General features: G+C 31.7%; 2 protein-coding genes across 3 annotated transcripts; one reads left to right on the top strand and one right to left on the bottom strand.

Moving 5' to 3' along the window:
• Positions 1-7841: 7841 nt before the first annotated feature.
• LOC134695007 (mesotocin receptor-like) lies at positions 7842-29755 on the top strand. 2 transcript variants are annotated; one of them, XM_063556139.1, is made up of 7 exons: positions 7842-7860; positions 22349-22483; positions 23432-23585; positions 25364-25680; positions 26425-26563; positions 28603-28704; positions 29338-29755. In XM_063556139.1, exons 2-7 carry the CDS (start codon positions 22352-22354, stop codon positions 29595-29597), a joined length of 1104 nt encoding a protein of 367 aa, XP_063412209.1. In that variant the 5' UTR covers positions 7842-7860; positions 22349-22351; the 3' UTR covers positions 29598-29755. The 2 variants fall into 2 exon arrangements, with proteins under 2 accessions (XP_063412209.1, XP_063412208.1); XM_063556138.1 differs by lacking the exon at positions 7842-7860 and adding an exon at positions 9416-9602.
• An 18533-nt stretch (positions 29756-48288) lies between these two features.
• On the bottom strand, positions 48289-52557 carry LOC134695142 (mesotocin receptor-like). The gene is made up of 4 exons (XM_063556330.1): positions 52248-52557; positions 51110-51248; positions 50222-50323; positions 48289-48934 (listed from the first exon to the last, which is right to left on the bottom strand). Exons 1-4 carry the CDS (start codon positions 52461-52463, stop codon positions 48675-48677), a joined length of 717 nt encoding a protein of 238 aa, XP_063412400.1. The 5' UTR covers positions 52464-52557; the 3' UTR covers positions 48289-48674.
• Positions 52558-72089: the final 19532 nt, after the last annotated feature.

Consider the following 72089-nt stretch of genomic DNA (forward strand, 5'->3'; position numbering starts at 1 on the left):
ATATTGTTTCTTTTCCAAATATATATATTCTTACCTTGTGATATCAGCCTGCAATACAAAAACATACATCCTCATCTTTTAAAATGTCAATAAAATGATTCGAGGCATCATATGGATAGTGTCAGTATTAACATCAATCGGTCAACAATGTAACTCTAACACGCAAGGCAATTATAGTAACTTTATATCACTGGTAGATTACAAAAATATCAACAGTATGATGAACGATATAAGTAACAATTTGTATTATGAAAACTACATATTGGTCTGAGAAACATCTTAATATAGGGGTATATTGCAAAGTTTAAATTAATGAAATGATGTAAATATCAGATATATGTATTATTAAAGTATAAAGGATATATCAGATGTAACTGATAGTTGTACTATCGTGCGTTTTTTTCCGGCGATGTATAATGTGTCTCCCTGACAAAAAGGAAGTTTTCATGATATAAAGTGTATCTAATATAAACTATTATAGTGATGGTATTCATGTAATCTACTAGTCCTTTAGGCATGATAAAGTATCTATAATTGTCTGATGCACCAAGTTACAACGTGGACCGATTAGTTGTTATACTGACAGAATCTATATAATGCCTCAATTCATTTATTGACATTTAGGTGTAACACATTTAACAGCTAAGGAAAAATGTTTTACAATGTATCCTGGTATCACCAGAAGGTAAGAACTGTGAATGGAACAAAAATAAGAATTATTTTTTGCTGATGTTGTCAAAGCACGTATCTTTTCTCAAAAGTATTGAATGATATCTTATCTGAGTAGTTTTTAACTTGACTTAACAGTAACATTGTTATGGAAATAGACATTTTTTTTTATAGTTTTCTCGTTATATTTTCACCTCAGCGATTGAATGACTGATGAATTATTAAATCTTGTATTGTTTTACCAAAAATAACTTAATGCGGATTTTTTTCAAAACATTTCAAAGATAAATGCATTTGTTTTTTAGTTTGGCTGCTCTATATAGATATAAAATTCAATCTATATATTGATGTGGACTAATTACTTAAGAAAATACTTATCAAACATTCCAATTTAAAAGTAGATAATAAGGAAAATATAACAATATTATGACATAATTTGTTCTTTAAGGAGATAAGCGAAATAGATATAACATGACGCGATTGGCCGTGAAATTGCATTCATTGTTAAAACAAATTGCAACTAGTCTACTAATTATCTTGAATAATACGACAATTGGTTTTCACTTCTGTTTCATTCAAAATTGTTAAGAAAAACAAAACATCGTTGTAACATAACGTGCCTGTCAAAAGAATTAATTGCAAGCTATATAATATAAATTATTAAGCCGACAAATAACAGATAAATAAATGCAGTATTATTATTTTGACAAATTGCAGGATAACCTTTCAATTATCTCCCATTATAAGACACTTGACATTTTCTCGCTTTTCAATGTAAAGTAGTTTATAAAACATAGCATATTCTTGTGAACACGTTTATTTCACATCTGAAATTAATGGTTTTGAATTCACTTGGAAATCAATGTCATTCCTTGCAAGCAATGTGCGAATGTGGTATATTGCCAATGAGACCAATTGGTCACCAGTATGACTAGTGTTCACCAGTATGACTATTAACAATGAACAAAACTCATACCAGAAAGTAATCTACAAAAAGCCTTGACCTTAAAAAATGTAAGAAATTCAATATAGAAAACAAATCACCTAATTTCGTAATTTATTCAAATAATAAACGAAGCCTAACCGACTATTTTGACACATTCTGTTTTTATATGTATATATCAGTTCAAAAACCCTATCTCTCAATTTCGATTTCAAGGAATATGTAACAACACTATTTTTTTTCCTTCGATTTGTCGTGCCAACGAATGTGTAATGCGTGTAAAAAATTTAATCAAGAGTCAATTTATAAAATGAAATGTCACAATTGACGCATATAAATTTCTTAAATGAATAGATTCATTAAAGATAATGATTTTCCAACTAGGAATCTAAAATTTGACCTCCTTAAACAAGGCAATAACCATAACTCTTCCGCAACTAAATAACATGCTTGTAACCTCGTCGGTCTTTAAATGATTTGACATTAATTGAATTAGACAGTGTCAGAAATTACTACTTTTTTAAACAGGATGCCTAAGGTGGTACCTAACACTACAGGGAGATAACTCTGTAAAATCAGCTAAACGTTTTAATTACGTTGTGTTGTTCAGCGAATACTAAGCTTCTCAGTAACCAAAATTAATGTTTGTCAAACTGCTATATAACCAGTGTATTTTGTCTGATAAATTGGTTGGTTCATTTTTTTTGAAATTTATATATTTTTTGTCAAAGGGTCAAAGTAAATACTTTTAATTTTATGAAAATTAAACGAGCCAAATTAATTTAAGTGAAGGTGTTGGGTACCACCTTACGTTAAATATAACAAGAGAGTTGAAAGATAGCAAAGGTATGCATTATATATAAGTCGAAAACAAACGAACAGTGAACATGGTGAATAACAATATAAAGACAAAAAAGATACAAAGGTAAAGTCTCAGCAAATATAATCCAACATTAAATCCCAGAGTGATATTGTGTGATATATGAGGGAAGGCAAATCCTAGTTCCTTCAAAGTTCTTCTAAGCCAATTCTTCTTTGTATGTGTTCGTTACTACATGTTTTACCTGTTACCTGTTTATTCTGTTCATCTTTCATTACTATTATCAGTAGTTTTCATATTTACCTCAGTTATTCTTCACATTTTTTCGACGGACCAGCATTTTGGCTTAAGTATAGTAAAGCAACTTCAAAATCCCATCCGTACTATATTGTGAACCAATATTTCTAAAATCCCACAATCATATACATCGTATATTAACATCTGGTCGTGTTCATACTGTGGATTAACTAGTTTTTAATGAGTTTGATTTTACTTTTGATCATTGAAAAGTAGAACCGTCTTAATTTTGAAAGTATTTAACCAAAAAATTTGAAATATTTGATTCGTTTGAAAATGAAGTGAGCATCCTTGTTCGATAAAACAATCCATTTGTTTGTCTCAATCCATTTGTGAGTTTCGAACAGCGGTATACTACTGTTGCTTTTATATAGTTTAGGTTCTTGAGCGGAAATAAAGAAATGGTTTAAATTTACTCAAAATCAGAAATTGATATATTGGTTATTTCAAGGTTTGAAGGTTATCTCTGCAATTTCATCTAATTCGCATTATTAATTCAATATTTTCTACGTCAGTACTATGGGTTTTTTTACAAGAGAAATTTGATCAATTTAATGCATAAGAGTTTCATTACCTATAGTTTTAGGTTGCTGTTTTCATATTTTCACAATTGTATTCAATTTAATGTTCTTCCCCACAGATAAAACAATCATATTCGAAACTGAACATCGTTGTTTGATCAATAACACGCGCCAAATTTTATACTTTTAATGTATAATTGAAGTGTTTAAATATTAAATTGTTTTTTTCATTTTTCCCGTTATAAATATCGCATTTGTTTTTATATATTTTTATATATTGGTTTTAGTTCTTTTCTTAGGGTACATGCATTTTGTGTAATTTGCTCTTTGTTAATTGATTGAAAATCTAATGAGTGAAAACATGTCCGATTGACATTTAGTTTGTTCGTCTTGTGCAGAGTTATACCACTGTCCAACATCAGGTGAGGGCTGCGAGTTAACAATTATGTATATCACTGTCCCATTCTACATGTCATTGAACCAAGGCAAAAGTCAATAATATGTTGGTTGCAGATGGTTGCTCTCTTGTTTTCTTTATTCTTGTTTTTTCATTTAATATACCGTTTGTTTTGTTTTCAATGGTTTAGTTTCACTTTTCATTTATTTCAATATCTGACGTCACGATTTAGGTTTTGCTCAATGTTTGGGGTCACACAGTGGTGTATACATATATTCGTGTCTGTTTACTCTGGTGAAAAGTGTTGTATATTGTAACTTTTCTGTTATGTACATACTAAGAGGAGATAAGTCAAAGATATTGACTGGTTTGTATGAATGAATAAATGGTAAGTCATATAAGGTCTAATAAAGGATGATAATCAGAGAAGTTTTTAGCCTGGGTCCAAGGTGCCTCCTCTCCCCGTTTGTAAGGGAGGTTGGTGATTAAATATGAAATTACTAAGCATTGTAATGCATGCATAATTAGTTATCAAAAGTACCAGGATTATAATTTTATACGCCAGACGCGCGTTTCGTCTACATAAGACTCATCAGTGACGCTCAGATCAAAATAGTTTGAAAGCCAAACAAATACAAAGTTGAAGAGCATTGAGGACCCAAAATTCCAAAAAGCAGAACAATTTGTCAAAACACAAACACGATTGTTTTGAATTTTCATAAAACTTAGTGTAATTATAATTTCTCAACTGTACCACCCATTAGAAAATGCAGCTTGTATGTGAATAATCTTTTTTTTAAGGATTATTCGCTCCAGAAAGTTTGTTAAAACGAAGACTGTGCTAGACTATATGTTTATGCTTGAACAAAATGGCTTCAGGTGTTGACAATTTGTATTTCTTGTTCCTCAGATAACATAACAGATGCTATTTTATACGGTGACCGTATTAAATTTATAGTACAATCACTACTCCACGTGTGGAATTTTATGAATTTGAAGTATTTGGAAATACTTATCTGATTGATAAAAGGAGATATCGAAAGGGGGTGTTTTATATAGTAGATTCTGTAACTTTAAGATTATTTTATCTCTATCCTTTAAGGGTTTGATTCTTATTCTAAATTTTATATATTTCAGAACCCTTTTATTTTCTATTCATCTTTTAGCTTATTTTTCTTTTTTTTTCTTAACCTTATTTACACCTACTTTTCAATCTGTTGCGCATTTTCTGTATTCATTGTTTCATCCAGCCTCTGATAAATACCAATGATATGACACATTATTCTGTTTTATAGTTCCATCCAGTCTCTCATAGATACCAATGATATGACACACTATTCTGTTGTGTAGACTCTCATATATATCGTTGTTATGACACAAACAAATACCATCTGAAATTAATGCTGTCTTCATGTCTCATCGATTTGGGAATTGAAAAGCATGTACCTTATCATATTTTTCCTGACATTTGACAAATTTGTTTCCTTTTCAGAAATTGTCAAACTGTTGGTTATTGGTGCGTTTAAAAATATATCATGATTTTGTACTATAAGCATGATATCGCTTGTAATGTTTTATACATTTAATATTGTGAAAGGGAATTAAAATACTCTTATATGATCAACATGCTCATTTCATATAAAAAAAAATGGTCCCATGTTAGTTGATTATAAAACTGTTGATAAATGTTTCAATTGCAATATCCATAGTACGTGCTTTTATTCAGATATCTGTTGATTGATCTTTTGATTGTTTAGAGGATATTTAGAATATATATTATAGCAAAAAAACTGGACTAGCATTGTAAATGTTCAAACATGATATTCAAAGGAATCGAAATGAGATATGCTTTTAGTTCCAATTTACTTATATAATGTTGTTATCTATTAAACCATTAATTTCTGAGAAATGTGTATTTTGTCAATACACGTTTAAAGGAGAGGGTTGAGATTCAGAAATTATATGAAATGTGTATACTGGTCAAATTATATGTTTTATGACCAAGGGTAAGACATTGTTCCTTCTTTTGTGTGTCACCAGGGCCTCTTTACACATAACTGTTTTTGTGAATATGGAATACTGGATACATTTTAAGGATATAACTCGCTATTGTTATTTTTTTATGCATTTTAGTTTCTCTGCCTTGTATGTTTGCTATGCTGAGATTACATGAAAGCAAATTACGGTATTACTGCTTACTTTTTAAATTTTAAGAGGACAAAAACAGTATTACAAAAATATTCATCACGGATATATGAGTGGCTTGAATGTAGAAGAGTAAATTCAAGATCTTGTAATTCATTTTACACACGAATATAGTCCTTATCTATAAAGTGTGGACAGTGTGTTACTTGTTAATTTTTTTTATACCCCTTCCAAATTTATTTCTCCATGTTTTATGCCTCATATAGCAAGTAGGGGTGAATTGAAACTGAAAAAAAAATTGGGTCATAGCTGTTAATGTAAAGTAGTGATTAGGTCCAGCTGAAAAAGATTTAAAAAAATTAGCACTTCGGAAGCTGTCAAAAGATTTCAAGACCCCTTAACATAAAATTGTCCATATTTTGAGTAAGAGTTTTCTATAATTTTGATATAATTTGTCCTAAAGTAGTACAACACACTGTAAACTATTATTGAAACAGCGCAGATGTGTTTTTATTTTCATTTATTGTCTAAAAGAAATGCACTACGAAATAACTTTGTACTCGGACCATTTAGATTTCATACATGACTTCAAATAAACCATGCCTCCGGATTTCATTTTAATTAATTTTATTTAACTTCACTAAGGCTTAACCATCTGTTGCCTGTCCCAAGTCAGGAGCCTCTGGCCTTTGTTAGTCTTGTCTTATTTTAATTTTGGTTTCTTGTGTACAATTTGGAAATTAGTATGGCGTTCATTTTCACTGAACTAGTATATATATTTGTTCAAGGGCCAGCTGCAGGACGCCTCAGGGTGCAGGAATTTCTTGCTACATTGAAGACCTGTTGGTGACCTTCTGCTGTTCCTTTTTTTCTTTGGTCGGGTTGTTGTCTCTTTGACACATTCCCCATTTCCATTCTCAATTTTATCTTTCGTCGGGTTGTTGCCTCTTTGTCATGTTCCCCATTTTCATTGCAGTTTAATTTTAATTGGTTAAATTCTACAATATAGACGAAGTGTTAGATGCAATTCTCTACATGGCGATAAACAACATTCAGTCAAATTCGTGCTATTGTATTATATTGATGGAATTGACTTTCAAATCTTTCTGAATCTTCTATATTGATGTTTAAATGTTTACTTATCATTATATGAATATATTAGATACCACATTTAAAGTAGAAGGATCCTTTTTTATTTCTAATTTGTACACGGACTCTTCAATATATGTTTATATAAATTAATGTCCTGATCTTCATGTAGTTAGCCATATATAATAACTGAAACACTTATTATTTAAAATTAGGTCAAAACGGATGTTAAAATATACTCAGCAGCAAATAAAATGCAGTATTTTCCATTGAGGAGTAGGAATTTTTGTAACATATAATTTGTATCTTCAATTTGGAAGGTTTATTTTAAAATGGTTCGAAACTTTTACAAAAAACGGTTGTAAGAAAGTCATGAACAAAAAGATTGGTAAATTGAGATTTTTTTATTTCAATTTTTAAGGTTTAACACAAACTTTTTGATTTGTGATGTTTAATAGACAAGTGCTTATATAAACGGATGAACATTTCAATGATAATATAGGTCAAATTAGAGATTATGCCTGCTGAGCTGGTAATACTTCACAAGCAGTGGTATATATTCAGTGGTTGTTAATAAACTCATCTTAGATACCAGGATACAAATTGGGTACGCCAGACACGCGTTTTGTGTACACAAGAATCATCTGTGACGCACGAATTGAAAAACTACAATATGAAGTTGAAGAGCTTGGAGAACTCAATACAATGAGTCGCGAAATGCAATATGGTAAATCTTCAGTCGCATGATTAAAAGGAATCTTTTCTGTAAGTTCTGCATTATGCGACTGCTAGGTTATTATTAAGATAAATTCGGTTGCTACACTTTATTTGCAAACACACGATATTGTGAAACTAGTATACCTGATGAGATGTGGAGCGATATTTGATTTGCTAAGTATATATTGTATGAATTTTTCCTCTTTACAAGGTAGATACATTTATCATACACATTATGTGTAACATCCTGTAACATTACAATGTAAGTATTATACAAATTTTGCGCAATTTATTTTAACCTATTTATATTTTAGAAAATGATAATAAAAAGAGCACAGTTGTCTCTGTGTTGTGCTACATTATAAATGCATATGATTTTGAAGTATAAAATAATAAATAAATATGCCCGGTATCAAAAATTACAGTATTATACGGTATTATATACAATTGGATATGTGGTATAATTTTTATAAAACAATTTGATACGAGAGTTCTAATGACGTTTTTTAAGCAATACCAAGTTACCTACAAAATTAATTAAAACCCATATAGCAACGTCAAATATAAAAATTCCCGACATGACCTAATGTGATGAAATTAAGGCTGATGACTTCAAATAGGCCAATTCAACATATTATAAAGTTAAAAGGTTAGTGGGAGTTCAACTATTGTATTCAGTTTAAACATATTTATTTATAGTGGATTGGAAAACAAGTTTTGAATCTTAAATTAATCCCTATCCACTTTGCTGGTGCGAACTATTGTAGCCATTATCCTCAGTTTTGTGAACTTTTTTTATCTAGCACATGCAGATTTGTCATGATGAAGTCTTTTACATTGACAGTTAGGAAAAGTTTATAAATCGTTTGGCGTGAATAAATATCATGATCGCGTACTAAATTATAATCCTGGTACCTTTGATAACTACTGTAACATTGTCTTTTTTATATAAATAATGCCGTTATTTTTCTCGTTTGAATTGATTTACATTGTCTTATCGAGGCCATTTATAGGTGACTATGCGGAATGGGCTTTGCTCATTGTTGGACGCCGTACGATGACCTATAGTTGTTAATATCTGTGTCATTTTGGTATTTTGTGGATAGTTGTCTCATTGGCAATCATACCATAACTTCATTTGAATTTTGTCTGATTTCAAATGATTGCTACTTCCATGTATTTGTCTCTCTGTTTAATATTTGTACTCATGACATGTCTTGATAATCTATTCCAGGGTTGGTACATTGAAATAAGTCTTGTTGAAGATGTGAACCTTTCATTTAAAAAAAACCCATATTTTCGGAAAATTACATATGGAGATTTTTATTTTCAAATTTAAATGTCTTAAGGATGTACTTAGGTAAGGTTAGGTAAAAAATAAGAAATTAAAAAAATTAAAAGTGATACTTTAAGCTGGTTGAGCATCAATTATGGATAAAGATAAGCTTATATATTACCTTATATTTGCATTGGTATTATTAAGTCTCCAAACAAATGAAAGAAAATCAAGAATCATCTAAAATCTTGATAAATGACCTTTCATGAGCTATTAAGTCTTATATGGAAAACAATGGGTGTTATGGGGCAAAATGTTTTACATTGTTTTGTATGCGAAAATACTAAGGAGTCCGAACATTTGACAGAAATTCCAAAACCTGACCTAAGTACATATGTAAGCTTTCAAGTTTTTTTTTATTTACTTACAATTTTGGTTCGTCTTTGGGTATCCCCCTTTAAAGCGCCAAACAGAAACAATTTATGAAATTGTCAAGCACACACACTTAAACATTATATAATCTTAATTTTAGATCTGAATTTAAAACAATTACATATTGTTACATGCTGTATGACTTGCGTTATAACACAATTATGTCTGTACACGCACTTGACTCTGTTTTCCAATTTCATCTCAACATATTTGTCAACATTTAACTAGAAGGTCTTGTACTGGAAAAATTAGTAATTATCTGGAATACTGTGGAAGTACAACCGTGATATAAAAAGGTAAGGTTTTTAAAATATGTAAATGAATCGCTGACTCTTTTTAATTTCTTTTACTCCAATGTTTGGTTCTTTGCGTTTCTGATGAACGTCAACAAAACAATACACTTCTTTTGGTCCTCCTTCTAATTACATAAAAAAAATAACTACTTATAGGAAATATGCTTGAACATGTGATAGAAGATACATGTAGTACGCAGACTAATGGATGATAGTATGGTCTAATAATGTATCATATTTAAAAAAAATAAGTTATGAGTATCAGATTTAAAAGATCAATCTTCTATGTTGGGGTTCAGGTAACTTAATTGACTATGATTTGAATCAAACAGTATTTTTATAAGAAATATGACATAGTAATATATTCTGAACGATATCAGGGATAATGGGCTAACAATTGTCTTCGTGAGAGTACCAAATGTGGATAACCTCATGAAAAAACAGGCCAACAGTTCATGTATCGACCACTAGTTGTAATACCGACACTTAATTTTCAGGCCTCCGCAGCGTAATCCAACTATAATAAACATATCTGCAGGTGACCAATATTAAACTAAGGAGAGGTACGTGGTGTGATTGGTAATGAGACATCTATCCATAAAAACATACGTGTATGTAACTATCTGTATTGCACCCATAAAAGTCAAGTCAGCTTTCAAATGTCTCCAGTCGAAAAATTCAAAACCATTCAAACTAGGCAAAACTAGCTGATATATAAACAACAATAACAACCACTTAATAATAGGCTCTTTTTTGTGACTTGCACATAAAACATGTAGCGGTGTTAAATTAAAACAGAAAATGTGGTAGAATTGCCAATGAGACAACTATCCACAAAAGATAAAAATGCCACAGACATTAACAAATAACTTGTTTGTGAACACTTAACCCTCAGTTAATATTTAATATTAAAATAAGATGATGTTGTATGAATGCCACGCAGGTAGGTTAAGGCACTTTAACGTAAATAGGGGCAAAATATGATATTTCAAGAATAAAATTGTTTTGACAACAATTCATAAATCTTAGTTGTTGAATTTATATTTTCATGTAGTAAGGATTCAGTAAACCGAAATTTTGGTCATGATCGCCAAGGTCACGTGACTTCCACAGGGGTAAAATGCCTTAATCAAATTGGCAAAAAGCGGGTTACTACACTGAATAAAAATCAACAAACTTTTTTTTAAACGAATCCCTGTGCTTTCCCGTTGCTTATAAGTGCTGCGCGATTTTCCAGAAGTGAACATATTAAATTAAAAAAATATTTTTAGTTTACCCGGCAGCATATAACGTTAAATTTGTACACAGTTTCGTTCTTAATTTGATTACAGTTTCATATTCATTAAGTGCGCAGCACTTTTCTATTAGGTTATAACTATAGCTTTCTATTTCACTTGATTTTTTTGAGAAATATCGTCTCTGGTAACCCGTTTTTTTTTAATTTAGATTTCGTTTCTATGGTTTCGATAAATTGTCTATGTCATTCAAGCGCACTGACGACCCGAACAATCATCAAAGAACCGCAACTCTGTAGTTACAGTTGACGATGCTGGAGTATTTACATTATTAAACCTCAACATAAATTGATCTTATTGACAATATCCGTTGAAATCATTTGACCTTTGTAGTAACCGACGATAGTAAAACAAGTTGTGCGTGTTTGACGCACTTCTTCAGGTTTCAACTGTATGTAGAATGTCGAATTTTCCCGGAAAAAGAGACTGACAAAATATGTGCAGTTCCACCTTCATTAATAATTTGTAATACCAATCACTATGTAAATTTGGTGGCTTGAAATTTAAAAAGTTGTCTTATAGTGTATATGTTGGTTGTCTGAGTTCTCTATATATATATATGTCAGGGGCGGATCCAGCCATTTAAAAAAAAGGGGGGTCCCAACCCAGAGTAAAGGAGGGCAGGGTTCCAACTTACTAGGCAAGGATATTCATTTCCAAAATTGATGTCCCAGTCAGTACTGTCATGCAATTACATTTCATCCATCATGCATTTTGTGTACATATATCAAACATCACATTTCATTTTGTGACCAAAACAAATATTTTGTGTTGGTGTTTTACAGTTTTAAAGGGACAGTGGCTTGCTTTAATTTGGTTCATGTCTGTCGACATTCATTCAATTGAATTTTTTTTGTCCAAGCCATATTTAGCCTGTCAACATATATTTGTTCCACCTAACAGAAGTTCCGGTGGAAACTTTATTATAAACAATGTTATAATACCTGTACCTGATGGAACAAATATTCTATACTGTTTATTCCGTTAGGAACATCTACTGTAATATTTATACCTGTGGAAATAATATTCCAGAATATTTTTTCCATTTGGAACTTATATTATGAAGGAATTTCTATTCTGTGACAGCATTAAAGTCTTTGTGTGACCATGTATTGCATACACATAGGCGGATTTAGAGGGGGGCCCCGATCCCCCCTTTTTGGAAAAAAAATGGTTGCTTATATATGGAATTAATGAAGCGTGACTGGTGCTGGCCCCCTCTTAGAAAATTTATGAAAATTTCTGGATCCCCACTGTTACGTATTTCTTGTTGACCCGCGCCCATCTTTAAAAAATTTGGATAAACTTAAAATAAAATCAGTTTATAAAACATGTAAAATCACCCAGCAATTTTTTTAAAAACTTTAAATACTATATAGTACTGAAAGTTTTGCATGCATCTAATACACTATTTCCAGTATATGATCATTTATTATTGCAATTATTCAAGAATGGATGCCTTAGCTGTTATCTGCTCTTTGGTTGGGTTGTCTCATTGACATGCATATTCCCCCAATTCCATTCTCAATTTCACTGAAAAATATCTATTTATTGAGATTTCTAATACTTCCTCATAAATGTGCATCATCAGCATGTTTCAGTTACAAATGTTTAAGAATGCAAGTTCTTATTATTGCGATATTTACCTAGTCACATTATTCGCATTCAATTATTTCTGAATTTTTAGTACTGTACATGTAGTGTTTGAGTGGTTTACAATAAGCAATATGTGGTATAGGACTTTACGGAAGAAAAATAAATAAGCAAAGACAATGATAGAAGTCTCATCTGTGTCTTATTTTGATAATGGAAATGGCAATATTTTATGATTACATGTACATGTATCTGTATGATTTACCACGACTGAAAGTATGTTTTCTGTCCAAATACAGAAAAATGGAGCATACTTCATGTAAAACTGTTACTGGGATTCATGTTTAGTACATGTACCAGATTGTTGCTTTATATATGTTTAACTTCTTTAAATATTTCTTTATGAGTCCTTGTGCATGTTTTGTGTGTTTAACATCAATCAAGTTTGATTGAGCTATTAATTTATATAATTTTGTTCTATTTTTTCTGCATTGTCTACAGACATGACTGAGTTTGAACTTCGTCAATTGCTGGTATTCATTGATATCTACACGTCATTCATGTTGACCGACACTCTTTACCTTATAGTAGATTCTTTTAAATACAATGTATATTGCAAGAATACAATGTATAAAAATCCTAAATTTAGCTTGTGAATGTACATGAAACTTTCCGTAACATTAGAAATAAAAGTACATGGTACCACCTTCTATTGAACAACCTGCATCTCAAACTTTGAACCTGTATTCACCACTGCATGTTTCATTTGTCATTATTTACATAATTTTCTAAGGATTTCTCAAGGTTGAATTTTGTACTGCAACATCCTCAATTGTTAAAGGCAGTACAATTTTCAAGACGAGCATTTCAGCTAAATGACTATGTTGTATAAAATTTGCTCGTAGTTGTAGGCCTAACACTGACCTTTATTTTTTTTTATTTTTACATCATTTAGTTGCTTGCCCGTGCTAGGGAGAGTTGTCTCATTAGCAATGAAACAACATTTTCTTAGTTTTGTATGTACCCATACATGTAGATGATATGCCCTTTCTTAATCTGATATACATGATATATGTTAATTTCACAGAAAAACTCTCAAAAACATGTTTACTATCACATGACTATTGTCTCATTGGCAATCATACCACATCTTCTTTTTATATTTACTATGTCACATTTAATGTGCCAGTTTCTCAACATGCTTAAGCTTACATTGTCCTTTTTTAGTTGCTGTCTGTCATTATTTGTTAATTTGAGTATTAAGGTAGCATAACTCATGTACAAATGTAATTGTGTGTATAAATGCAAATGATAAAGGGTTTTACTCATTATTGAAAGCTGTACAGTAACCTATAAATAGTTGTGATGAACATGATGAAACATCCAAGAACTTTCATAAAAATCTGAAATCAAACTGGCTCAATTGCTCATGAAATGTCATGTAAGAACAGTGCATAAATAGAAATATTTAATCAAATTAATGGTTTGATACACATGCTTGACAAAAAATTAATGGATGATGTTACTGTTCAAATGTTGATACTGCTGTTTGTTCTTATGAACATACATGTAATGTAAATTTACAGTTATCTATAACATTTAGCCCTGTTTTGTTGGTCTTCTGTCCGTCATAAATTGCACATGTAATTTTTCCACTATACAGGTACAACATTGTACAACGTACATGTATATGTGCACAAATTCTTTTTAATCAAATTGTAATTGTTTAGATTAATCTCTGTCTGACATGTCTGTGTTCATGTTGAAATTAGAACTGGTCATCTTTGACCATTCTTTACTGCTGTGGAACGATCTCTACGAGGCTGCTACAAGATGTTGAATTACTTTATAGATTACATGAGGTTTTTTCTCTACACATGTTTCCATCTGTCATTCTGTAGGTCCCGTTAATTTGACAATTTAACAGTCACTTTCTGCATTCTATTTAAATGGAGGGTTTTCTTTCTGTCCAGAAAAAACAGGCAAGAAAAAGTGGGTGTCAAAAACTTGGTCCTCCTTTCACCTTTAAGCTGAGTCTTACTATATTGTTTTTAATCATTTTTAACATGCTGTTTGACAACACCATGATCACACTGTGGAACTTCTGGTTGGAAGTTATCTTTATTCAATTTCAAAAAGTTATGTTGCCGTGAACACATTGTTGTCCATGTTTTCTGTTCATACATCCTGCAGTCACGTATTGCAATGTACGTATCTTTTGCACTTTTGTTCTCATCATTTTCATCTTGAACCTGTAATACAAAAAGTAACAATTGACAATTGTATAAAAAAAAAAAAAAACATCCAGTGAGCAGTATAACAGTATCAATGATTATATTGTAATCCAAACGTACATGCAAAGCTTCTGTGAAAAGAGATGTGTTAAAAACTTAACAATATCCACCTAACATTTTGTAAAATACTCACTAACTATCAAAATAACAAGTTTTCGCAAAAATAAAAATAACTCCACGCTACATTAAGTGTGTATGTAAATATATGTGCCTGTCTCGTTTGAACATGTTGAATTGTTTTACATTGTAATTTCGGTGTTTTTTTATAGCTGACTATGCGGTATGGTCTTTGCTCATTGTTGAAGGCCCCTACCGTGACTTATAGTTGTTAATTTGTGTGTCATTTTGTTCTCTTCTGGAGATTTATCATTTTTGCATTCATACCACATATTCTTTTTCATATTAGATAATTTAATCTAAGTCAAACCAAAAGGAATTTAAATTTATATATGCATGTTTCCAGCCTCCAATTTGAAACAAAAAGGTTCAGGTAGGTAATTAGCCTTTTCCCGAATCTATATACATGATATATAGGACTATATTGGTAAATGGTCATCTCATTGTTCGTACACCAAAATGAAAATAACGCCACATCATTGAATGGAATTCAAATATTTATTACGTGTGAAGCCAATCACAACTTTTTGGTGAACGCTTTTGAACATATTAGCCAGAATGCATATATAAGAGTCTGAAACGACAAATCTATTTTATGTCTTAACCATTTGAACAAACTTTTTTTCCCAAAAAAACCATAGCCCCCCCCCCCCCCGAAAATCAAATGGTTGCTGCCTTATTTTTTTAAATTATTATACAGGTACATTTCAGAACAGTGAATGTTCTAACTTCCCAGCCTATACCAAATAAGCATTAAACACCATATATACACATGTAGCAACCCAGTGTTGCAATTGTTTTAGGTGAAGCATAAATGTAACATATTAGATTTTGACAATATTCATGATATTAAAGTTTGATTTATCATAAGTTTGTACCCTGACATTTTTTTAATTTAGGACGTGTTTTTCCCTGTACACCAAGGAATAATTGAATAATATATGTGGTATATGTGCGCCAAAGAGACAAATCTCCATCAAAGTCATAATCAGGTTGGGAACCACCCCACAATGTTATAGAATATCCCTTTTATGAGGGGTCATATACATGTAACAATGTATAAGTTATTATATATTAATTTTTTGTAAAAAAAAAAACACTTATTAGTAGAAAACGCCTTATATTTTCTGAACTATATAGAGGGGGATAGGTCCTTTATCAGGACTCCGGGATCGGTGGTTTTAAGCTCGAGATTTCAGGATTGACCCTTTCAGGATCCGGGAATTCTTTTTGTTGCATTTTGGGATGTCAGGATTTATTTTTTGAAAAAATTCAGGACCTCAGGATTTCGTGTTTTTAAGCCCAGGATTTTGGGATCAGGACCCCTCCTACCCTCCCTCTATATAGCTATCTGGTATTAAATGGTCAAAACATGCCTATAAGTTTTGTTATACTTCTCGACTTTAATTAATCACACATATCATTTACTTTTATATTATTCAGAAAGTGTGGACCCCTCTTTTAGAAAAGTTGTTTCAAATATGATGTAGTTTTCCTTGTTCTAAGTAAAAAATTCTTAGCTTTTCCAAGGATTTTTATAGTAGCACTATACAAATCCTTGCTTTATTTTATTTTTCTTTTCTATAACAGTAAAATAACCCCTTACTTGAGGAAGGGTTCTTCCCAACCTGATAATAACAAATTCATTTATCGGCCTTTTACACAGGCTAGGGCTATGACCCAGACTTAAAAGCAAGGTATAAGGGCATAAGGGACCCCAACATAACTAGTGTACACAATTTAAACGGGAAAACAAACAATCTAATATATATATACAAACTGAGAAATAACAGGCTATGAACCATACAATAAACTACTGAACGACAAGCCCCCAAATCAATCCTGACAGGTACATACACATGCAGCGAGTATGGGCATTGGGTTGTTTTGTTCTGCCGGCATACAATATATTTGCAATTCTGACAACGAACGAATTTTGTAAGTAAGGGGAAGGAAACAAGTGTTCAGGGATTTTTTTCTGTTATATATTTATATCGGAGTACTCTCACTTGGGATAAATAGGTTTAATTATTAATAAAAAAAATTCCACAAGATATTTATACAGTGTGGTCGCGTGCTTATACACAATGGTTTTAAACAATAAATACAGGCAAGACAGTGATTTGAAAACAAGTGTTTATATCTTTTTATAATATTTACAAAAAATGATGCGGGAAATGGACATGATTGCATTTCCAAATGCAGTAACAGAGTAAGGGTGATAAAAAAATAAATAAAAAAAATCCTGTTTTGAAACAAATAGTTGCGGGTGGGTTGGTTGGTCAAACAAGGAATAAAATTGGTGTGGCCTTTATGCATGTTACTTATTTCATAAAGACTGACCAGTATAGCAACAGAATGAACCTTATTCTGGAAGTACAAAATGTTGAACATAAAGAACTTCTGGAGCTGTCTTTTGATATACATGTATGATATTGTACACAAAAATTGTACAATGTCAAATGAATGTACACCCTACATCTCCTTTTATTCATATACATATTAAGGAACTAAAACATGTATATATGTACAAAGAAGCATACAGAATAAAATAAGGGTATATATTGTATATATAAGATTTACACTTGGGTACAGCCTACAGGACAAACAGAGGTGGATTTAGGGGGGAGGGCTTAAGTTTTTTTTACACCAACAACTTGAACAAGTGATAGCATAACAAATTTCCTGGACAGCTCATAGGTATTCTAAAAGACTAAAACTTCACCTAAATTGCACATAAACACTGTGGACCATATAAAATGACTTGCAATTAGGACAGTTCATGCATAGTTTACTATGCAATTCCTTGGTTCAGGGATAATTTCTAAAACAGATGGAAAAAAGGGGGAGAATTTCAACTTCATGGTAGATTTTTGTCAAAATGAAGATAGTCGGCTACAGAAAACAGCAAAAAGACGACAGAATACTTACTCATAGTCAAGTTATGGCGTACAATTTGGCTTGTAAGCTGAAATCCTTGGGTACATGGGCCATTATTCGCCTCTTGCAACAAAACATTCCCGTCCTTTCAAAACATGTGGATTTCAAGCTTCCTGCTGAATCGGTTTTCCAAATAAGGAAATCAAGCCACGCCTCCGTTGCGAGATCGACAAGTAGGATTTTCATACAATACAAGTTATGGCTTGTAAAATAATGTGACATATAATTTTTATTTTCAACAAATTATAATTATTTTTCTAATTCTACATAGTTTATCAATAAAAAGATCAAAATACAAGAGCGATTGACGACCAGAGAAATGAAGCGGACAGCGTCGTCACTATGGAGACGCAACGTTACTCATTAATATTCATGAGCATCACAAGAGTTATTTGCCCCTAAAAAAATGCCTTAACATACCCGCGCAATGATAAAACTGTCCAATCAGAGACAAGCTAGAGTAGACGTTAACATATATAGGTCATCGTACAGCCTTCTAATTAGACTATTTACCGGATTGTTTATAACGTAAGCAAAACGACGTATGTCACATGTGGAGCAGGATTTACTTACCCTTTCGGAGCACCTGAGATCACCCCTAGTTTTTTGGTGGGGTACGTGTTGTTTATTCTTTAGTTTTCTTTCTATGTTGTGTCATGTGTACTATTGTTTGTCTGTTTGTCATTTTTATTTTTAGCCATAGCGTTGTCAGTTTGTTTTAGATTAATGAGATTGAAAGTCCCTTTGGTATCTTTCGTCCCTCTTCTTAAATAAATTCATTCCACTTAGTAAGCTTTTAAAAATGGTTCAGAAATTGCAAATACAAAACAATTCAAACTAGAAAAGTAATCGTATTTACATGAAAATAAAACACTTAACAAATATGATAGTATATACTAATAAATCCTTATGAGAGAAGATAATATTAAAAGTGTCATATCATACAATACCAATGCATAAGTTTTTATATGAACATAAAATGTTTTATGTAAGTATTGACCGACTCTCATAGTTAATGTGTCTACACATCATTGCATTGTCAGATCAAATCATGCAAATTGTTGCAATATTCATCTTAAATTTAAAATTTATATCGTTTGTATATATTCATAAATGGAAGTAAGGGGATCTTCATTGGTTTATCCTTTTTTATCTATTCATTCTTGTTCAATCCATCTTACTATTTCCTTTCTATATTAAAACCTTTTGTATATTTTTTTTTGTTTACTGGTTTATTACTCGCCTTTTTCAATTTTTTATTATCTTTAATAAACTTTTTCTTATTTTGTTTTGGTCAATATTCGGCATCGTGTCAACCAAATTTCAACGTATACTATATAATTATAATTTGAAATAAAGAAAAAGCACCTGGCATGTAAATTGTTGACAAATAGGGCTTATAGATAAATCTCGTTTTAATTTGATTATGTAAGGGAGTTTATTTCTTATATAAAAACAGGTAAGGTTAGTTGTTTGAGCTGAATTTCATATTTTTGATGACTTGTATTACGGTTTTGTCATTATTTTATTATAATAAGTTCAGACAATGCGAATCGTTTGAATTCTGTCATATATAGGATCGTGAGCATGTACGTGGTTGAACCTGAGTCGGCAAATACTTGTTACAATTTGAAAAGTTCACATATTCAAGTTACATGTTTGTGTCTATTCTACTTAACAAATTTCCCATCGGTTATGATACCAATTAAAAAACACAAACCAGATTAAGTAAGGACAATCCTATTTATAAGTTATAATGTCAGTTTCAGTTTGAGTAAAGGTAACCTATTACCAGTTAAAAATGTGAATATTTTCAAATATTAAAAGAATTTTAAAGTATATCATGGAAATATCTATGTTGGAAAACACTGTCTCACTATCTGCAAAAAGACGTGTTTTAACGTGAAAGTCGCCTTTTTTTCTTCTTCAGAAGTGATTATTTCACCAATGAAAAAAATTATATCAAACTAACTTTGTGTATAACAAAAACAATCTTTGCTCTGTTAAAAAAAGGAGCAAAAGATACCAAACGCGCATCAAAATTCAAAAGTCGAATGCCATGAACAAACAAAAGACCAACATACATTTTGCACCTGCGCTTAAATGAATAAGTTTACGCTGGGATGACACTATTTAGACATTGTTTGTTTCCATTTAAGAATTATTGAATGGTTTTAATCTAGACATTTGGTTTAGGTTAATGCGAAGCATGACAAATTGAAGTGATATATATATAAGCGTTTAAAACAATTTGTATTTAAAGATAAATTTATTCAAAAGTAGTCTGCTTATCAAATTTTTGAACTATTAAAAAAAAAACATAACGAACAAATCAATTAATGTGTATTTCCACTAGCTCCTCGATTTCAAAGTCAATTTATGTCCAACATAAGGGAAACAGCTGAAAAATAACTATTTTTGTCCATCAGATGAGTTAAGCATTTTTTTACTGATTTTTATAGTTCGTTCTTACGTTGTATTGTTATACCACTGTCCCAGGTTAGGCGGAGGGTTGAGATCCCGCTAACATGTTTAATCCCGCCACATTATTGATGTTTGTGCCTGTCCCAGTCAGGAGCCTGTAATTCAGTGGTTGTCGTATGTGTATGTGTTACATATTTGTTTTTCGTAAAAATTTTTACATACATAAGGCCGTTAGTTTTCTCGTTAAAATTGTTTTACATTGTCTTATCAGGGCCTTTTACAACTGACTATGCGGTATGGGCTTTGTTCATTGTTGAAGGCCGTACGGTGAACTAAAGTTGTTAATATCTGTGTCATTTTGTTTTTTTGTGGATAGTTGTCTCATTGGCAATTATACCACATCTTTTTTATTATGAAAAATATGACGACTAAACACATTGGTTGACTTTGTCTGATATCTGCTCTTTGGTAGGGCTGTAGTCTCCTTGACATATTCCCTATTCCATTCCCTATTATATAGCTTCAGCATTCAACAAGCAGATTTAACAAACTAAGCTTGTTAAACGACAGTAAACAGATTAGTAAGACTCATTTCTCTAGGTCAACATTTCGTTTATCTTTAACAGGCTTGTAGTTTCCCCGTAAAACAACCTATCATAAATCGACTTATTTGTTGCTAAGGTAGCAGTTACCATTTCTGATGAATGGCATTGTTTATTTCATGACATGTTTGCACTGGGGTGTTATTCCGCGCACTTTACGCCCAATAGTGTCCCATATATGCTCGACATCCTCAAATCTGGGATACGATCGGGCCAAGAAAGATGAACCAAATTCCATTGGAACAATGGATCTTCCTCTACGATGCTAATTTCAAATTTTGGCGAGCTCCGCACTACATTGAATACGAACAACTGTGTGTCTGTTCGTAAGCAATGGTCACCGAAATGGTTTGATCGCACGATAACCTGTAGCGATGAGTCGATCTCGAACAGTTTTTGTTAAAAGGTTCATGTATGCCAACCACTCTCTTTTTATGATTGTAGTGTATGCAACGGATTTACTTCTGACCAACCTTCATTATGCTTGATTTTCCCTAGTAGATGGTATTTGGGGTCTTCTTGATCCCGGAAGGTCTTTAACACCGTATATATTTATTAATTAAACTAAGGTGATATTTAAATTATAATCCTGGTACTTTTGATAACTATTTACACCACTGGGTCGATGCCACTGCTGGTGGACGTTTCGTCCCCGAGGGTATCACCAGCCCAGTAGTCAGCACTTCGGTGTTGACATGAATATCAATTATATGGTAATTTTTATAAATTTTCTGTTTACAAAACTTTGAATTATTCGAAAAACTAAGGATTTTCTTTCCCCAGGAGTAGATTACCTTAGCCGTATTTGGCACAACTTTTTTGGAATTTTGGGTCCTCAATGCTCTTCAACTTTGTATTTGTTTGGCTTTTTAACTATTTTGATCTGAGCGTCACTGATGAGTCTTATGTAGACGAAACGCGCGTCTGGCGTATAAAATTATAATCATGGTACTTTTGATAACTATTAAGTAATGTTTAACTAGTTCTCTTTTAACAAATTATATCACAAACAAATAAAGAGTTTTTTTTTTTTAAATTTCAATTTCAATTTGGATTTGCAATACTTTTTTCCATGTGTATATAAGGGAACATGTATTTATCTATGTCAACCTGTATTTAATCATAAATGGTATACAATAGGGAGATGTGGTAGGGCTGTCAATGATACAATAAACCATCAAAGTTCTAATGAAGTGTGTAAGAGCAATCAAAGGCAACCGAACGACCTTCGACAATAAAAAACACAATACCGTATGGTCGATCATAGCTTATTCCTTTTGATACTATTACTTGTTACTTATTTAGGGTTAATCGTTTCTTATGAAAATAAATCCAGACTATTGTCCGAAGATTTAAAATATGTTATTTTTATTTTAGGTTTTGCAAGTAAAAATCCATATAATAATTAAATCTCATTTTCAGAACAGAAAGGTAGTTTGAATGCATTCTGTCTTTAAATGTTAATATTATTGATATTCGAACAGTAAATGGAAACCACCTACCAAAAATCGAATGATTCTCTATCCACAATGGCTGCTATGTATTCCAACGCGAGTGTTAACAGTAGCTTTGACTTAGATTTAAGGAATGGATCCAGAGAGAAGATAAACACTCCTTCTGTAAGTATTGACTGTCCTGTAATCAAGATACAGTAAAAAAAAATAGGAAATAGGATACTGTGTTGTGTTTGTCAATGTGAATATACTACATCAGAGATACATCTAACTTATAATTTAACTAAAGGTCATCAATATGGCTTATCCATTGAATACCGCAAGTTTATAATTATTGACTATTTATAGTAATACATGTAGAACTACAAATGAACGATTTATAAATGGACATGTTATCCAAAAACATTTTCTTCAATTATCTTGTTTAAAACTTTTCATGAATTATTAACCCTTTACATACTTTAGTCGTATCAGAAAAGATAAACAAATTGTCTGGTTGATGAGAAATCATGTGGTCAACTAAGTTACACATTCTTTAACATGCTTAATAGTTTTTGTGTGAATCAGGCAATATCAGTATTTTCAAAGTAATAATTATCAAACCTTGGTACTTATCTTATTAAGTATCTATTCTAAATTGAATCGTAAACCAACAAAAAGATCGGACTGTCAGCTTCAACATGCTCAAGAATATTAAAGCATATTAAATTGATACAAACTATCTAGTAAGAAAGAAACCCTTGTTTCTATCTTGAAAATATCTTCCATTTTTTTTTAATTTAAGGAGTGACTGGAATATGTTTTCTGTCTATTAAGAAAACACATAAAAAATGTGGTTAACACTACATATCACGCGTTGCAATATTTTTAAAGTGTGCACCACATGTTTTTCGTGCTTTCGAATGGGCAGAAAAAATATTACAGTCATTTCTTATGATTAAATTCTTAATTCCATTTTAAACAGTGAATCATGAAAAAAACGTTGATGACGTCACGGTCACATAACAAAATTATGCCTTTGAGCTAATAAACAAAACGATATCAGCCAATCAGAAGACACGTTATATCCAAAATCAAATTATGTATCAATAAATATTTATTTGGTTAATTTAGTCTTCTATCCAGACAATGAATGAAGTGACTAAATGGATGGCAGTTGGAATCCTGGTAGGAATTTTGGTGTTAAACTCAACTATACTGATATTACTTTTTCGCAAGAAACATAACAGTAGAATGGCTTTCTTTGTACAAAACTTAGCTGCAGCAGGTAATATATCTAGGATATGTCAGTAGGTCCGAGACCAAAAAATTATTTCGTAGTGCATTTCTTTTAGAACATAAATGAAAATTTTAAAAATCCCACCTGCGCTTACTCAATGAAATTTTAACAGTGTGTTGTACTATTTATGGGACAAATTAAATCAAAATTTTAAAAATCTTCATCTGCTCTAACTCAAAATATGGACAATTTTGTGTTTAGGGTGTCTTGAAATCTTATGACAGCTTCCGAAGTGCTATTTTTTTTACCTTTTTCAGCTAGACCAAATCACTACTTTCCTGTTAAATTCTGGACCCAATTTTTTTGCAGTGTAATTTTACCCCCCTACTTACAATTTGAGGCATTAAACATGGAGAAATAAATTTGGAAGGAGTATAAAAATTAATGGCAAGTGACCGACTGTCAACACTAGGGACTATATTTGTCAAGGGACGAAAATTGTGGTCTCGGACCAGTATAAAATATGAAAAATTTATTAATTTGCCTTTCCTGAATAATCTTCACCAGGAACGTTCAAATCAAAAACAACGGAAAAAAACCAATTGAATTATGTTTATCTAGCAAATAGTGGCAACATTACTATACCTATGTGCAAAAGACATAACACAATTACAAGTTACTAACTAAAACTCACAGCAACACATTGTTTGTTTTTGAAGTAAAACTTAAGTCCTGTATTTATCGAGAAAGTAAATCAGTATGACCCCCCCCCCCCCCCCCCTCCGCAGTTATCAGCTTCCAGGAAACAGCTGAATGCAATGAAACATTTAAACACTTTTATGAGAACTTTATACCGCCAGGGAATAAATTAAAACGTGAGTGTATTTGTTTTATACATTAAGCATTTGTTGTCTACATGATAACGTCCTTTTCCGTATATTGTCTCGTTGATCAAAATTTGTCTCATTCAATCTTTACTCGGGATTTGATTTTTAGTCAATTATTTATGATTGATCGCTTTTAGATTCGTTAACTTCAATGTTTCTGCTGTTCAATTATGATAATTTGAGGTTTCCACGAATAAGACAAACAAGTTAAATCACAGATTAACATTAATGATATAAAAACAGTTGGTTCAAATCTGTTCTTGATATTTCCTCTTTTGAGTACATACAATCAAATTTAAATATGACAAAGATTTACGTGAGTATATTTGTTTTTAAAGTAAATTTAACCAGTTAAGAATATAATTCATCTGTGGTATCTTTGTAAATGATAATTGCACTTACTTAACCACACAAATTACCTTCAGTATGCAACACTTATGGTCACCGTTCTGACACACCACAACAAGTACCGTGGATATGCAACACTTTTGGTCATCGGTCGGACATACTACATCAAGTACCGTTGATATGCAACAATTATGGTCACCGTATTTATATACCACAACAATACCGCTTATATGCAAGAATTATGGTCACCGTACTGACATACCACAACAAGTACCGTTGATATGCATCACTTATGGTCACCGTACGGACTTTATCAATAAAATTGAGAATGAAAATGGGGAATGTATCAAAGAGACAGCAACTCGACCATAGAAAAACCAGCAGAAGATCACCAACAGGTCTTCAATGACCATAAGCAACCGTGTTGTATATGTAAAAGCAACAGCATGATAAATACAACGTTTTTGAAAGCTCTAATTCGAAGTGCATTTAAAAGTTGTTGCCATAATGACATTAATGATAGACAAATGATGATAATATGATTTTGCTTTGTAGTTATTTCTAAAAACAATTGATTTTTTCCTGTTTCAGATTTCTGTGTTGGTATTATTTATGTTTTACCCGAGCTTATGGTATTTAGATTTCATATCGGTTGGACAAGATACGCATGTTATATATTGTATGGAGTGAAAATGTTTCCGCTTTACGTCTCTACGTTTGCTATTGTTACCCTGACACTAGACCGTGTGTATGTTATTCTAAGACCTATATCATCATCTGGGAGAGGTGTTAAATACAGAGTATCATTAATAATGACAACATGGATTCTAGCAATATTACTTTCTATACCATATATGGTGTGTGTAAGATTCAACAATGGAAAATGTGTACATGATTTTGAAAAAAAGGTAAAATTTCTACATGCGTATTTCAAATTTAATTAATGTGGTATTATTCTACAAGATAAAGCTATCGACCAAATACATTGATCGTAGATTTTTAGGAAGAAAGACAGTTGTACGACTTTCAACAATGAGCAAAACACAAACTTTATATATCATTTAAAAGACCTCGATATGACAATTTGTAAAGCAATTGTAATGAGAAAACCAACGGATAATGTGTGTTCATAAATTAAACAAAACAAATATGAAAGGCAGCAACCAACGGCACTCATTGAATTACAGAATCCTGACTGAATTAAACACACAAACTATGTTGTTTACCTTCAAATCTTAAAAAAGTAAATATATGTTTTATCAAATCACAAACATTTAACATTTTTAATTCAATGAAATAAGACTCTTCTTTTTCTGATTTTAAATATGACAAAAGAGAAGATGTGATATGATAGCCAATACGAAAACTCTTCACCAGTGACACAATGATATAGAAATTAACAACTATTATGGATTCATTTTAAACTTCAAGTTATAGATTTCCGATATATTGAAGCAGGGTTATTTCGTTATGTTGTACTGTCCAATTTTTGCGATGTACATGTACAGTGTCATTTTGCCAAATTAATTCATGTTATAAAATGACATGCTCTGACATATGAAACTTCTACACATTATACACAGCAACTATAAATTTCTTGTATATAAATTTTGAAGATAAATCACGATATTTTTTTTTTGGTTTGTTTCTAGGTTATGCTTATGTTTGATATCAGCCTCATTCTGATTCTGCCTGTCGTGATCATTGGAGTGTGCTATACATGTATTATTGTGACAATTTGTCGTCGCGAGCGAAATGAACTTTTGAATGAAAGTACTAAAAGAAGCACTAGTGAGTATTATCTTTGAGAAACAATTTGAAACAGTAGACAAAAGAGTATAAGGGTTTACACCTATCAAAACAATCTGAGGTTTGACAAAAATAATATAACAGTAAAAATGTTACCGAAAAAAACTAAAAGAAAACGTGAAATCTGCATACTTCCAATATATTGAATTACCATATACATGATATAATCATTTATTGACTTGCAATGTAACAAAAGGAGGCGAGATATGATTTGAAATAAGATAAAATAACGTAGATGTTAGTAATCCCAGATCGTCGTACTGCATTTAACGATTAGCAAAACCCATACCCCAAGGTCGATCAGAGATCTTTGTCATTTTTTCTTTTAAATATTTCAGCATTTTACATATTTTGTTTGTCAGCAACAGTTATTATTTACTTTTATTTAGGAAGTTCGCTTATCTGTTTCAAAGTAATTAACTTTTCAAAACACTAGCTTATATTGATAGGGGATTAATAAACGAATCCAAAGAGGAAAACAAAAGTCACCATGCTTGTTTTCGATATATAAGGCATTGAAATTTTGGCGAAAAAATGTTCTCTCTTGACTTTTTATAGCTTTATCATTGACGAGTTAAAATCCTCAAAAACTATTAAAAAGTAATAAAATTTTTAAAAGAATTTAACAAACAGCTCATCACTATACATGTAAAAAAAATTATAAAAAGAAAATTGTGGTCACTGGGGAAAATTTGTTTATGCATTCAAATGAATAAAATCAGAGGATTCCGAATATCTGACCAGAATTCCAAAACATGACAAGCCAGCTTCCTTAAGAGAGAGTAAAATGGATTTTGTGTCCTTAAGGGCATACGGTACAGTTACAGGGAAGGTAATGACGTTGCTAACCTAATTTGTTATTTTCGCGACGTCAAACTGTGACATATCGGGAAAAGATGCATTTTGCGACTGATTTTTATCATTCAAACTGATTTATTTTTAAAACGAGTTCATGGAACCCTATTTTTCAAAACGGCATTTTGTTTCATTTTGTAGGGAGATTATGTGACCCAAATTTAATAAAACTGTAAATAGAGGATTTTTTTTAATTTTGATAAACATGCAGTAAAAAATGATGTTTTTTCCTCAATTCAGGAACATTTGATAAATATGAGTTATTTCTGAATAAGAAATGGCATATTTTTTAAGAATATTCATAAAATACAGAAATTACCGATTATTTAACAAAAAAACAATTTGTGTTTATCTTTTATAACAAACAAGTTATGTCTTTCTTTCGAAATAGAAATTAGGCCACAAATCTTAATTTTGAGCAAATATTCAAAATTTCGACCTCATTTTACTCAAAAAGTAGCACATGAAGGTATATTTTTTATTACATATTTGATTTAATCAGGTAAAAAATAACCTATATGCAAATTTTCATGAACTTGTAAATACAGGATCAAAACTGTATCGTATGCCCTTAATCAATCATTACAAAATTGCTGTCTTCCCATTAAATCGATTTTTTGTTGTTTTTACACTCAATTGTATGATTCTGTCCTTTTGGTAAAGGAAGCGTCACAATCAAACATTTAATCAAGTAAAGCATTTTTCACAAAAGATGAATGGTCGATTCATAAGAAAATAATGAAAAAAAATTACTTATTTTGTTATGAGTTACAACACACGCGATCGATGTTCTTTAACTTCAATTAAAACATGAGTGATCAATTCCTTTATAAAATAGGAAAATGGCTAGTTTGTTTTGAATTAAAACACAGCGATTCGTTTTACTCCAAATAGTTATCAAAGGTACCAGGATAATAATTTAGTACGCCAGACGCGCGTTTCTTCTACATAAGACTCATCAGTGACGCTAATATCAAACTATTTATAAAGCCAAACAATTACAAAGTTGAACAGCATTGAGGATCCAAAATTCCAAAAAGTTGTGCCAAATACGGCTAAGGAAATCTATGCCTGGAATAGGAAAATCCTCAGTTTTTCGAAAAATTTAAACTTCCAAAAAGTGTCTAAACTTATTGTTTAAAATTAAATTGAAATGTTCTTTGTAGATTCATCACGTAAAAACGATGGTAAAAAAAAAGGTACAAGGAAACCACTCATTGCTCAGGCAAGAATACGGACCATTAAATTACTTCTGATCATCGTAACTGGTATGTTTATATACTTCATAAGTGTAAACAGTAGTGGACCAATTTTAAAATGTCAATCAACTATCAATTAGTTACAAATCAAGATAAAAGGCAGAAGGAATATCAATTACTCCACAAAGAGATTGTATACCTCTGATGAAGTATCCGAATAATAACGAAACACAAATCGTTAAGAGTTTGTTTGATTGTTTCTGTATATCACTGTATCAACAAAGATTTTGTCAGATAAAATATATATAACAAACTAAACAAAGCTGTGAAGCAATTTTGCAAAACGACTGGACAATCGCGCATCCCTAAACATTGAAATCTTATGTCACAAAACCATGCTAGAAATATACAAATTTTAAGAAAAATATGAATTTTTCGGAAACATTTCAGAAAAACGATAAGACACATATATCAATCTTAAATGTTGTTTTAATAATTAACAGTTATGAAAGCTGTTAACAAAACTCTTTTAAAACACTATTAGAAAGATATTGGAAGTGATTGAAATTATAAATTCGTAGTTGATCTTTGACATTTATGTATTAACGTTAATAACAAGTTCTTCAATTTAATTCCATCTATTACATGTAAGTCTTTTACTTTCCTCATTCAAAACACATGCATTTTCCTTTACTTTTACAGCATACATTGTTTGTTGGACCCCGGTTTGCGTTGGTACATCATTGATGATGTGGAAATGGATTAAATTAGGAGCTACTTATCAACTTCTGTACGTCTTGGCGCCTTTGAATAGCCTCGTGAATCCTCTTGTGTTTTTATTGTTCCATAGGAAAATTTTCAAAAGAAAGGAGTTTGGAACGTACAGATTTAACCCATCTGGAACATTAAAAACGTCGATTTTTACAAACGGGGGAGGAAAGCAGACATCATCAAGGTGTTAGCTATTTTTTTGTCTCTATATATTTTTTTCTGTGCTAACTGGTAATCTGAGAAAATATTGTTACACACTGCCATGCCTACTGTACAACTTAATGATTCTTCATGTATACATTATTATATAAATAACACATAGCTGAGAGGGTGATAGAGCAGATTGTTACCCTGAGAAAACATTGTCAACTGAGGCGAAGCCGAGGTTGACAATGTCTTTTCGAGGGGTAACAATCTGCTCTATCACCCTCTCAGATATGTGTTATTTAATTTATTATACTGAATTTAAAATTCAAAGTAATAAACTATGACATCTTGTACATAACCATCCGTATTTAATAAAGCGCACACTTGATCAAACGTCTCCGTGAAGGGTAATAGAGTATTTGCCATAGGATAGAGTCGTATTTAATAAAGCGCACACTTGATCAAGAGTCTCTGTGAAGGGTGATAGAGTTTTTGTCATAGGATAGAGTCGTATTTAATAAAGCGCACACTTGATCAAGCGTCTCCATGAAGGGTAATAGAGTAAATTGACACCCTCGTATTAGCCAATCAAAATCTGGCATTTTGACATGAAGTATAATAAAGTTGTGTATTGTCGATCAAGTAAAAATAAGAAAATCCGGGATAAATGATCAGTTCATAGTAAGTCTTTTTTCGGTCCAATCTTTTTTCCGTACTGTACTTTAAAACGACAGCAATATATGCAGTGTTAAAACTATTACAATGACTATATGCTATGTAAACAAGGTCTCAATGTAGTTTTTCGATGAAGAACAACAATTAAGCGCTGTTCATTGGCTCTTTCTATGTTGTCTGTTATGCTGTACATGTTTTAATTTTGATTATTAATAAATATTCCATATCCCTTGATTTTTGTTTAAATCCAATGGCATTCTTTTCTTAAACTCGTTTTATTTCCAGTTATAGACTTTTTAAGCCAGTCCGCATTGAAAAAAGAGAAAATATCTTCCCAAAACCTTTCCTATGCCAACACAGGTCTTGATGGCTTCAAATTAAGCAGAACTCTATAACTTAAATAAATTAGTTCAATTGAAAATACCTCCGTATTGCAAAGACCAGTCTGTACCAATCATTTCTTATACCTGCAACTTTAATTTTCAAATACAAACACGTTTTGCAGGATCTCAATATTGACGACTTCAAGTCTAAACCTCCTGATTGCACCTGTGCTAGTTCTCAATTCACGTATAATCCCACTGCCCAAGTTATTACCGGTGACCTCAACATTCTTAATTACAATTCTCTACGAAATGTGTTATCGAAAGGTCCGAAACATCGTGAGCCTAAATCTATCAATTAAAAATTACAACTTTACAATTTTGATGGATTTAGTCAAGGATAAGGCCAGACAATTGGTTAAGTACGACAAAGAAGGCGCATACACTCTTTCCGAATAAATTAAGGCAGTGAGGTCGTTGATACAAATCAGAATCAAGAAACTGAATGGGTCTATCTATCACTGCCCATGCTACGTCAATCTTCAAAGACCCAAATGTTGCAAAACACTTATCCTACCTGCATGAAAAATATGTTTTTGTACTCCCTTAATAAAGATAAAGCCCTTAACAACATCGTTTTTGTCTGTAAAACTCATTACATTAGTTGTTTATTAAATGAATTAGCCATTAACAATTCACTTAGATAACTCAACATAAACCTCACGACACTTACAAAAGAGGACATTCTGGATAATCATAGGTCTGTTCTATGTTTTTGGCAATTCAACCAAAGACGAAGAACTGGATCTTCCATCATTGTATTGGATACCTAAACTACATTAGTGTCCTTACTAACAACGGTATATTGTAGGGTCTTCCAAGTGCACTATGAAACCTCTTTCTAAATTATAAACATTTATTCTATTAGCTATCAAAGACGGACGTCAAAGTTATTGTGAAACTGCCTATTCTAGAGGTACGTGGATCAGATATGGCTACTTCCTAATTCCAAAGATCTTTAAAAGTATATATAATCTAACACACTTCCATCTTGTAATACTATTAAAATATTTGACTTTTCTACACTGTACACAAGTATTCCAAATTCCAAACTAAAAGACAAACTTAGAGTGTTGGTATTGCTTTGTTTCATAAAACAACGTAGATACAAGTGTCTTGTCTTACGGATAATAAATCCTACTTTGTTTAGGATCACTCTAATGCAAACAAAAATTCTGTGAAGCTGACATTATCTCAATGCTCGATTTCTTGATTGACAACACATTTGTTACGTTTGGAGGACGTTTTTTTGAACAGACTGTCTGTATTCTAATGGGAAACCAATGTGTCCCTATTCTTGCCGATCTGTTTCTTTATTATTATGAGGCTGACTTCATACAGGAACTAAATAGGGAGAAAGATAAGAAGTTAGCAATATTCTTTAACTCTATTTTCCGCTATATAGATAATGTTCTTTCACTGAATAATTCAAACTTGTATGACTGTGTTGAACTCATCCATCCAATCAAACTATAGATAAAGGTTGTTACAGATACAGCTAAGCTGGCATCATGTCTTGACTTATATCTAGCAATTGACAATGAGGGTCGGTTAAAAACAAAACTTAACGACAAAAGAGATGATTTCATCTTTCAAATTATGCACTTTCCATTTCTATTTTCTAAGTAGCAACATTCAAGCATCACCTGTATACGGTGTATGTATCTCCAAATTGATACGATATTCCCGTGCTTGCAATTCCTATCATAGTTTTCTTAATCATGTTAATAGAGGGTTGCTGCTCACAAGGAAGCTATTAAACCAATGGATCAAAATGATAAAATTCAAATCATTACTTCGTAAATTTTATGGACGCCATCGCGAGTTACTTGATTTTTACGGAATAACCATTTCAAAAATGACATGTGACTTACGTTACTACAAACCCCCATCTATTCACGAATGTGACCATCCGAATTATACTTTTTATTGGATTTGTTATCACATATACAAAACGACGGGTGCCACGTGTGGAGCAGGATCTGCTAACTCTTTCGGAACATCGGATATCACCCCTAATTTTTATGGGGTTTGTGTTGTTTTGTCATGTAAACCATTGTTTGTCTGTTTGTCTTTTTCATTTTTAGAGATGACGTTGTTAGTTTTTTTTCGACTGTCCTTTATAATGTGATGGAGGTATATTGGAAAAGCGTTAATGAAATTTTAGATAGAAATGCATAAGAAATTTTTCCTTTGTTTACTTCACATGTTAAACCTCAACATTTGAACTACAACCATCCCACACGCTCATTTATATGACCGAGGGTTGTTACAAATACGCAGAGGTCGGGGAAGGGTCATATCAAGTTAAATCATCTGCCACCAAATTATATTATTTGTTTGTAATGTATCACTTGTTTTTGAAACAATGTACCCTTAAATGTATTGAATGATTAGAGACGTTTTAACTAAATTTCTGAAATCCGTTGTGTCGTCAGAGAGTTTTGAATTGGGTAAATGTTGTCTAAAACTAAGCTGTAAAATTTGTTTACTCTTTTGTTTCTTTTTGCATGGGCAGTAATAGACCCATTCAGTTTCTTGATTCTGATTTGTATCAACGACCTCACTGCCTTAATTTATTCGGAAAGAGTGTATGCGCCTTCTTTGTCGTACTTAACCAATTGTCTGGCCTTATCCTTGACTAAATCCATCAAAATTGTAAAGTTGTAATTTTTAATTGATAGATTTAGGCTAACAATGTTTCGGACCTTTCGATAACACATTTCGTAGAGATGTGTAATTAAGAATGTTGAGGTCACCGGTAATAACTTGGGCAGTGGGATTATACGTGAATTGAGAACTAGCACAGGTGCTATCAGGAGGTTTAGGCTTGAAGTCGTCAATATTGAGATCCTGCAAAACGTGTTTGTAATTGAAAATTAAAGTTGCAATAGGTTTGGTACAGGTATAAGAAATGATTGGTACAAACTGGTCTTTGCAATACGGAGGTATTTTCAATTGAACAAATTTATTTAAGTTATAGAGTTTTGCTTAATTTGAAGCCATCAAGACCTTTGTTGGCATAGGAAAGGTTAAGGAAAGATATTTTCTCTTTTTTCAATGCGGACAGGCTTAAAAAGTCTGTGACTTGAAACAAAACATGTTTAAGAAAACAATGCCATTGGATTTAAACAAAACTCAAGGGATATGGAATATTTATTAATAATCAAAATCAGAACATGTACAGCACAACAGAAAACATAGAAAGAGCAAATGAACAGCGCTGAATTGTTGTTCTTCATCGAAAAACTACATTGAGACCTTGTTTACAAAGTATGCAGTCATTGTATTAGTTTTAACACTGCATATATTGCTGTCGTTTTAAAGTACAGTACGGAAAAAAGATTGGACTGAAAACAACGGACTTACTATGAACTGATCATTTATCCCGGATTTTTTTTTTACTTTATCGACAACAAACAACTATACATGCACAATCATTAAGTTGTATAGTAGGCATGGCGGTGTGCATCAATATTTTCTCAGATTACCAGTTAACACAGAAAAAGAATATATAGAGACAAAAAAAGATAGCTAACAAGAGTAAAAGAGTAAAACATATTTGGAAAAGTGAAAAATAAGCTAGAAAAGGAATAGAAAATAGAAGGATGTTGATATATATATATATAAAATAGTTATCAAAGGTACCAAGATTATAGTTTAGTACGCCAGACGCGCGTTTCGTCTACATAAGACTCATCAGTGACGCTCATATCAAAATATTTATAAAGCCAAACAAGTACAAAGTTGAACTCCCTCAGGCACAGTTGGCTTTAGATGAATTTGGCTATTTACTTTAGGTATTTTTGACATACAGCTCTTCAACGGTTTCGGTACTTATACATCTTCGGATTTCAAATGTTTGGCTTTGAGCGTTCCTGATGAAGGTAAATCCAGAAAAGCGCTTCGGACGCAAGAAATAAATAACGTGTTGTTTTCAATATTTTACATCACTGGCTCGATACCTCTGCTGGTGGACTATCAGTCCCCGAGGGTATCATCAGCTCAGTAGTCAGTATTGCGGTATTGACATGATTTAACAAACTTAACAAAAAATTTCCGTTTATAAATTTATGAATTATTAAGAAACTAAGGTTTCAACTCCCTAAGGCAAAGTTGGCTTTAGATGAATTTGGCTATTTACTTTAGGTATTTTTGACATACAGCTCTTCGACGGTTTCGGTACTTATACATCTTCGGATTTCAAATGTTTGGCTTAGAGAGTTCCTGATGAAGGTAAATCCAGAAAAGCGCTTCGGACGCAAGAAATTTATAACGTGTTGTTTTCAATATTTTACATCACTGGGTCGATACCTCTGCTGGTGGACTATCAGTCCCCGAGGGTATCATCAGCTCAGTAGTCAGTATTTCGGTATTGACATGATTTAACAAACTTTACAAAAATTTGTCCGTTTATAAATTTATGAATTATAAAGAAACTAAGGTTTCAAGTCCCTCAGGCAAAGTTGGCTTTAGATGAATTTGGCTATTTACTTTAGGTATTTTTGACATACAGCTCTTCAACGGTTTCGGTACTTATACATCTTCGGATTTCAAATTTTTGGCTTTTAGCGTTCCTGATGAAGGTAAATCCAGAAAAGCGCTTCGGACGCAAGAAATAAATAACGTGTTGTTTTCAATATTGAAGAGCATTGAGGATCAAAAATTCCAACTCGTTGTGCCAAATACGGCTAAGGTAATCTATACCTGGGATAATAAAATCCTTAGTTTTTTGAAAATTTTAAAGTTTTGTAAACAGGAAATTTATAAAAACGACCACATTCAATTGATGTTCATGTCAACACCGACGTGCTGACTACTTGGCTGGTGATAACCTCGGGGACGAAACGTCCACCAGCAGTGGCATCGACCCAGTGGTGTAAATAGTTATCAAAGGTACCAGGATTATAATGTAGTACGCCAGACGCCAAAGGTTCCAGAAAAAGAGTTAAACATATTAAGAAAAGTGAAAAATAGGTTAGAAAAGGAATAGAGAATAGAAGGATGTTGATATACATATATATAAAAAAACAGACGATAAGGATCACACAAAATTGTGTAAAAATGATCTTAAAAAATAAAGAAATTTAATAAATGAGGAACCCCTAATCCAGGCCTTCTTTTATCTATCAGACACCTGTTTCAAAATAACAAATAGAGTAGTATAAACGATTCACTGTGGAAATTAAAAGTAAAAAAAACCCATTGATGAGCATGTTCTTGAATATTGCTAGCAGACAGCTATTGGTGCCTTCTTCGTATTTTGTTTGTTTGTTTTTTTTGTTCGTTTGTGTTTGTTTTTGTTTTTGTGTTAGATATTTTATATTATCCGCCTTATTCAATGTTTTTGTTTTTATTTTTTCCATGAAAGTCTCGGATGAGTCGGTTCGTGTTAGTTATAGTTTACATTTTAGAGAATTCCAAACATGGACTTTCGCTTGTGCTTTTAATGTAATACGTTAACTGTGTGAATATACCAACTGTTATGTTCTCTGAGAAACACGAAATGTATACATGTTCCGCTAGGCTAGGACAGTGGTGTAAAAGAGCAACATAAGAACAAAATAACAATCAATTAGAAATAACAACACTCCTGATATTACCACGTTCCATAGAATCAATTAAAAACAAATGACGCAAAATTAATGTATATATGTATTATTCAAGGTACTCGGATATAAAAGGAAAAAAAATCATACTACATTCACTTTCGTATTTCTGATATTAAAAACATAAATAATTATTTTCATTATGTATTTAAAGTATACAATCCAGCGCTATATCGATCAAGCAACGGTATTTAGTGTTAAATTTTTATGGCTTTATCTCTCGGGATAAAGATTGAATTAAAATGTAAAAATATAAACAGCATTTAAAATCATCAATAATAAAACTCTACATTAAATTGATCAAATTTCTCTAGAAAAAAAAGACGTATAGTCGAAAACACTAACTGATTTCAAATTGCAGACACAACATTTTAACCGAAATTTTAATTTTGTGTAAAGTAGAAAAAATATTGTACTAGATTGCTTATATTAATCTAAAGGTTTTTTTTTTGGAAATCGAAAATGAAAATGACTTCCGTTGATATACAGATTTATGTTTTGAATGTTTTTGTTAATCGACCTGCACAGTTACTTTTGCATAGGTACTATTTCTGTACTAAAAATATGTAGTACTGGAAATTTACTTTTAATGTTTAGAACTATTTCTTAACTTTAGAAATGTTGTAATATTTAGGTACATGTATTTAACAGTACTTGCACTAAAATGTTGGTACAGAAATATTACAATATTCCATGTTTGAAAATCATAATTTTAAGAGATTTGAGATAGACAAATTTTCAAAATGCTGAAAATGTAACGGAAGTAACCTAAAAACTGTTGTTCCTAAATTTTAAGTAAAAATTACGTACTGTAAAATACAGGTACCCAAATATTACAATAATTTCAATGTAACATAATAGTACTGAATATTAAAAGTAAATTTCCAGTACTACATATTTTTAGTACATAAATAGTACCTATTCAAAAGTAGCTGAGGGTAATAACGAACAATCTAATCTAACTATCTTTTGTAAGACATTCTTAGTTGCAAAGAAGTCAAAAACGATTACGACTTGAATTTTCCAAACAATCGCCAACTTTATGTGTTTTAAAAGTTTTAAATACGGTAATATTATAATTAATGTCAACAATCTAGTAAAACTTGATTAAGTCCTTTTTACGCTATAATAAGCCTTTTTATGTTGTATATAAAGGATGACGAAAAAAATGATTTCTAGAAGATAAGAAAATTCATTTTCAACAAAACTGCTTGTCCTTTCAGAGTAAATGAGTTTTTTTTGTGTGGAATATTGTTACACAATCTTTACATGTTGCGTAATGTTTTTCCAGATTCTTCCACATATTTTCGTTGTTTTTAACTTTTAGTCAATGGTGCTGTCTGTTGTAGATATCATTTTATTTTTATCGCTGTTATAAATACAAAACTCTGTTTTTTACAAGAATCTTACATTGACCACTTCTATTGCTATTTAGATAAAATTTTCATCCAACAGAGACTTTAAGCTGTCCCTTGGTATCTTTTCTATCTTATAAAGTAAATATAAAAAACGAGTTTCCAGAATCTTATGACAGTTCGTTGTAGACATCATGTCCATTCATTCACATGTATTGCTATGTTATACCTAGATAAAGGCAACAGTAGTATACTGCTGTTCAAAACTCATCAATCCATGGACAAAAAACAAAATCGGGGTAACAAACTAAAACTGAGAAAACGCATTAAATATAAGATGAGAACAACGACACAACACTAAAATGTTACACACACAGAAACGGACTAAGCATTAGACAAAATCATATGAGAATAACAAATATAGCATCAAGAAACATTTATTGTTAAAACAAAACTGAACATATAAAGGAACTAGGCTCTACTGTAGCACATGCTTTCACTCCTTTGTTTAGGTTAAATTCGTATCGATAAATTTTTAGCTTTTAATGTTATATTTTGTCTTTGTTACGTTCTTTGCAATTTCATTGTTCGTTTGTTTTCTCATTGTCAGTTTGAATATATCACTTTGATATATTTCTCCTTTTGTAGTCATGTGAAACTTTAACATTCTGATTATATTTATATTAAATGCAAGTTTCTAACACTGTCCAATTCACCTGACGTAATTTCAGCAAACGAACGGGGAAGATACAATCATACTATTTAATTTTGGTTATGGCCTTGATAAAAGAGGCCATTACTTGGAATCCTAGGTTGAAAATCATTTTATGTAATTTATCTATCCGTTTTAAGTAATTAATGATCATCAAATGTGATCTTTTATTTATAAATTTACTTTTAATTAAATTCCTTATATGCATTGCAAAATCTTTGACACCATTAATCGTATAAACATAGCGCAGTTAGTAGTGTCTCAGCATAGTTTCAAAAATGAATCAATAAACGAGAGACGGAGAGTTAGATAGAAAACTTACGAATTTAGGCCATTTGTTTACATTTAAGAGATAACTGATTTTGAAGGTTTGCTGGCGTCCATTGGCAGTTTTATGTTCACAAATTTGGTTTACCTGGCGATGCGTAGTTATTCTAGTACAAAACACGTACATAGTTTAATTTCAATCATTATGTCATTGTTAAATTTTCATTTAAAAAAAGTCAATATAAACAAATTAATTCACATTTTTTGGTCATTTGTGTCGTTTCAAATTAATGGTAATATTATGACTTGAACCTAACCTTTTCCCGGTCTCAATTGGTTGTTTCAGAATCATTTCATTTTCGTATCCCAAAATGAAAATAACGTTACGTCATTGGTTGAATTTCCATTGTTTATGACAATTTTAACCAATCACAACGTTTTGGTGTACTCTTTAGAAAAAATTACCCTGTATGCATTAGATTCTGAAACGGCGAATTACTGGATGAAATGTTTGCCATTAAAACAAGATTTTGACCTACATTGGTTACATGAAATACTTAGCGTATTTATTAGGGATGACAACGAGTACTTTAGTACTCGGGTACTCGCTCGATAGGCCGAGTACTCGACTAGTGTTTTAGTACTCGGATACTCGTTTACTGTTATACATCTTGAGATATTTATCTGCTCATTTCTACTCTCTTTAGTTACGTTGAAATATCCCATTTGTTATACTAAATAAAATCATTTTACAACATAAATATCTTAACTTAGTCCTTAGATTACTATTTGTTATAGTAGTACCATCAACGTCCTTTCCTTCCGAGGGAATGTTTTCATGTGCACTGCTTGAAACAAAACATAGAAAGTCAAACAGTCTTTCGTCTGAAACTGTTGACCCGATCATATTTCTTAACAAGAACAAAGTGACCTGCGGTGAACCCTACGCAACTGATTAGAGACATTTCAAACGGTGTTTATGTAAAGCAAAATTATATTTGGGTGAAATTTAATCCAGAGGAAAAAATGTCACAGTAGTTGTTGTTATTTGTTTTATCCGGAGGAGAATATTTCCCTGGGATATTTTTTCCTTTGTCGTGAAATTCTATCTGGTTAGTTAACTTATTGAATAGTTCTTAGTAAAAACTTATCCTTTACAAATACTATGAAATAATAATAGTGTATTTGAATTAAACCTATATTGTAAAAAAATATGTATTATAATGGGATTCATTTCACAAATTATCATTGAAAAAAAAATCCTGAAATAATCAAGTAAATATCATTCTTTTAAAAAGAAAATTATCATTAAACCATAGATAGGTATTAAATCTATGATTAAACTTGGAACCACTTTTCGGAATTTGTAGATCCTCAATGCTCTTCAACTTCGTACTTGTTTGGCTTTATAAATATTTTGATATGAGCATCACTGATGAGTCTTATTAGAGATGACCAGGATAATGACGAACGAACGTACGAAAGCGTAACTTGACGAATCGTACGAAGCGGGAGCGGTAGTTTATACATATTGATGAATTAATCCAACATTAGATCGTCCAAGTGAAAGAAATTAAAATTGAGAATGGAAATGGGGAATGTGTCAAAGAGACAACAACCCGAACAAATAAAAAACAACAGCAGAAGGTCACCAACAGGTCTCATGGTTGCGTGGTTCCGCAAAGAAATATTACCTGTTGTATGCTTACTCCAATCATAAATAGCTTAATGTTTGCTACAATAGAAAAAGGTGTACTCGATATTCAAGACTGTGTTTTAAAACTTGATGTCGCAAAAGTGTTTTTGGGGGTACAAAATGGTGAAAGCATAGATATAAAATTTTACCATATTGATATAGTTTATTTTTAATTTTAAATCTTGTTTTCTTTTCCGAAATTTATCTATCTTCGTTGGCTTATGTCCCCAGACAAGCCAGATAAGGTTGATTACAAGGAACTCTGATGAAATCAAAGAAATAAGTTCCTAAATTTTGTTGTTTTAAATATTTTGCATGTCGTAAAGGGGGATGCTACAAAACTAGATATTGAAGTTTATTACTAGTGTATTGATACTTTTGCTAATCAAATTGCAGTTGCATCTCTTATGGTTATTATATTTTCCGCTCATTTACTTAGCTTATTCATTATAATTGCAAATTTATACGAATACTGTTATCCAATTTACCATGGCATAGGAGGCGCATACGGTTGAGGGTCCAATCTTCGAAGACTAAGGGATATAGCCCTAGAAAAATTAGACCAGATCATCCAACCCACGCTCACAGATGGACATAGAGTTCATTTCAACTGGCTGAGTATCACATTATGGCATAAAAAAAAATAAAAAAATCAGACAATATAATTCAAACATCATTTTGAAATGTTGGATTAGACATTCTTGGGACAAATACATGTTTTGTGTGTGACATTTGTCCGATTGCTATATGGCTTCATGTGAAAATCGACAATTTAGGACAAAGCTCTTATTTTAATTATAGTAACATGTAATTACCGGAAATTCAGTTATTTTGTACCTATTTTTCTACACTAAATCAATGGGTATTTCAAACGTCAAAAATAATGCCCTATAGACTTGAAAGGCTTATTATTGGGAAAAAGCGAAATACATTATTTTCTCGCCGAAACTCCAAAGTGATAACCAGGTTTACAATTTACGAGTGACATACATTTGTACTCCATGCCTCAACATCACTTTCTGGGGTTGAATCGTTTATTGTATTTCCGTTAGTTCTACCATTGGTGTCCAGGATCATAACTAAAATTCTTAAACGAAATTTCCTTCCACGAGGACCAAAACTGCATTGGCTAGAGGTATAAGGTAGGATTGAGATCTCACAAAACATGTTTAACCTAGCTGCATAATTGCGCCTATCCCAAGTCTCTGGCCTTTGTTAGTCGTGTATTTTTTTTTTAATTTTAGTTCGTTTATATGTGTTGGAGTCTAGTATGACGTCAATTTTCACTAAACTAGTGCATAATTTTATTGAGGGGCCATCTGAGGCCCATCGCCGAATGCGGGATTTATCGTGGAGACGAAGACCTTTGGAAGCCTTCGCCTGTTATCTGCTCTTTGGTCGGGTTGTTGTCTTATTGATATATTCCCATTTCCATTCTGAATTTTATTTAGAAATATTTTTTGCTGATTTTCTTTTGTAACAGCGGCCCATGTTTTTGCCTAATGTTGAAAGGAGAATATGTCAGGAAGTCACAATAAGGCTTGCAATTTCAAGGGACCATTTTGATTATTTTTTGTATTGCTATTTAGTGATAATTCAACAGAATTACGGCCAATTGCATTGAGTGTGTAGGTAAAGGTAGAATCTTTGGTTAGCTTGCTTGTTAGCTAAACAATGAAGTCAATATTATATAAGGTATACTACCCTCCTTTTATTATGGGTCAAAGAACGGCCTTCAACACAAAGCTTTGGCTACTATAATGTATGTTTTTTTTCATAAGCTTGGGTGGGGGTTGTTCTACCTCACAAACGCTATTGGAATTTTTTTTTATACACATTAGTATCTGCATTTATCTTCTAATTTGTTGTGAGATTCCAATGTCGTCATTTGCATTTTTGATGGACCAAGTAAGCCTTATATGAAATCTGATGACCAGTTTAACCCTTAAAAGATTGCTCCGTCAGAGGTTGACAGGTATGATAAAAGACTACCATATGAGTTTTAGGGGGGAAAGGGGGGGGGGGGGGGGGGGGCTAGGATGAAATTTGAAAAGGCAGGACATAAATGTGGTGTAAAAAAGGCGGATGACAATTTATGTATACTAATACCCCGTTTGAATGGTTTTACACTAGTAATTTTGGGGCCCTTTATAGCTTGTTGTTCGGTGTGAGCCAAGGCTCCGTGTTGAAGGCCGTACTTTAACCTATAATGGTTTACTTTTTAAATTGTTATTTGGATGGAGAGTCGTCCTCAATGCTTTTCAACTTCGTACTTGTTTGGCTTTATAAATATTTTGATATGAGCGTCACTGATGAGTCTTATTTAGACGAAACGCGCGTCTGGCGTACTAAATTATAATCCTGGTACCTTTGATAACTATTTACAACACTGGGTCGATGTCACTGCTGGTGGAGGTGTTGTTCCCGAGTGTATCACCAGCCCAGTAGTCAGCACTTCGGTGTTGACATGAATATCAATTATGTGGTCATTTTTATAAATTTCCTGAATATAAAATTTAGAATTTTCGAAACACTAAGGATTTTCTTATCCCGGGAATAGATTACCGTAGCCGTATTTGGCACCACTTTTCGGAATTTGTAGATCCTCAATGCTCTTCAACTTCGTACTTGTTTGGCTTTATAAATATTTTGATATGAGCGTCACTGATGAGTCTTATTTAGACGAAACGCGCGTCTGGCGTACTAAATTATAATCCTGGTACCTTTGATAACTATTAAGAAAGAAAACCTCGAAATAATTTCAAAAATCGTTATTGTGAAATAATATCATGATTGAATAAGGGAAGTGAAATACGTGAAAGTGAGTTGTTTATAGATCTCAGTAAAATTACAAATTAAAAAGTAAAGGTAAAAATATAGTTTCTGTTAACAGTAGTTGAAGAATCTGACTATGATAACATTTTTATCTATATAAATAGGTTTTTCGGGGGACAAAGATGTACATGTAGTTGCATATGGAAATCAGATAAATTAAAGCATAACAATTTGGAACAAAAGCAATTCTAACAGCTGGATAGTATTTACCTGTTAAATTATAAAAAAATCATGTTGTAAGTCATCTTTTTATATAAATAAATATATAAAAAATAAGATTCAAGGAAAAATTTCACTGAAATAGATTCAGGAGTATTATTATATTAATATCTTTATAATATAAATTGCTCATAATTACCTCCCTTTGATAAATTATGCAAATTTGTTCTACCTTTGTGAATCATTTTATAATTATAGTCAGGTATATATTGATTGTGAGTAACTAACTTACTACAATGTAGTTAATGGGACTATATTTAACAAGGTTCAGTGAATACTGTACCGCACATATATACCGGTACATACTATCCGCACAACACAGATAGATTTTCACTCCTCTGGAAAAAATCTACCTGTGAAATACCATGCCTGGAAAAAAATTACCGTGACAAATTATCCTCAGGATAAAATATCACAGAGGAAGAAATAAACCGTTACATTTATACACGGATGAACACTTTCATGGATTAATAATAAACTTATTACAAGCCGTAAAACTTACTTTTGTTCGTTAATCAAGACGTCTCTGTAAACGTGATTGGCATGAGATATCATCATATATATCACATTAATGTAACTGCAGTAACTCGGTGTATATGTGCTTGAAACTTAACTATAATTGTTAAATTTACAATTTAAAGATAGGCAAAAGCACGATATCAACATTCAAACTCAAAAGTCGAAAATAAACTGCCAAACGTCATGATTAAAAAAAAGAGAAATAAGACAAACGATAGTGGTGCAAAAAAAACAAGACACAGAAAAAGTAAGACTGATGGACACGAAAAAGCACTAGTTATTTGAAGTCAAATAGTGTTGTTGACAAACAACTCCTCAGGAATAGATAATACAACTGTAGTCTTCTTTGTCGGACTTTATAAGCAAATGTTTTTTTATTTTATTTGAATTTGGGTTATAAGAGAAATGTCTCTGGGTTCATGAACACGTACACAAACAATAATTGCTATTATGATAGGTTATTTGTAGCTACGGCTGTCGGTTATTCATTGTTTAATTGACACAAAAACAGAGGAGCAAGCTATCATGTGTGTTGTACATTTGTCTTATGTTTATAAAAGGTACTAAGAAAAACACTGCATTCTACATTCAATTATTCTCAATCTTAACTTTTAAATAGACGTTTAAGATTCATCCGAGTACTCGTGAGTACTCGAGTATCATGACCGACTACCCGAGTATTAAATGTCAGATCTTTTGACATCCCTAGTATTTATTAAAAAGAACTTTCTTTCTTAGAATGAGAATTTTAGAAGACATTAATGGCATCATTCGTGTAATCGATTTACAATGTATGGGCTTGAAAAAGACGTAACAAACATCATTGCACTTTGACAGATTTATTAGTCTCTCTAAACAGACTTGTTATGCCTTTCAACTTTGTACTTGTTTGGCATTTTAACTATTTTGATCTGCTGATTATGCTGACTCTCGTCGTGGTATTCAGTGTTGCACCCTTCATGTGAATATGGCCAACCACAGAATTAAACGAGGACATTAAACCAGTAAAAAGTGTAGAAAATTTCAATGGAGTATAAAAAATATTTATCGACAAAAAGAAACAATAAAATGGCAAAGGGAAAACAAGTTTACCAAACAATTCTATACAGACAGCTTAGTATGAGGCAACATGAACTAAATTAAAAAAATCACCAAAGGGATTTCAGAAGTTAAGTTAAAACTTCTTTAATCCTTCAATTTATTTTTAGGGTTCATTGTTTCAAAAACAAGTGACACATTACAAATAAAAATACAAATGTTAAGGTTTAACATGTGAACTAAACAATGGAAAAATTTCTAATGTATTTCTATCTAAATTTTCATGTAAACGCTTTCCGATTATAACTCCATCACATATAAAAGACAATCAAACTCACAAATCGAAATCTGACAACGTGAGGGAAAAATGAAAAGAGAAACAGACAAACAATATAATACATGTCATAACATGGACATTCAGGGGCATTACTTAAATAAGTAACAATTAAAATTACCTATACAAGTAATGTTGAAACGAGGCTATTTTAAATATAACTTATATAAGTAATTTTTCTGAATATCTGAATGTCCATTATACAGATTTTACTAGCTTTAACAAATCTGGTTATCACAGTCATCTGGTTATTTTTCCCATGAAATATAGCATTTCATCCTTCTGAAACACTAATTAACTTTCTGAGGCACTTTTCTTTCATACTGACGCTTCTAGGTCAAAGATTGGTCTCATGGGACTATCAAATTATCATTTTCCTCTAAAATCTTGAAGTTAGACTGATATAAATAGATAAGTACTTGTGAATTAATTAAGACTTCAAGTTATTTATAATTTGTAACCAAAATCAACTACATATGTTCATTCAATAAGTGTTATTACTAATTTATTTTTAAATGTATAAAATGACTTATTCAAGTGATATTTTTTTCATTGTTTTTAAAGTAATACTCTATCTCTATACTCCTCTCAAATCTAATACATGATTGATTTGATGATATAAAATGATGTAAAATTCATGAAAACTACATTTAGTCTATGCTTCTATTGAAATTTAAAATAACTCTATTAAGTAATTTCATTATTTTTAAAAACAAAAATTACTTATATAAGTAACTTAAAAATATTACATGTTTAAGTAACGCCCCTGACTGATGGAAATCTAAACAATAAACAACACGAAATTACGGTATTACGAAAGCATAAGCAGATTCTGCTCCACATGTGGCACCCGTCGTTTTGCTTATGTAATAACAAATCCGATGAAAAGTATAACTCGGTAGGTCACAGTACCGACCGTGCAAGGGCTGTATAGCTAGTCAAGGTCGTTAAAAACTTCCATTTGTTGAAAAAAATGAAGGGGTTTGATGTTACAACGCAAGTCACATGTCATTTGTGAAACGGTTATTCCATAACGGTCAACCAACTCGTGATGGCGTCTATAAAATTTACAAAGTGATGATTTCAACTTCTTCATTTTGATATATTGGTTTGATAGCTTCCTTGTGAGCAGCAACCCTTTATTAAGAAAATAAGAAAATTATGATAGGAAATGCAGGCACGGGAATATCGTATCAATTGAGAGATATCTACACCGTGCTGCTTGAATGTTGCTACTTAGAAATTGAAAGTGCATAATTTGAAAGCTGAAATCATCTCTTTCGTCGGTAAGTTTTGTTTTAACCGACCCTCATTGTCAATTTCTAGATATAAGTCAAGACATGATGCTGCCTAACTGTATTTGTAGTAACCTGTATCTCTAGTTCGATTGGATGGATGAGTTCAACATAGTCACCACATTATGAATTATTTAGTGAAAGAACATCATCTATATAGCGGAAAATAGAGTTAAGAATATTGCTAACTTGTTATCTTTCTCCCTAAGAAGTTCCTGTAAAAAGTCAGCCTCATAATAATAAAGAAACAAGTTGGCAAGAATAGGGGCATCATTTGTTTCCATTGGAATACCGACAGTCTGTGTAAAAACATGTCCCCCAAACGTAATAAATTTGTTGTCAATCAATAAATCAAGCATCTTGATAATGTCAGTTACATAGATTTTGTTTGTTTGACTTAAAGTGATCATATACGTACAAAGTAGGCTTTATCCCTTCCTAAGACAAGATACTTGTATGAAACAAAGCAATACCAACTCTGTAAATTTGTCTTTTTGTTTGGAATTTGGAATACTTGGGTAAAGTATAGAAAAGTCAAATATTTTAAAACTATTACAAGATGAAAGAGAGTTAGATTGTATGTACTCTTAAAGATCTTTGGAATTTTGAAGTACATGTATCAATATCTGATTCACGGCACCTCAAGAATAGTCCATTTCACAATAACTTTGAAGTCCGTCTTTGACACCTTATATAATAGATGTTTTAGAAAGAGGTTTTTTCGAGCACTTGGAAGACCCAACAATATGTCGCTGTCATAAAGGACACTTATGTAGTTTAGGTATCCAATACAGTGATGGAAGATCCAGTTCTTCGCCTTTGGTTGAATTCTCAAAGAAACATAGAACGGAACTATGATTTTTAAGGATTCTTTTTTTTTAATTGTCATCAGGTTTATGTTGAGTTTCTAAGTGAATAGCTAATTTGTATATCAATTAATAATGTTTAACACACAAAAACGATGTTGTTAATGGCTTTATCTGTTAGTACAACAACATATTTGTCATGCAGGTAGGAGAAGTGTTTTGCAATATTTTGGTCTTTGACGTAGCTAGGGCATTGATAGACCCATTCAGTTTTTTAATTCTGATTTGTATCAACGACCTCAATGCTTTAATCCATTCGGAAAGAGTGTCTACGTCTTCTTTTTCCGTACTTAACCCCTTGTCTGGCCTAAACCTCGACTGAATTCATCAAAATATTTAAGTTGTATTTCCAATGGATGGATTTAGGTTCACGATGATTCGAACCTTTCGATAACACATTTCGTAGAGAAATATTATTAACAATGTTGGGATCACCGGTAATAACTTGGGCAGTCGGATTATATGGGAATTGGGAACTAGCACAAGTGCAATCAGGAGGTTAGGACTTGAAGTCGTCAATATCGAGATCCTGCAAAACGTGTTTGTAATTGAAAATATAAGTTGAAATAGGTTTTGTATGGGTATACGAAATGATTGGTACCGATTGGTCTTTGCAATACGGAGGTATTTTCGATTTGTTTATGATGAATGATATCATCTCAGTTGACGCCACCAAGACCTTTGTTGGCATAGGAAAGATTAAGGAAAGATCTCTCCTCTTTTTATCGTACAAATGCGGACTGGCTTAAAAAGTCTGTGACTTGCAAATTAAGATAACAATGCCATATACGCCAGACGCGCGTTTCGTCTACAAAATACTCATAAGTGACGCCCGAATCCAAAAAAAGTTAAAAAGGCCAAATAAAGTACGAAGTTGAAGAGCAATTAGAACACAAATTCTTTAAAGTTTTGCCAAATAAAGCCTAGGTAAATTTATTAATAATCAAAACCGAAACATGTACAGCATAAAAGAATTCATATAAAAAGCAAATTAATACCGCTTTATTGTTGTTCTTCACCGCATAACTACACTGAGACCTTGTTTTATAGCATATATACATTTCACTAGTTTCAACACTGCATATATTGCTGTTGTTTTAAAGTACAGTACCAGGTGTACGGATAAAAGATTGGACCGAAAACAACGGACTTACTATGAACTGATCATTTATCCCGGATTTTCTGTTTTTACTTTATCGAAAATAAACAGCTTTACATGTAGAATCATTATTTTGTACAGTAGGCATGGCAGTGTGCAATAATATTTTCTCAGATTACCAGTTAAGACATACAAAATATATAGAGACACAAAAAAATCCTAACACCTTGATGATGCCTGCTTTACTGACCCGTTTGTAAAAATTGACGTTTTTACTGTTTCAGACGGGTTAAATCTGTAAGTTCCAAACTCTTTTCTTTTGAAAATTTTCCTATGGAACAATAAAAACACAAGAGGATTCACGAGGCTATTCAATGGCGCCAAGACGTACAGAAGTTGAAAAGTAACTCCAAATTCAATCCATTTCCACATCATCAATGATGTACCAACGCACACGGGTGTCCAGCAAACAATGTATGCTGTAAAAGTAAAGGAAAATGCATGTGTTTTGAATGAGGAAAGTAAAAAACTTAATAGAAGGGGATTAAATTGAAGAACTTGTCATTTACGTTAATACATAAATGTCAAAGGTCAACTACAAATTGATAATCCCAATCACTTCCAATATTTGTGCAATAGTGTTTTAAACGAGCTTCATTAACACCTTTCATAACTGTTAATAATTAAAACAACATTTTAGATTGATATATGTTGCTTACCGTTTTCCTGAAATGTTTCCTAAATATTTCTATACATATTTTTATTAGAATTTGTATATTTCTAGAATGGTTTTGTGACATCAGATTTGCAATGTTTATTGGATTTGCGATTGTCTAGTCGTTTTGCAAAATTGCTAACAGCTTTGTATACCTTTGTATAACTATATTGTTCTGACAAAATCTTTGTTTGTACAGTGATTCTTTTGAAGTGACTCTGTGGTTATGTAAAACAAAATACTTTGAACGACAAAATTATTTCATTTACTAATATTACTTTTGCGTATGTATCTTGACATACTATGAATGACAAAACTATTTTATTCAATAATACGACTTTTTCTGTTAAGTCTGTTTTTATGATATACATTTGACGTGTAACTGTAATTATGTATCCCGTCATACTCTTCACCACACTATTATTTTATTTATTAGTATTACTTTTACTGTTAAATATACTTTACGTGACTCTACATGTATGTATGCCGTCATACTTTGAACGACAAAATTATTTTTATGTCTACCTGTGCGAATTTCAAACGCGCAATTACACCAGTACTGAAAACCTTCTATCCTTTACGGGTAGACTTTACATATATAAATTAAGTCGTATAAGAAAAACAAAATAAGTACCGGTATGTTAAATTTGATGTATGCCTTTCTGTGCTTCTTCGTTACATTGGTGTTTTATAGTGAAATTAAGATGATAACACATTATTGACTGCTGTACCCCTATTTTTGACATTTTTACTCTTTGAGTATATTTTGTTTGGTTCATTCGTCGGTGACAATATAATGGAATTTGATGCGACTGTCATAAAAGTGAGAGGTTTAGCTAGCTATAAAACCAGGTTCATTCCACCAGTTTCTACATTAGAAAATGCCTGTACCAAGTCAGGAATATGACAGTTGTTATCCATTCGTTTGATGTGTTTGGACTTTTGCTATTCCTTCTGCCTTTTATCTTGATTTTCAACTTATTGATAGTTGATTGGAATTTTAAGATTGGTATACTACTGTTTACAATTATGAACCAGTATATATACATACCAGTTACGATGATCAGAAGTAATTTAATGGTCCGTATTCTTGCCTGAGTAATAAGTGGTTTCCTTGTACTTTGTTTTTGACCGTCGTTTTTACGTGAGGAATCTACAAAAAGCAGTTCAATTCCATTTTAAACAATAAGTTTATACACTTTTTAAAATGTTAAAGTAAAACGACACACTGTGTTTAAATTCAAAACAAAATAAGTCATTTTAAAACTTTATGAAGGAATAATAAGTAATTTTTAATTAATTCTTAATCGGCCATTCTTTCTTTGTGAAAAATGCTTTATTTGATTAAATGTTTGATTGTGATGTTTCCTTTACAAAAAGAACAGAATCATACAATTGCTGATGACCTTCTGCTGTTGTCTATGGTCAGGTTGTTGTCTCTTTGACACATTCTTTATTTCCATTCTCAGTTTTAATTGATTCTTAAAACACAAAAATCGTTTTAACCTGAAGTCAGCAGTCTTGTACTAAAAGCTCAAGACAGCATAATATATTATATCCTCTCTTAATTAAAGTACAAAGTAACTGTTAATGATAAAATTGTAAAATGCTGAAATATTTGAAAGAAAAAATGACAAAGCTCCGTGATTGCCCTTGAGTTATCGGTTTTGCTTATCGTTAACTGCAGTACGGCGATCTGGGATTACTAACATCTACGTCATTTTATATCTCTAGTGGAAGGTTATCTTATTTGAAATCATATCTCGCCTCCTTATGTTACATTGTTAGTCAATAAATGATTATGTCATATTGGTATTTCAATATATTGGAAGTATGCAGTTTTCACGTTTTTTTTTTCTTTCTTCTTTTTAATATTATCACTATTATATAATTTTTGTCAGACCTAAGTTTTGAATTGTCTATCAAAGATAATACTTACAAGTGCTTCTTTTAGTACTTTCATTCAAAAGTTCATTTCGCTCTCGACGACAAATTGTCACAATAATACATGTATAGCACGCTCCAATGATAAGGACAGGCAGAATCAGAATGAGGCTGATATCAAACATAAGCATAACCTAAAAGCAAAAAAAAAAAAAAAAAAAAAAAAACAATATCCTGATTTATTTTGAAATAGATATAAAAGAAATTTATAGACGTTGCTACGTAAAATGTGTAGGAGTTTCATTTGTCAGTACATGTCATTTATAACAGGAATTTATTTGGCAGCATGACACAGTAATTCAAAATTACTTGGACACATGTCAGAGAGTACAACATAAAATAACCAAATAACTCTGCTTCAATAATTCTAAAATGTATAACTTTAAAATGAAACCTGTGTATACGCCTTATGGACACGGACAATCAAACCCTTGGGGCGGACGTATAGATCAGTAAAAATCAAAGCACAAACTAAAGGTAAACCTAGATTAGTGGTTTTTTTTTGGAATTTGCGCTTTCCTCTGCCTTTTACCTTGATTTGTAACTGATTGATAGGAATTTTAAAGTTGGTACAGTTAAATACCCGGTCCCGATTTAAAGTCATTTAAAAAATTATGTATGTGTTGGTTCTACATTGATCAATTCAAAGTCTCTGAAAGTTGACATATCCGTTTGCGTTTGATCTATGTTAAAGCCGTACAATACCCTAGGTTTTTAATTTCTATATCATTTTGCCACTGGTGCAGAGTTTTCGTATTGGCTATCATACCACATCTTTTTTTCATACTTAAAGTCAGTAACATATGTGTCTTATTTCATTGAATTAAATGCTTTTGTTTGTGATTTGGTAAAATGTATATTTACTTGTTAAGATTTGAAGAAAAAACAACATAGTTTGAGTGTGTAATCTAGTCAGGATTATGTAATTCAATGATTGTTGTTGGCGCTGTCTAGTATATATGTTTTGTTTAATTTGTGAACACACATTATCTGTGTTTTTTTTTTCATTACAAATGTATTATATTCCTAAAGTTTGTTGCTCATTGCTTAAAGTCGTACAATTGTTTTTCTTCCTTAAAATGAAGAATACTACCACATAAATTGAATTTGAAATACGTATGTAGAAATTTTACCTTTTTTTCAAAAACATGTTCACATTTTCCATTGTTGAATCTTACACACGCCATATATGGTATTGAAAGTAATATTGCCAGAATCCATGTTGTCATTATTAATGATACTCTGTATTTAACACCTCTGCCAGATGAAGATATAGGTCTTAGAACAACATACACACGGTCTAGTGTCAGGGTAACAATAGCAAACGTAGATACGTAAAGCGGAAACATTTTCACTCCATACAATATATAACAGGCGTATCTTGTCCAACCAATATGAAATCTAAATACGATAATCTCGGGTAAAAGGTAAACAATACCAACACAGAAATCTGAAACAGGAAAAAATCAATTGTTTTTTTTATAAATGACTACATAGCTGAATCATATTACCTGTATTATCATCATTATTATATCAATAATGTCATTATGAACTTCGAATATTGAGCTTTCAAAAACTTATGATTTATCATGCTGTTGCGTTTACATCTACAACACGGTTGCAATATTGGTCATTAATAAAGTCCGTACGGGGACCATAATTGTTGCATATCAATGGAACTTGTCGTGGTATGTCCGCAGGGTGACCATATCTGTTGCATTTCAACGGTATTTGTTGTGGTATGTCCGTATGGTGACCATAAGTGTTGCATATCAACGGTACTTGTTGTGGTATATCCGAACGTTGACCATGAGTGTTGCATATCAATGGTACTTGTTCTCGTATGTCCGTACGGTGACTATAAGTGTTGCATATCAACGATAAATATTGTGGTATGCCAATACGGGGACGATATGTGTTACATAAAAGCGGTACTTGTTGTGGTATTTCCAAACCGTGACCAAAAGTGTTGCAAATCAACGGTACTTGATGTGGTATGTTTGTACGCTGACCATAACAGTGTATATCAACGGTACTTTTTGTGGTATGGTGTACGGTGACCATAAGTGTTACATATCAACGGTTCTTGTTGTGGTATATCTGTACGGTGAACATAGGTGTGGCACACCAAAGGTACTTGTTGTGGTTTAGTAAGTGAAATTATCATTTGCAAGTATAGCACTCTTTAATTCTGTTTTTAACTGGAGATATTTACTTCAGACACAAATTTACTCCTGTAAATCGTTGTCAAATTTAAATTTGCTTGAATGTTCTCAAAAGAGGAAAAAGCAAGAACAGATTTGTTCCAAAAAGAAAAAAAATACAAGGACTAAATTTTGAATATACGCCTAACTCGCGTTTCGTTTACATCAGTTACGCTCAACTGTTTTCATATCATTAATGTTAATCTGTGATGTCACTTTATTGTCTTATTCGTGGAAACCTCAAATCATCATAATTAAACAGCATAGACATTAAAGTTAACGAATCTAAAAGCTATAGACTATAATAAATCAATTGCACTAAAAAATCAAGATCCCGAGAACATAAATGAATGAATGAGAGCAATTATGATCAACGAGACAATATACGGAATATACATTATCATGTAAACATTAATTGCCTAATGTATGAAACAAATACACTCACGTTTCCACTTATTCCCTAGCGGTATAAAGTTCTCATAAAAGAAGTTAAATGTTTAATTGTATTCAGCTGTTTCCTGGAAGCTAATAACCTGGGAGTCATAATGATTTAATTTCTCGATAAATATAGGACTTAAGTTTTACTTCAAAAACAAACAAATACAATTTCACATGAGTATTTTGAATGTTGCAGTTCAGTGCTGTTGTTGTTCCATTGTTTTCCACTTATAATTGATGTGTTGCCGTCAGTGTGAATTAGTTACTTGTAAGTATTTGTTTTATGTCTTTTGCACATCGGTATAGTAATGTTGCCACTTTTTGCTAGTTATACATAATTCAATTAGTTTTTTTATTTAAGCGTTCCTGATAGAGATTACTCAGGAAAGTCAAATTAATACAGTGTTCATATTTTATACTGGCATAATCTAGATATTTTACCTGCTACAGCTAAGTTTTGAACGAAGAAAGCCATTCTACTGTTATGTTCCTTGCGGAGAAGTAATACCAGTATAGTTGAGTTAAACACCAAAATTCCAACCAGGATTGCAACTGACATCCATTTTGTTATTTCATTCATTGTCTGAATATAAGAATATATTCAAATAAATAAATATTTATTGATACATAATTCAATTTTGTATATAACGTGTCTTTTGATTGACTGGCGATGTTTTGTTAATTAGCTCATAGACATTATTTTTTCATGTGACCGGAACGTCATCAACATTTGTTTTCATGATTTACTCCTGTGTAAAATGGAATCAAGAATTAAACTATTTGAAATGACTGTTATATTTTGTCTGCCTATTCGAAATCACATAAAACATGTGGTCTATACTTCAAATATCCCGCTACGCGTGTTATTCAGTGTGCATCACATTTTTTATGTGATTTCCTAATAGACATAAAACTCATTACAGTCATTCCTTTAATAAAAATAGGGATGATATTTGCAATGTGGAAAACAAGTTTTCTTTCTCAACAGATAATTTTTAATCAATTTAATATGCTTTATTATTCTTTAGGATGACAGTCCGATCTTTTTGTTGAATTACGATTCAATTTAGAATATAAACAGCTATTTGTAAGATCAAGGCAGGGTGTGATTCGTGTACGGCTTTATTCTTTTATATAATAGGCAACTAAGATTGAAATGAAGTTTGCAAGCTTTTTTTATTTATTTTTTGTGATACTTGTTCATTATCAAGATTTTTGCAATTTTTTTTTCATATCAATGTAATTTAACAGACAATAAAACTTATAATTTGTTTGAAAGTGATAAAAAAGTATATTAATTTAAACGGCTGAAAGACCATAGCAAAATAAAAATAAATAAAAAACGCCCTAGCAACCGATTTGAAATTGCTGATTTAATTCAGAGTTGGCTTCAAATACATGGTTTTCTGGGTATTGAATTAATATCAATACTGTATTTTTTACTTCTATACTCAACAGTTAGATATTTAACACTAGATTTGCTTTTGATAACCATGGGAACATACAAGTCCAGATTTGATACAAACCATTATAAACCTTATAATAAATGCAGCACTGGTAATGAACTTCTTTCAACCATAATCAATAAGCAATTGTATTTCTCTATATGTACAACTAATATCTCTTGATTTCATGTATATACAAATGGTAAATGGTAAATTCCGAAAAAATATAAAATCATTATGATAGCTTTCCGACTTTTAAATAATGCTTTAAAAAATTCATACATATATACAATAAATATTTCATTTAATTATACATAGAACAAACTTCGAGTAAACTTTTAAAAAATCATGTGACGTGTCCTTTATATTCATCAAACCTACTAGTTTTCAAAATTCAATATTCAAGTTTGATATCTGTTTACAAAGGCTTTATATTTTACTATGCGGTCTGTGCTTTACTCACTGTTGAAGGCCGTAGGGTGACTTATGGTTATTTATTTCTGTGTGTTTCGTTTCTTGTGTAAATTTGACTCAGATCATACCAAATATTCTTGTTCATATTGATTGCAGGTACATTGTAAAAACTTATTATCATATTGAACTAGTTTTGGTCCAAAATAAATTGCTCAATCGTGTTCTTCATGTGAAAATAAATTTAGAAAATGAATCATAGTACACGCAAAAGATAAAAACTCATATACGTCTGTTTTAATGCAGCTTGCAGTAAATAAGTTCTGTTTCATGAAGTAAACATTTCTTTATCATATGGAATTCATTTTTGTTCTGAAATGTATTGGTAAAAAATGTTCTTCATATGATAACTTAGTGTCCTATGTTTGACTTTACTATACCATTACTTTAGAGAATTGCCAAGTAACCATGTTAAACAAAAACGACATATGGTTGCGCGAACACGGATTCAATTTTGAACATTTGTATGTCTGGTGTATGAAATGTAATTTAAATAACTGTACTATAAATATATGAATTAAAATATTCAAATATATTTTTCAGTCATTTATTCATATGAACATCAAATAAAAAAACATCTGACTGTCCTTGTCACTTCATGATTAAAACGAATGCTTTTATTGTTGGTTTGTAAGCTTATATTTATGAGTGAAATTTCCCACTCACATTTGTTTTTTTATCAGTATTCAGTTACTTCTTCTTCTAGGCTATTTAAAGATAAAATCTGGAACCCTCATAAATCACATGCATATGGCACTCTACACTTTTATACAGAGCTGAACTAAATAAGATAAGTTTCGTGGTTGAATTATTATTACTTTGATAATTGTGATATTGCCTGATTCACAAAAAAAACTATATATCTTAAGCATGTTAAAGAATGTGTAACCTAGTTCACCACATGATTTCTCATCAACCAGACAATTTGTTTGTCATTTCTGATACGACTAAATTATATAAGGGGTTCATTTATGAAGAGTTTTAAACAAGATAATCGAAGAAAATGTTTTGGTATAACGTGACTATTTATAAACCGTTTATTTGTAGTTCAACATGTATTACTATAAAAAGTCATTAAATTACAATGTAATTTAATTATAAACTTGGAATGTTCAAACCTTAGGCCATATTGGTGACCTTTAGTTAAATTCTAAGTTAGATAATCTCTGATGTAATATTTTCTCATTGACAATCAAAACACATTTTTCTATTTCCTATTTTATTTTAATGTATCATAATAACAGGAAAGTCAATACTTACATTAGAGAGGTACATCTTCTTTCTCGATTCATTCCTTAAATCGAAGTCAAAGCTACTGTTAACACTCACATTAAAATAAATAGCATCCATTGTTGATAGAGAATCATCCGTTATTTGGTAGGTGTCTCCCATTTACTGTTCGAATAAATTATATTAATATTTAAAGACAGTATGCATTCAAACTACAATTCTGTTCTGAAAATGAGATTTAATTATTATATGGATTTTTACTTGCAAAACCTAAAAAAAAATAAAATATATTTGAAATCTTCGAGGCGTTATTCTAGAATTCGATTAACACCAAATAAGTTACAAGTTATAGTATCAAAAGGAATATGCTATGACCGACCATACGGTATTGTTTTATTTTTTGTCGAAGGTCGTTCGGTTACCTATGATTGCTCTTACACACTTCATATGTGGATAATTGTATCATTGACAGCCCTAACACATCTCCCTATTTTTATTTTAAATATGATTAAATACAGGTTGACATAGATAAATACATGTTCACCTAAACACACATGGAAAAGTATTGCACCAAAATGAAATTGAAATCAGGTAAGTTCTTATCTGCACTTGCAGCTTTTGTACCCGTAAACAACAATTGTTTTCTATACTTTAAATAACCAAGTTTATAAAGTTATATGATTGACACCTTGTAATGGGTCCTCAAAAAGCCTTAACTGCAGCAATAAGGCAGATACTCAACATGAGGGCGACAGGATGCCGCTGTGACAACCTCATGTATTGTTGGTCATCTACATCCCACTATAAGTCGTTTTGAGAATACAAATCAGGCAATTAACTATGTTAATACCTTCCGAGATCACAAAGACACCTATACCATCTTCAAGGGAAAATCTACCACAATGAAGGTTGGTCAGAAGGCAACCTATGGCATACAATACAATCATAAAAAGAGAGAGGTGGGCATTCATGAACCTTTTTAACAAGAACTGTTCGAGATATTATGATCGCTACTTGCTATCTTGCGATCAGACCGATTCGGGGACCATTGATTACGAACAGACACACATTTGTCCGTATCCAATGTAGTGCGGGGCTCACCAAATTTGGAAATTAGTATCGTTGTTCCAGTGTAATTCGGTTCATCTTTCTTGGTCCGATCGTAGCCCAGATTTCAACCATATAGAGCATATATGGGACACTATTGGGCGTAAAGTGCACGGATTGAAACCTCAGTTCTAACACTTCATGACATAAACATTGCCCTTCATCAGGTATGATTACTGCTACCTTAGCAACAAATTGGTCGATTTATGTCAGGAATCAGAAGACGTCAAGAGACGGTTATCCGTTTGCGTGAAGGCTGCGAACAAAGTACTACTTCTCTTTGGCGTATAACGATCAACTATAATATGAACAATCATCATAAGATTTATTTTTTAATGTCAGACATTGTAAAGTTCGACTACAGTAAAAGTTGTAAAAGGCATTGTTTGGTACAAAAACACTTCACATTGTTATTAAAATAGTGGATAGATAATTCATTTGTTTTCAAACCTTTTTAGTTCTTTTAAATGCCAATGTTATCATAAACTAGGTTTCAAAATTTTATCATATACCTTCCAAAGAGGAGGCTAATTTTTTCCAAGTTTTAAAAATCAAGGCGTTGCAATACTTTTGTGCCATGTGTAAAAATATATGTTTAATCAAACAGTGAAAAACACAACCCAAAGACTAAATCACCAACGTTTTAGGGTTGCACTGTGCCGTTGACATGAATACCGAACCTTCCTCAACAGATTGCATTGTACCGCTTTTCTTTTTGATAACAAAATAACTTTAAACTGAAAGGAATTTTCAAATTAGGTTGATTTGAACCGATTAAAAGCCAAACTCTTTATTCTTGACTGCTGGAATAAACAGTTTACAAAGACTATAAAATGAATTTCACCTTTATAAATAAAATGATCACAAAATTACGAAACAATTCCAGTAAGTCATATTGCTGGTTGACATTAAATCTCTTTTTTCTGATTGTCTGGCAATTTTGTGAAACGACTTAAAGTGCATCTATGTATTGACAAATATGAAACCAGCTAATGAAAAGAAAACAATGCTGTAAGTAAATATTGTTTTACAGGGAATCTACAAGCCTGTTAAAGATAAACGTAATGTTGACCTAGAGATAAAAGTCTTACTGATCTGTTTACTGATTATAATTCTCTGTTAAATTGTTCCTTTTAAAATTTTTATACGATGATGACTGATGTACTCATATTTTGACTATTTTATAAATTGTGACTGTTTATTTAACACATCATGTAAATATAACGGAATTTGATGAGACTATTATTAAAGTGAGAGGGTTAGTGCTATAGAAACAGGTTTAATCTGTCATTTTCTACTTTTGAAAATGCCTGTACCAAGTCCGGAAAATGACAGTTCTTATCCATTCGTTTTTTATGCGTTTTGTTATTTGATTTTGCCATGTGATTATGGACTTTCCGAATTGATTTTCCACTGAGTTCAGTATTTTTGTGATTTTACTTTTTACTATCGTTGAACAAGCTTAGTTGAATGATGAAGCTATATCATAGGGAATGGAAATGGGGATTATGTGAAAGGGACAATAACCCGACCAAAGAGCAGATATCAGACAAAGTCTACAAAGTGTTTATTCGTCAACATTTTTTATTAGTCATTTTTTCAGCTGTTTCCCTTATGTCGAACATAAATGGACTTTGAAATCGAGAAGCTAACGGAAATACATAATTCATTTGTTCGTTATGTCTTATCTTTTTTTTTTATAGTTTAAAGATTTTGATAAGCAAACTACTTTTGAACCAACTTTATCGTTAAATACAAATTGTTTTAAACGTATTAAAATATCTATCTATACTGCAATCAGCTACTTTATTCTACAGATAAAGCTAAACAGATACAAGTTAGCTTTATACGTCAATGACCTCAACTAACCTATAAGCCCTGCCTTCTTATTGGAACTACCTTATTTCATCAACAACGTTACGTCACAACCAACTTTTGTGAATTTAAACTTATTATGTCTTTAAATTGGTCATTTGCATACCATGTGTTTTAAATGTTATTGATTAAGTTCATTTTCCCTTTCTAATTCCTCAAAATGTCCAATTTACAATATTTGTTACATACTTTTTTTTAGTGTTAATTGTTTTTATCGATTTCAGTTTAAAAACAATATACGTATAGTGTCTTGAAATATGATTTGTTTTGTATTCTGCACGAAACGGGGGAAAAGCTCTGATTTATTTTAGTAGAGGGACAAAATATACCAAAGGGACAGTCTAACTCATAAATCTAAAACAAACTGACAACGTCATGGCTGAAAATAAAAAAAAAACAAACGGACAAACAATAGTACACATGAAACAACATAGAAAACTAAAGAATAAACAACACGAACCTCCCCAAAAACTAGGTAGATTTCAGATGCTCCTGAAGGATATGCAGATCCTGCTCCACATGTGGCACCTTTCGTGTTGCTTATGTGATAAAAAAAAACGGTAAATAGTCTTATTAGAAGACTGTACAATGGCCTATCTATGTTAACGTCTACTATAGCTTGTCTCTGCTTGACAGTTTTATCATTGCCAATCATACACATCATCATCGTCTCATTTTTATATTAAATATTAAAAAGGAAGTTTAAGTTACCAAAACAGGTTTAACACAACTACATGTTTTATGTGCAAGTCACAAAACAAAAGCCAATTATTTAGTGGTTGTTATTGTGTTTTTATATGTCAGCTATTTTGCCTAGTTTGAATGGTTTTACATTTTCGACTGGAGCCTTTAAAAGCTTACCTGACTTTTGTTGGTGCAATACAGATGTTTATATACACGTATATTTTTATGGATATATGTCTCATTACCAATCACACCACGTACCTCTCCTAAGTTTAATATTGGTCAACTACAGAGATGTATATAAAGTCGCAATATGCTACGCAGGCCTGGCAAATAAGCGAAGGTAATGCTAATACAACTATTGGTCGATACACAGGGTTTCCGCTGGCGGTCGCCATTTTCGCAATTTGCGAAAAAATAATAATTGTTGCGACAAAAAATCGTCATTCGCGAAAGAATTTGGCGAAAGATATATATAGAACGATTTATTTTCCTTCATCTTCTTTATTTACTTTTTTCGAGTTTCTCGGACTTTACCCGATCAGACAATACTTGGAATTCACCTTGACCTCATTAAGGTTTGGACAGAAAATCAATTATCAGCTGATTACATTTTATAGCTATCGACAACAAAGGACTATATTAATAAAGGTGTTGATTGAATTGTTTGACAAAATGATATTGTTAAATGGCTTCTACTAAATGTCACATACAGAATTTATTTACCACTTTGCGACGCACGTGTGTGAAGCAAACTTTTGACGTCTCCTCCGTTTTTAAAGATAATTTAGAAAAGAAAGCTGTTGTTGTGACGAAAAATGTCAAAAAGCAAGAAATATCTCGGATTTAAAACTTTAATTATCCTTTGACTTAAATATCGGTAATTGATTAATAAGACGTTTTTAAAGTCGTTTGAGTGACACACGTGTTTCAAGCCTAGTTTTACGTCTCAACTTTTTTTCATTTATGATGGTCAAGAAAAGAAATCTATCCGAAAGGTTGGCTCGAATGAGAGTAGCCCTTCAATGTAATGACTACACATGATACGAGGGATCAATTTCATGTGATAAAAGCTTTTGTTTTGTTGTAAAAAAACTTCTTAGTACAAAAGGGAACATCAGCATTTTTCTTTTAAAGAAACTGTCCCTACGACTATACTGGTATTATATAATCAAAACATGTCCATTAATTTTGTTATATTCCGGGACGTATATCTTCTTTATTATTGAAAGTATAGTGGCCCAATCAATTAGAAAAGTTGTTTAAAATACAATGAATAGTTTTCCCTTTTAAATTAAAAAAATCTGTTGTTTTAAAGTAAATTTGTAGTGTTTATTCATTAACATCTAAACTTTAAAATAAGTTTGAGAGCATATTTAGAGACACAATGGGCAAAATCATCGTATTTAAGGGAAAGGGGGAAAGGGGGGGGGGGGGGGGTTAGAAAAAAACTGTCAGTTTTCAACGAAGAATATAGTTATGTTATTTGGCGAAAAAAATAATAAAGTGGCGAAAAATATATTGTTTTGGCGAAAGAGGTGGCCAAAAAAATAATTGACCCAGGGGAAACCCTGTCGATACATGAACTGTTGGACTTTTTTCATGAGGTTATCCACATTCGGTTCTCTCACGAAGACAATAATAAGCCCATCATCTCTGATATCGTTCAGAATATATGACTATGTCATGTCATATATCTTATAAAAATACTGGGTTTTTTTCCATATCATAATCAATAAAGTTACCTGAACCTCAACATAGAAGATTTACCTTTTAAATCTGATACTCATAATTTATTTTCAAAATATGATACATTATTAGACCATACTATCATTTATTAGTCTACGTACTACATGTATGTTCTGTCACATGTACAAGCATTTGTCCTATAAGTTGTTATTTTTTTTAAGAAATTATTAAGATGACCAAAGGAAGTGTATTGTTGTGGTTGACGTTCATCAGAAATGTAAAGAACCAAACATTGGACTAAAAGAAATAAAAAAAATCATCGATTCATTTACATACTTTAAAAACCTTACCTTTTTATATTACGGATGTACTTCCACAGATAATTACTGAGTTTACCAGTACAAGACCTTTTAGTTAAATTTTGACAAAAATGTTGAGATGAAATTGGAAAACATAATCAAGTGCGTGTACAGACATAATTGTGTTATAACTCAAGTCATACACCATGTAACAATATGTAATTGTTTTTAAATTCAGATCTAAAAATAAGATAATATAGTGGTACTTATGTTTAAGTGTGTGTGCTTGACAATTTCATAAATTGGTTTTTTTTACGTTTTAAAGGGGGATACCCAAAGAAGAACCTCAATTTGTAAGTAAATAACCCCTGAAAAAATGATAAACAAAAGTTTACAAACTACAACTTGAAGAGCTTAAAGATGTACTTAGGTCAGGTTTTGGAATTTTTGTCAAATGTTTGGACTCCGTAGTATTTTTTCCATACAATACAATGTAAAACATTTTGCCCCATAACACCCATTTTTTTCCATATACGACTAAATAGCTCATGAAAGGTCATTTATCAAGATTTTTGATGATTCTTGATTTTCTATCATTTGTTTTGAGACTTAATAATACCAATGCAAATATCAGATAAAAGTCTGAGTCAGCCTTTTCGCGTCATATTTTAATTCTCAAATAACTCGAAAAGGACGTCCATGACCTATTTATATTTTTAGCTTATCTTTATCCGTAATTGATGCTCAAACAGCTTAAACATGTTAAAGTATCACTTTTATTTTTTTTAATTTCTTAATTTTTATCTAACCTCACCTAAGTACATCTTAAGACAATTAAATGTGAAAATAAAAATCTCGATATATAATTCTCCGAAGATTTTTTTTTTAAATGGAAGGTTCACATCTTCAACAAGACTTATGTCAATGTACCAACCCTGGAATTGATTACCAAGACATGTCATGAGTACAAATATAAAACAGAGAGACAAATACATGGAAGTAGCAATCATTTGAAATCATACAAAATTCAAATAAAGTAAGATTGATAAAAGAAGATATGGTATGATTGCCAATGAGACAACTATCCACAAAAGACCAAAATGACACAGACAGTAACAGCTATAGGTCACCGTAATGCGTCTAGCAATGAGCAAAGCCCATACCGCATAGTCAGCTATAAATGGCCTCGATAAGACAATGTTAATCAATTCAAACGAGAAAAGTAACGGCCTTATTTATATAAAGAAGACTATGTTACAGTAGTTATCAACGGTACTAGGATTAAAATTTCGTACGCGATCATGATGTATATTCACGCCAGACTTATAAACTTTTACCTAACTGTCAATGTAAAAGACTCAATCATGACAAATCTGCATGTAATAGATAAAAAAAAGTTCACAAAAATGAGGATAATCGCTACAATAGTTCGCACCAGCAAAGTGGAAAGGGATTAATTTAACTTTCAAAACTTGTTTTCCAATCCACTATAAATAAATATGTTTAAACTAAATACAATAGTTGAACTCCCACTAACCTTTTAACTTTATAATATGTTGAATTGGCCTATCCGAAGTCATCAGCCTTAATTTCATTACATTACATCATGTCGGGAATTTTTATATTTGACGTTGCTATATGGGTTTTAATTAATTATGTAGGTAGTTATCAAAAGTACCAGGATTATAATTTTATACGCCAGACGCGCGTTTCGTCTACATAAGACTCATCAGTGACGCTAAGATCAAAATAGTTAAAAAGCCAAATAAATACAAAGTTGAAGAGCATTGAGGATCCAAAATTCCAAAAAGTTGTGCCAAATACGGCTAACTTGATATTGCTTAAAAACGTCATTAGAACTCGCGTATCAAGTTGCTTTATAGAAAATAATACCACATATCCAATTGTATATAATACCGTATAACACTGTAATTTTTGATACTGGGCATATTTATTTATTATTTTATACTTCAAAATCATATGCATTTATAATGTAGCACAACACAGAGACAACTGTGCTCTTTTTATTATCATTTTCTAAAATATAAATAGGTTAAAATAAATTGCACAAAATATGTTTAATACTTACATTGTAATGTTACAGGATGTTACACATAATGTGTATGATAAATGTATCTACCTTGTAAAGAGGAAAGATTTATACAATATATACTTAGCAATACAAATATCTCTCCACAATTCATCAAATATAGAAGTTTCACAATATCATGTTTTTTTTTCAAATAAAGTGTAGCAACCGAATTTATCTTAATCATAACCTCGCAGTTGCATAACGCAGAAAGTACAGATGCGTTTCCTTTTAATCATGCAACTGAAGATTTATCGTATTGTGTTCTTCAAGCTCTTCAATTTCATATTTTAGTTTTTTTAATTCGTGCGTCACAGATGATTCTTGTGTACACAAAATGCGTTTCTGACTTATACAATTTTGTCCTGGTATCTCAGATGAGTTTATGAACAACCACTGAATATATGCCACTGCTTGTGAAGTATTACCCAGCTCAGCGGTCAGTATCTCTGTTTTGACATGTATTATCATTGATAGATAATTAAAAATAACAAAAGCTACCAAATGTTGGATTTTCGAAGAAATATTACCCAAAGTGTCTACCCAAGAAATAGATTATCTTCGCTTTTTTAAGCAACATTTTAAAGTTTTACTGTCCCTCTGGTATCATTTGTTCCTCTTCTTTAAAAGTATCTTGTGTTCACGGTGCCCTTTAATATCGAATAGTATTTAACTTATTTTTGTTTAGGCGTTTCTGATGAGTCTTTTGTAGACGAAACTCGTGTCTTACGTTAAAAATGTTCATCCTTTTATATAAGCACTGGTTTATTAAACATCACAAATAAAAAAGTGTGTTTTAAACCTTAAAAATTGAAGAAAAAAAAAATCACTTCACCAATCTTTTTGTTTATGACTTTCTTAAAACGGTTTGTGTCAAATTTCGACCCATTTCAAAATAAACCTTTCAAATTGAAAATACAAAGTATATGTTACAGACAATCCTACTCCACTAGAACTAATGGACAATACTGCGTTTGATTTGCTGCTGAGTATATTTTCACTTCCGTTTTGACCTCATTTTAAATGATAAGTGTTACAGTTATAATATAAGGCTAACAACGTGAAGATCAGGACACTAATTATATATATATATATATATATATACAACTCGTCTAAACATCAACCCAACAATGTTAGATCTGTAAATTTGCTTTCGCAAATTTTTGGTTCTTCCCTCGCCGGGATTCGAACCCATGCTACTGTGATATCGTGACACCAAATCGCCTGCACTGCAGCCGTCCCGCTAGACCATACGACCACCTGGGCTCTCAAAAAAAGAGCTTTCGGTGGCCATATGTTACCTTTCCACGTCAGTTTTAATCTAGCGGCGTACTACAGTACATGATATATAAGGCATGAAGATGTTATTGTTACAGATCAGCTAAATTATCTATAGTAAAGGATCCTACAAATTAATGTAAGATACAGTCACAGAAAATAATTATATTCATAAGTACGTCTACAGATCTAACATTGTTGGGTTGATGTTTAGACGAGTTGTATATACATTATGTACACAGCCATGTATCACCATCATTGATGGCGATCCGATGGATACATCTGTTGTAGGGTTGTCACTGACTCAGACGTACTTATATATATATATATATATATATATATATACGAGTCTAAATTGAAAACTACGTTCAAACCTATGATTGCGTTGGATAAAAACCGCAACTTTTATACGTGTGCATGTCAAACAAATTTAGTTGTAGAAAGGTCTAAAAACAGCACAAACAACATATATATGTAAGACTCCGTGTTCAAATTAGAAACCAAAAAGCATCCTTCTTGTACTTTAAATGTGGTATATAATATATATTTGTACATATTGATAAGTTAAAATTTAAACCTCAATATACATGAAGTCAAGTCCATCAATATAATACAATAGCACGAATTTGACTGAATGCTTTTATCACCATGTAGGGAATTTCATCTAACACTTCGTCTATATTGTAGAATTTAACCAATTAAAATTAAATTGAAAATAAAAATGGGGAATGTGACAAAGAGGCAACAACCCGACGAAAGAGCAGACAACAGATGTTAATCTTTAGTAAATTTAAAGAAATAAAATTCAAATAAAATTCGGGAGACCTGGTTTATTTAAAGTCCTGTATGAAATCTACATGAAACTGTGTAAATTGAATTACAAGAACTTGCATTTACACTTCTACAGTCATGCAACTCATATATCCGTGATGAACAACTCATATATCCGTGATGAAGATTGTGGTTTTTGTCCTTTCAAAATTTAAAGAGTAAGCCGTAATACCTTGATGTTCTTTCACGTGATCTCAGCATAGCACACATACAAGGCAGAGAACCAAAAATGCATTAAGAAAATAACAATTGTGTGTTATAACCTAAAAATGTACCACATATTCCATATTCACAAAAACAGTTGTGTGTAACAGATTTGAGGCCCTGGTGACAAACAAAAGAAGAAACAGTGTCCTACCCTTGGTCATAAAGCATATAATTTGACCAAGATAGACATTTAATATAATTTCTAGATCTCACCCCCTTTCTCTAAACGTGGACCAAAGTACTAACAAAATACACATTTCTTAGAAATTAATGGTTTAATAATTTTTTTTATTTAAAAGTAAATTGAAAATAAAAGCAGATCTCATTTCGATTCCTTTGAATATCATGTTTGAACATTAACAATGCTAGTCTGGTGTTCTTGCTATTTTATATATTCTAAATATCCGCTAAACAATTGAAACATCAATCAACAGATATCTGAATAAAAGCACGTGATACGGATATTGCAATTGAAACATTTATAAACAGTTTTATAATCAACTAACATGGGACCAGATTTCTTAAATGAAATGAGAATGTTGATCAGATAAAGCTATTTTAATTCCCTTTCACAATATTAAAAGTATAATATATTACAAGCTATATCATGCTCATAGTACACAATCATGATGCTTTTGAAGCGCATCAATGACCAACAGTTTGACAGCTATTAACAAGGAAAGAAAATTGTCAAATGTTATGAGCAATATGATAAGGTACATGCATTTCTATTCCCAAATGGATGAGACATGTAAACAGTATTAATTGCAGATGGTATTTGTTTGTGTCAAAACAACGGTATATATGAGAGTCTATAACACAGAATAGTGTGTCATGTCATTGGTATTTATCAGAGGCTGGATGGAACTATAAATACAGAATAATGCGCAAAAGATGGAAAAAAATAAAAAAATAATTAAAAAATAAGCTAAGAAATGGATAGAAAATAAAAGGGTGCCGAAATATATAAAATATAGTATAATCAAACATATAATGGAACGAGATAAGATGATCTTAAAAAAATACTAAATAAAAGACTCCCTTTCGAAATCTCCCTTTATCAATCAGATAGCTCTTTCCAAATACTTCAAATTGATAAAATCCCAAACTTTGACGTATACACTAGCATCTTTAGTTATCTGTGAAACAAGAAAAATTGTTAACACCTGCAGCGATGTTGTTCAAGCATAAACATACATGTATAGTCTAGCATAGTCTTTATTTTAATAAACTTTCTGGAGCGAATAATTCTTGAAAATGAATCATTCAAATAAAAGCTGCATTTGCAAAGGGGTGGTACATAAATTACGATTACATTATGTTTTATAATATTCAAAACAATTGTGTTTGTGTTTTGACAATTTTTTTATGCATGCATTACACTGCTTAGTGATTCCATATAATCAACCAATCTCCCTTACAGACGGGGAGAGGAGGCACCTTGGTCCCAGGCTAAATACGCCTCTGGTTATCATCCCTTATTAGACCTTATATGACTCAACATTTATTCATTCATACAAACCAGCAAATATTTTTGACTTATCTCCCCTTAATATATACATAACAGAAACGTTATGTTGTCAATGTACAACACTATTTTCCAGAGTAAACAGACACGAATATATGTGTGAACCCCAGCAATGAGCAAAATCTAAATCGTGACGTCAGATATTAAAATAAATGAAAAGTGAAATCATTGAAAACAAAACATACGGTATAATCAATGACAAAACAAGAATAAAGAAAAGAAGAGAACAGCCATCTACAACCAACACATTATTGACTTTTGCCTTGGTTCAATGCCATGTAAAATGTGACAGTGATACACATAATTGTTAACTCGCAGCCCTGATCTGCTGTTGGACAGTGGTATAACACTGCACAAGACGAACAAACTAAATGTCAATCGGAAATGTTTTCACTCATTAGATTTTCAACAATTAACAAAGAGCAAATTACACAAAATGCATGTACCCTAAGTAAAGAACTAAAACCAATATAAAACAATATATAAAAACAAATACGATATTTATAACGGGACTAATAAAACCAAATTTAATATTTAAACACTACAATTATACATTAAAAGTACAAAACTTTACGTGTTATTGATCAAACATTGATGTTCAGTTTCGAATATGATTGTTTTATCTCTCGGGAAGAACATGAAACTAAGAATAATGTGAAAATATGAAAACACCAACATTAAATTGAATACAATGTAAAAAATATGAAAACAGCAACCTAAAACCATAGGTAATAAAACTCTTATGCATTAAATTGATCAAATTTCTCTTGTAAAAAAATCCATAGTACTGAATTTGATCAAATTTGCAGAGATAACCGTCAATAGTTATCAAAGGTACCAGGATTATAATTTAGTACGCCGGACGCCCGTTTCGTCTACATAAGACTCATCGGTGACGCTCATATCAAAATATTTATAAAGCCAAACAATTTTAAAGTTGAAGAGCATTAAAGATCCAAAATTCCAAGAAGTGGTGCTAAATACGGCTAAGGAAATCTATGCCTTGAATAAGAAAATCCTTAGGTTTTCGCATTTTTGAAAAGGAAATTCATAAAAAGGCTCACATTATTGATATTCATGTCAACACCGAAGTGTTGACTACTGGACTGGTGATACCTTCGGGGAAGAAACTTCCACCAGCAGTGGCATCGACCCAGTGGTGTAAATAGTTATCAAAGGTATCAGGGTTATAATTTAGTACACCAGACGCGCGTTTCGTCAAACCTTGAAATAATCAATATTTCAATTTCTGATTTTGAGTCACTTTAAACCAATTCTTTATTTCCGCTCAAAATCCTAAACTATATAAAGGCAACAGTAGTATACCGCTGTTCGAAACTCATAAATCGATTGAGAGAAAAAAAAATAAAAAAAATGGAATACTTTATCGAACATGGATGCTCACTTCTTTTTAAAACCAATCTAATATTTAATTTGTTGTTACATGCTTTCAAATTAAGACGGTTTTACTTTTTACTGATCAAAAGTAAAAAAACTAGTTAAGAACTAGTTAATCCTCAGTATGAATACGACCAGATGTTAATATACGATGTATATGTGTGATTTTAGAAATATTGGTTCAGATATAGGACGGATTTGATTTTGAAATTGCTTAACTTTACTTGAGCCAAACTGCTGGTCCGTCGACAAATGCGAAGAATAACTGTTGAAAGTATGATCACTACTGATAACCGAAATGAAAAAGAAAACAAAACATGTAGTAGCATACACATACAATGAATAATTGACATAGAAGAAGTATGAAGGAACTAGGATTTACCTTCTTCTTTGAAGGAACTTTGATTAACCTTCTACTTTGAAGGATCTGGGATTTACCTTCTACTTTGAAGGAACTAGGATTTGCCTTCCCTCATGTATCACATACAAAGAAGAATTGAAATAGAAGAACTTTGAAGGATCTAGGATTTATCTTCTATTTTGAAGGAACAAGGATTTACCTTCTACTTTGAAGGATCTAAGATTTACCTTCTATTTTGAAGGAACATGGATTTACCGTCTACTTTGAATGAACTCGAATTTGCCTTCCCTAATGTATCACATACAAAGAAGAATTTACATATAAGAACTTTGAAGGATCTAGGATTCACCTTCTACTTAGAAGGAACTAGGATGTGCCTCCTACTTTGAAGGATCTAAGATTTACCTTCTACTTTGAAGGAACTAGGATTTACCTTCTTCTTTGAAGGAACTTGGATTTACCTTCTACTTTGAAGGATCTGGGATTTACCTTCTAATTTGAAGGATCTAGGATTTGCCTTCCCTCATGTATCACATACAAAGAAGAATTGAAATAGAAGAACTTTGAAGGAACTAAGATTTACCTTCTATTTTGAAGGAACAAGGATTTACCTTCTACTTTGAAGGATCTAAGATTTACCTTAATTTTGAAGGATATAGGATTTACCTTCTACTTTGAAGGATCTAGGATTTACCTTCTATTTTGAAGGATCTAGGATTTACCTTCTACTTTGAAGGATCTAGGATTTACCTTCTACTTTGAAGGAACTAGGATTTGCATTCCCTCATGTATCACATACAAAGAAGAATTGACAAAGAGGAACTTTAATGAATCTAGAATTTACCTTCTACTTTGAAGAAACTAGCATTTACCTTATACTTTGAAGGATTTAGAATTTACCTCCTACTTTGAATGATCCATGATTTACCTTCTACTTTGAAGGAACAAGGATTTGCCTTCCCTCATGTATCACATATATAGAAGAATTGCCATAATGTTTTTTTGAAGGAACAAGGATTTACTTTCTACTTTAAAGGAACTAGGATTTGCCTTCCCTCGTGTATCACATACATAGAAGAATTTACATCGAGGAACTTTGAAGGAACAAGGATTTAACTTCTATTTAGAAGGAACTAGAATTTGCCTTCCCTAATGTATCACATACAAAGAAGAAATGACATAGAAGAACTTTGAAGGATCTAAGATTTACCTTCTTCTTTGAAGGATCTAAGATTTACCTTCTTCTTTGAAGGAACTATGATTTGCCTTCCCTCATGGATCACATAATATCCGGGACTTTTTGTTGAATTATATTTGCTTAGTCTTTAGGTTTCTATCTGTTTTGTCTTTATACCGTCATTCGCCATGTCAAATGTTCATTTGTATCCATCTTATATATAATTTATACCTATGATATCTTTCGAATCTTTTGTAATGTTTAACTTAAGCATCCTGATTTTAAAAAAAAGTAGTAGTTTCTAACACTGTCTAATTCATTAAATGCAAAATCATTTAACGACGTGGGAGATTACAAGCATGTTATTTAGTTGTGGAAGAGTTATTGTTATTTCCTTGTTTACGGAGGTCATAATTCAGATTCCTAGTTTGAAAATCATCATCCCTAATTAATCTATTCATCTAAGAAATGTATAGGCGTCAATTGTGACACATTATTTTATAAATTGACTCTTGATTACATTCTGTACACGCTTTGCAAAATCGTTGGCACGACAAATCGAAGAAACAAAATTAGTGTTGCAGCATATTCCTTGAAATCGAGATGGAGAGATAGGGTTTTTGAACTGATAAAAACAGAATGTGGCAAAATAGTGGACTGGGCT

The sequence above is a fragment of the Mytilus trossulus genome, chromosome 13 (genome assembly GCF_036588685.1).
Source record: "Mytilus trossulus isolate FHL-02 chromosome 13, PNRI_Mtr1.1.1.hap1, whole genome shotgun sequence".
In the NCBI taxonomy this organism is placed as follows: Eukaryota; Metazoa; Mollusca; class Bivalvia; order Mytilida; family Mytilidae; genus Mytilus; species Mytilus trossulus.

Coding starts and splice junctions, on each gene's coding strand:
- LOC134695007 (XM_063556139.1), top strand. CDS start 22,352: ATGGAAACCACCTACCAAAAATCGAATGATTCTCTATCCACAATGGCT. Junction 22,484..23,431: donor AGAAGATAAACACTCCTTCT/GTAAGTATTGAC, acceptor TGGTTAATTTAG/TCTTCTATCCAGACAATGAA. Junction 23,586..25,363: donor ACAAAACTTAGCTGCAGCAG/GTAATATATCTA, acceptor TTCCTGTTTCAG/ATTTCTGTGTTGGTATTATT.
- LOC134695142 (XM_063556330.1), bottom strand. CDS start 52,463: ATGTTTCCGCTTTACGTATCTACGTTTGCTATTGTTACCCTGACACTA. Junction 51,249..52,247: donor AACATGTTTTTGAAAAAAAG/GTAAAATTTCTA, acceptor TTTTGCTTTTAG/GTTATGCTTATGTTTGATAT. Junction 50,324..51,109: donor AAGTACTAAAAGAAGCACTT/GTAAGTATTATC, acceptor TGCTTTTTGTAG/ATTCCTCACGTAAAAACGAC.